This window comes from Cherax quadricarinatus, chromosome 18 (assembly GCF_038502225.1).
Source record: "Cherax quadricarinatus isolate ZL_2023a chromosome 18, ASM3850222v1, whole genome shotgun sequence".
NCBI lineage: Eukaryota > Metazoa > Arthropoda > Malacostraca > Decapoda > Parastacidae > Cherax > Cherax quadricarinatus.
The window spans coordinates 9622048-9694136 of record NC_091309.1 but is presented as its reverse complement, the minus strand read 5'-3'; the positions used below and the strand labels follow the sequence as shown (position 1 = coordinate 9694136).

The following is a 72089-nucleotide window of genomic DNA, read 5'->3' as shown; positions in this document are numbered from 1 at the left end:
TGGTAGGGTGTGCAAAAGAAGAAAATTAAAGGTGAATACAGGAAAGAGTAAGGTTATGAGGATAACAAAAAGATTAGGTGATGAAAGATTGAATATCAGATTGGAGGGAGAGAGTATGGAGGAGGTGAACGTATTCAGATATTTGGGAGTGGACGTGTCAGCGGATGGGTCTATGAAAGATGAGGTGAATCATAGAATTGATGAGGGAAAAAGAGTGAGTGGTGCACTTAGGAGTCTGTGGAGACAAAGAACTTTGTCCTTGGAGGCAAAGAGGGGAATGTATGAGAGTATAGTTTTACCAACGCTCTTATATGGGTGTGAAGCGTGGGTGATGAATGTTGCAGCGAGGAGAAGGCTGGAGGCAGTGGAGATGTCATGTCTGAGGGCAATGTGTGGTGTGAATATAATGCAGAGAATTCGTAGTTTGGAAGTTAGGAGGAGGTGCGGGATTACCAAAACTGTTGTCCAGAGGGCTGAGGAAGGGTTGTTGAGGTGGTTCGGACATGTAGAGAGAATGGAGCGAAACAGAATGACTTCAAGAGTGTATCAGTCTGTAGTGGAAGGAAGGCGGGGGTAGGGGTCGGCCTAGGAAGGGTTGGAGGGAGGGGGTAAAGGAGGTTTTGTGTGCGAGGGGCTTGGACTTCCAGCAGGCATGCGTGAGCGTGTTTGATAGGAGTGAATGGAGACAAATGGTTTTTAATACTTGACGTGCTGTTGGAGTGTGAGCAAAGTAACATTTATGAAGGGATTCAGGGAAACCGGCAGGCCGGACTTGAGTCCTGGAGATGGGAAGTACAGTGCCTGCACTCTGAAGGAGGGGTGTTAATGTTGCAGTTTAAAAACTGTAGTGTAAAGCACCCTTCTGGCAAGACAGTGATGGAGTGAATGATGGTGAAAGTTTTTCTTTTTCGGGCCACCCTGCCTTGGTGGGAATCGGCCGGTGTGATAATAAAAAAAATAATAAAAAAAAAAAAATATATATATATATATATATATATATATATGTATATATATATATATATATATATATATATATATATATATATATATATATATATATATATATATATATATATAATATATATATATATATATATATATATATATATATATATATATATATATGTATATATATATGCCAAACAACCACGGAGGATCTGAATGATTGCTCTAGGCCTTTCGTGTTGCAATCAGCACGTCATCAGGAGCCAGCAATGTTGCAGAAAAGAGGAAGTTCAGGCAAATACGATGACAGGAAGCTCCATTGCAAACGCGCACACACACATACATTATATATATATATATATAATATATATATATATATATATATATATATATATATATATATATATATATATATATATATATATATATATATATATATATACATATATATACATAATACATATATATACATAATACATACATATATAAATATATAATATATATATAATATATATACATAATATATAATTATATAATTATATATATATATATATATATATATATATATATATGCATAATACATATATACATATATAAATATATAATATATATATACATACATATAATATATATATATATATAATATATATATATATAATTATATATATATATATATATATATATATATATATTATATATATATATATATATATATATATATATATATATATATATATATATATATATATATATATATATATATATATATATATATAATTATAACCTTTAATACCCTTTTGGAATCTTTTAAGACTTTTGTGTTATATTGTTCTTTTCTGGTATTTGTATTTTTTGTGTACTTTTATAACCTTCCGTCAATTCTACGGAGCAAAGCAAGATAATTTTTCACTGCGATTTATATGTTTTAAAATATTTTTTTGGTGTGGGGTAGACACACTTTGGGAAGGGCTTTCGATCCCAGGAATATGGAGCTACCCTTCATTTCCTTGGATCAAGCCTGGTTACCACCCATTCCCCAAGGGGTGTGGGGCCCATAATAATAATAATAATAATAATAATAAAATACCATATAATTCCTACTCTAATGTTGAGTTTAATTCTAATGTTAATTCTGATTAACATGGTCTAATTCGAATTTTTTTCAATGACTTCCGCAGAGACTGATGTCTGTGACGTCACCGGCTTAATACGTTGTCAACAATGAAACTAGTGACGTTATCAACACCAGTGGCATCACATCAAAGCTAATGACGCCATCAACGCCAAAGCCAATGGCATCAAGAGAAGCTAGTGATGTCATCAACGCCAAAGCCAATGGCATCAAGGGAAGCCAGTGACGTCATCAACACCAACGCCACTTGTATCAAGGGAAGCTAGTGATGTCATCAACACCAAAGCCAGTGGTAGCAAGGGAAGCTAGTAATGTCATCAACGCCAAAGCCAATTATATCAAGGAAAGCTAGTGACGCCATCATCATTAATGAACCTAGCCAGGTCACCAACACCCAAGAAAATTATATCAAAGGGACACAATGACGTCATCGACATCAAAGCAGCATCATGTAGGGGAGGTGAGCTGTCTTTAAAGTCAAATAACCCGTATTTGACATCAAATAACCCGTCCCTGATGTCAAACAACCGGTCTTAGACGTCAAACAACTCATCTTTGACATCAAACAACCCGTCTTTGACATCAAACAACCCGTCTTTGACGTCAGACAACCCGTCTTTGACGTCAGACACCAGCCCTTACGTAAACCAATATATCAACTCTCTTGTGCCTGAAAGAGATTCAATTACCTGTGATTCAGAGCCTAATAAGCAATTAATTACTGTCATTACCTTAAGTTACTCCAGTTAAATGGCTTCATGACGACACAACTACAGTGGTTCTGCAATACAGTGGTATATTGATGCTGAGGCGCAGTGGCTAACGGTGGTACAGTGGGGCAAGAGATACAGTGGTTGAGGTACAGTGCTTTTGTAATCCACTGGTACTGCACAGTTGCTGTATGATAATGTGTTACAGAAGTATATTGGTTTTGCAATGTTACATACACAATGATAAAGTTACAATTGAATAGCTACGTAGTTGTACAAATACAATGGTAGAGAGATGCAGTGGTAGATAATATGGCAAATTCAATGGTACAGGTTCAGTGGTACAGAGGTGCCGTGGTACACATAGTGGTACAAGGTTGATACAACCGTAGATATCCAGTAGTGCAATAATAGACATGTTATCTCAGGTCAGAAAACTGGAGCGGATGTCCCCAACACGCCCCGCAGGCAGAGTACTAATTGGAATGTTGGGAGCATGGGTTTTAGTCTTCTGCAGGCATCAACTGGGGTACTGGGAACATGGGTTTCAATCCTCTGCTGGCATCAAGTCGAGTGTTGGAGCATGGGACTGAGTCCTCTGCTGGTATCAAATGTTCATGTCATCTTGTATACGCTCTTGGGGATGGTTAATGGGGGATTTAAGACTATAGGCCAGGATGAATTACAACAATTGGATATGCTGAATGTTGAAGACATTCAGCATATCCAAACAACTGAAGTTAAATCATATTGCTCACAGTGTCCAGAATATCTTGCTGCCAATTCTGTCAAGGCTGGGAACCAAAACAATCATAGTACTAGGGAGAAAGAGCACAACTTTGTGGTACCCAGTCAGTGGCCAGCCGTCAAACACCTTTTATTGTACAGCAATAAAAGAATGGAACAGACTGCCTGCACATGTCAAAGCCAGCCATAGCATGAACCAGTTCCAGAAGAGAGCCAAAAGGTAACTAATGAATGTAGTGATAGAAAGGGAGGAGAATGATTTTTTAATTTTTTTAGCTAACAGATGTTAATGTAAATAACTCTTTTTTACCTTATTCCTAGTATATATCCTTTATAGTATAATAATAAGATATTGTGAGGACACTAGAGCACTCCAGGATGATTTGAATAGACTGATGCAATGGTCGGAGAAGTGGCAGATGCAGTTTAATATTGACAAATGCAAAGTTCTAAACGTTGGACAGTTAAATAACCACGCCACATATAAACTAAATAATGTAGATCTTAATACTACTGATTGCGAAAAGGATTTAGGAGTTCTGGTTAGCAGTAATCTAAAACCAAGACAACAGTGCATTAGTGTTCGCAATAAAGCTAACAGAATTCTTGGCTTCATATCTAGAAGTATAATTAATAGAAGTCCTCAGGTTGTTCTTCAACTCTATATATCCTTGGTTAGGCCTCATTTAGACTATGCTGCTCAGTTCTGGTCACCGTATTACAGAATGGATATAAATGCTCTGGAAAACGTACAGAGGAGGATGACAAAGATGATCCCATGTCTCAGAAATCTTCCCTATGAGGATAGACTGAGGGCCCTGAATCTGCACTCTCTCGAAAGGCGTAGAATTAGGGATGATATGATCGAGGTGTATAAATGGAAAACAGGAATAAATAAAGGGGATGTAAATAGCGTGCTGAAAATTTCCAGCCAAGACTCGCAGCAATGGTTTCAAGTTGGAAAAATTCAGATTCAGGAAGGATATAGGAAAGCACTGGTTTGACAATAGAGTTGTGGATGAGTGGAACAAACTCCCGAGTACAGTTATTGAGGCTAAAACATTGTGTAGTTTTAAAAATAGGTTAGATAAATACATGAGTGGGTGGGTGTGAGTTGGACCTAACTAGCTTGTGCTGCTGGGTCTGGTGCAGTGCTCCTTCCTTGAGTTTAGGTGACCAGACTGGGTGGGTCATTGGGCTAATCCGGGAGGGGGGTCATTGGTCTTAACCGGGGGGGACATGGACCTGCTCCGCATGGGTCAGTAGGCCTGTTGCAGTGTTCCTTCTTTCTTATGTTCTTATAGTATAATAATAAGGTATTAAAAGGACCCTAATGGACATAAGTCACTTTGTCTGACTTGTTTGGGTTATCCTGGGTTCTCTACACATGCTGCTATGTATAATCTATGTAATATATGTAACTGTGTGTACATGAATAAACTTTACTGTTCACCACCAGTCAATCTCCTCGCCCTTCACCTTTCTCCTTCATTTTCCTCATTTTCATATCCTCTCCTCCCTCACATTGCTAACTCATCTATTCCCTCCTCCTCCATCACTAGCCGTCCGCCTTTTCCTTCTTTCCTTCCGTTCTTTCCATCTTCCAATGCACATTAAGGTGGCAGGTGAACAATTAATTTTTAATGAACGACTTAATTAATGTGCGGTAACATCACGATTTTTGAGGTATATTATTATAATTACTTCATTATTATTATTATTATTATTATTATTATTATTATTATTATTATTATTATTGTGTTTTTCTTCCCCAGGAGGAAGGAACTGAGATATATAACATCCGGAGGACGAACATTCACACATCATTAAAGATATATTTTTACTAAGAGTTTTATTTTCCTTTGTAAAAGAAAAAAAAATATAATGCTGGGTTTCCACTGGCCATTGAAGTGGGTGTACACCTTGTCATGACGTGAAATACAGCTGCAACAAGGCAAGGAGCACACGGTGTCACAACACGCATGTTTATCCCGAGCAGAGTCTGGGATGCCACAGGCAGAACCTGGAGCGTATGAATAAATGATTTAGAAAAACCGACAAGTTGATAAAAATAAAAGACATTTGTGCAACACATGGGTAACTTGGTTCTGGAAACGTTTCGGCAGCCAGTGGTTTCTTCAGTCCAATGAAGATCAATTTATTCTACATGAAAAGCGTTTAAACCCGTGTAGGCCCTTCAGTAGTGGAAGTTCGATCCTCTGTTTGCTAAACATGAGGCAGACACGCTACTTTCTCACACGCAGCTTTAATTCCCCCCCATCCCCAGTCCAATGCAGAGAAACGGTGAAAGATGAGCGTGAGGTAATCAGTCCCTCAGCCTGGAATCGATGTATTCAGTCCGTCAGTCTTCCGTATATAATCTCTATATTGAAGTGAAAAAGCCTCTAGTCAACGAAAAATCCTCGAAAGTAATAAGACGCAGGTATTGCACATGTGTTTAATTCATCAACAACATTTAGTATTAAGAGTATCTAAAAAAAGAGAAGTCCAACGAATAAAATTTTATATAATTATCATAACTGCCAAATTCCTGGTAGATAGTTATCTGTGACTACACAAGAAAAACCGAGTGTTCTGAGGATACCTCGCTATCAGTAATCCAGAATAAGCTGGCAAGTGTCCAGCTCTAATTCTGCCAGAACGTCTAACTTCAATATTCTATTACACTCAACATAAAATAACGTAAGAGAGACTATGAGATTATTGTGTTGGTTACATGCATGTTACTGTCATGACCCTATACAAAAGAATGTATAATCAAGACTTTATAATCAGGTTAAGCACTAAACTCGAAAAGGTCATACAGCTTTTTCTTGGATAAGGTGTTAGGCTTGTGAAATATGCCTTGATACTAGGTGTCACACATTTATGTGTGACCTGGGTAACGTGTTAGCCACCATGTTGTTTTCCAATGATGAGATACATATAACATTATACTGAACAGCTTACCATTCAAAGCCAAGCACATACGTCGTGCATTTTTCTGTGTTTCATACTGTGAATAGAAACGAGTGGGTCGTAATCTGTATCAAGCAATATTAATGGGTGAGGCGATGCACCAGTCTGCCTTAAAATGTTCCAGCGTTACATCGCCTCCTTCTCTATGGTGCTGTAATTCTTTTGTATCTTCAGTTAGAGTGAATGAAAAGCACACAGGATGTAAAATATCTACCTCTGACTTTTTAAGAAAATAACCAAGTCTTAGCTCACCGGCATCCATTTGCACAATGAAAGGCGCATTAACACCGGGGCTCCGCAGAATTGGAGCCGGACAGAGATCGTTCTTGAGCAGGAAATGCACCTCGACCTCGGCCTGTAATAACTAGGTTAGCATGCTATTGTTGCTGTCCCCTCAAGGAAGGTTCCTTGATGTTGGTGAGGGGCTCTTGATTTAGGGAATTGGATCTGTGCTCCAGTTCCCCGAATTAAGCCTGAATGCCTTCCACATCCCCCCTAGGCGCTGTATAATCCTTCGGGTTTAGCGCTTCCCCCTTGATTATAATAATAATAATAATAATAATAATAATAATAATAATAATAATAATAATATAATAATATCGTTGCTGATTAATAACAGTATTATGTATATCCATATCGTGAAAATCTAGCGTATATAATCCAAGCACACTAAAAACGACTTATTAAATATAGTGTAATAATGTTGGTAGAATTACCGACAATATGTTAGGTAAAAGGACTCAAGTGCAATTAATGCGACACTATTGTGGCTACGTTTCGCTCTCCAGGAGCTCTGTCAAGCCGTTACAAACAATACATGGACACAACAGAGTATATATATTGGTACCGAGTGAGGTGCTAAGCATATAATCGTTGTAAGTAGTAGCAGCACTTGTGGTAGTAGTAGTAGTTGTAGTACTTGTTGTGGTAGCAGCTACGTGATGGCTGGGTCTATTGCTGAGAATTCTTGTCAATACTTCAGAGATACCTGGAGGTTATTCCGGGGATCAACGCCCCCGCGGCCCGGTCCATGACCAGGCCTCCCGATGGATCAGGGCCTGATCAACTAGGCTGTTACTGCTGGCCGCACGCAGTCCAACGTACGAGCCACAGCCCGGCTGATCCGGCACTGACTTTAGGTATCTGTCCAGCTCTCTCTTGAAGGCAGCCAGGGATGATGAAGCTGCCTACGTCATCTCTAAGTATTGGCAAGAATTCTCCTCAGAGCAATAGACCGAGCCATCACATAGCTGCTGCCACCACTATTACTACTACCACCATAACAAGTACTGCAACAACTACTACTACCACAAGTACTACTACTACTTACTAAGATTATATTATGCTTTGCACCTCTCCTCTGTACCTATATATACCCTCTGTCCCTGTATTGTTTATAACGGTTTGGCAAAGCTCCTAGAGAGGGAAACGTTGCCACAATAAAATGTCGCATTGGTTACATTTGTGTCCTTTTACCTAACTTATTAAATATAACACCTGACTGACTAATTTTCCTGAGACCAGACAAAACCTAGTCTGGAATGAGCAAAATGTGTTACTGGAGGAACACTGCCTTGTATGGGCCAGTAGGCCTTGTGCAGTATTCCTCCATTCTTATGTTGAAACGTCAACACCATTGTAGTGGGGGGTTCGTAGGAGATATGATGGTTGGAGTTAAACACACTTGTTGGATGGCAACACATATTGTAGTGTGGAAGAGGGAGGCCCAGCCTGCCTGTAGCTGCTTGGTAGGTCTAACGGGAACTGAGGAGGATGCCAGGCGCGAAGGGCTCACAACAGCGTCATGCTAGTCACTAGGCCTACTGACCAGGTAGCCTAAATATATATATATATGGAAGATACGATCTACAATATACTACACAAGTATACGTATAAGGGAATTCAGTAGCTATACTGACACCATGAGGCGTATCAATTGTATCTTCACACTGACTCTGCTGGTTAATATGGAATTACAACGTCGATTTTCAGGTGAAATTCCTTGAAGAGAAAATTGAAGCCTCAGTCATTCCAAAGTCCAACACAGAAATGTCTCATTGCGAGATCAAAGTTTATCGTAATCTTAACTAGAAAGAAACTAAACTCACATTGAAAACTTCAAAAAATTCCAATAGAAGGGAAACCTACTCCACTCACCAATAAACATTAGAGGGGGAACAATTATACGCACCAATAAACATTAGACACTATTCCATGCACCAATAAACATTAGAGGGGAAACAATTCTACGCACCAATAAACATCAGACACTATTCCACGCACCAATAAACATCAGACACTATTCCACGCACCAATAAACATTAGAGGGGGAAACAATTCTACGCACCAATAAACATTAGAAACCATTCCGCGTATCAATAAACATTAGAGTAAAACTATCCCATACACCAAAAAATATTAGAGAAAGCATCCCACGCGTAAATAAACACGTAACAAAAATATTTCACGCACCATTAAATTATTAGATAAAGTATTACAAGCACTAACAAACTAAATTAGATAAACTATTCCACCCACCAACAAACATTAGAGGGGGAAATTATTCCACCCACGAAATGTTCAAACAATCTCGCCCCTCAAGGAAGGTTCCTTGATGTTGGTGAGGGGCTCTTGATTTAAGGAACTGGATCTGTGCTCCAGTTCCCCGAATTAAGCCTGAATGCCTTCCACATCCCCCCCTAGGCGCTGTATAATCCTCCGGGTTTAGCGCTTCCCCCTTGATTATAATAATAATAATAATCAAACAATCTCGGGATACATATGCTAAGGTCTCAAGGCCATACAGTGTATACTTCCTCGAAATTATTACACCTTAACACACTTTAATCACAAAACTTAATGACAGGACTATAAAATAACGCCGGCAGTTACCTGTTATTACTTCACTTTTATTTAGTTCATTATTGAAAATAGTTATTTATGCGATAACTATAAAAGCCTCTTCTGAACGGCTACAAATTAACGAATGAAGAAATCAACTAGACTAATTCTTTTGCATCCAGGGAAGTGAAGGGTAACTCCCGTTCCTCTAACTAAGAGCCCTTTAACAGCATGAATGAGGGCACTAACCCCCCCCCCCTCCTTAGTTAATCTCTGTTCGTTTTGTGAAAAAAAAACACTTATGTACAGTCCAGGACATTTATTAAATGGAACTTTTCGCCACTAGTGGCTTCTTCAGGACTGATAAATTAGACACATACACAACTCTTGGGAATCTTCATTGAGGAAACGTTTCGCCACACAGTGGCTTCATCAGTCCATACGAAGGAGAAACTTGAAGAACAGGAGGAGAATGAGGTAATCAGTCCCTCAACCTTGAGTCGATGTGTTCAGTCCATCAATCTTGATGGACTGAACACATCGACTCAAGGTTGAGGGACTGATTACCTCATTCTCCTCCTGTTCTTCAAGTTTCTCCTTCGTATGGACTGATGAAGCCACTGTGTGGCGAAACGTTTCCTCAATGAAGATTCCCAAGAGTTGTGTATGTGTCTAATTTATCAACATGTCGGTTCTCTGAACCATTCATCTACAAATTCTTCAGGACTGAAGAAGCCACTTCTGGCAAAACGTTCCTTTTAATAAATGTCTTAACTGTATATATGTCTTTTTTCCCATCTTGTCGGTATCACCATATCATTTCTCCGTTCGTTTTATTCAGTTTCATTTCATCATTCGTTTAGTTTCACTTCAGTCTTCATATTAATTCATTTAAGCATCTTCATTCAGCTTATTTTCTCGTATTTACCTAATTTCTTTTTTTTTTCATTTGCGTGATTGCTCCAACTGAATCAATACATTATATCTGTTTGATGTCTGAGAACACACAGCCTCTACTTTAATTAATATAGTATAACGTGACCTCGAGTCTAAAGTCTAAACTGTTCACTCTCTAACACGTACACGTGTCATCACTTTCTCTCTCTCTAAAGTGCAAAAAACTCTTATACCACAAAACTCCTTTAGTCACAAAATCACTTTATAATTTTAAATAATACGTGCTAATTCTTACTTATATATATATATATATATATATATATATATATATATATATATATATATATATATATATATATATATATATATATATATATATATATATATATATATATATATATATGTCGTGCCGAATAGGCAGAACTTGCCATCTTGGCTTAAATAGCAACGCTCATCTTGCCATATAGGACAAGTGAAAATTTGTGTATGCAATAATTTCGCCAAAATCATTCTGAACCTAACGAAAAAAATATATTTCACTGTGTTTGTTTAGTATTAAATTACTGTAAACAAATCTAAAATATATTTAGTTGGGTTAAGCTAAAATAAATTACGCTTGTTATAATAAGGTTAGGTAAGTTTTCTAAGTTCCTTTTGGTGCAAAATAAAATTTTTTACATGAACATTAATGAAAAAAATATATCTTTAAACGTATATGAGAAAATCTTAGAAATGACTTTAATTTTAAATGAGTTCTTGCAGATTGACCAGTTTTACATATTCGGCACGACATTATATATATATATATATATATATATATATATATATATATATATATATATATATATATATATATATATATATATATATATATATATATATATATATATATATATATATATATATATATATATATATATATATATAATATATATATATATATATATATATAATATATATATACATACATTTATATACTGATAAGACAGGGTATATGCGCTGAGTTGTGTATCTCAATGTAGTATATACATCAAAAGGTGTCTTTTTTTCAAGCGTACGCATTATCACCAAGAGCTGTGTATCTCTGAGGTATAGAGCTTAGTCAAACTGGAAGAGTGAAAAGGGTTTAGTTTTGATTAGCAGAAATTTATAGCCAAGACAACAGATGATAAGTGTTCGTAATAAAGCTAATAGGGTTCTTGTCTTTATATCAAGAAATATTAATAATAGAAGTCACAAGGTTATCCTTCACCTTTATATATCTTTTATTAGGCATCATTTAGATTATAGCTGCAAAGGTCTGGTCTCCAATTTCAAGGATGGACATAAATACACTCGAAAATATGTAAAGAATGACGAAGTTTAAACAACCCATACATCAGGAACCTTTCCACGAATTTGGGTTGAAGACACTGAGCTTGCACTCTCAGTAAAGACGTAGAATTAAGGGAAGAGGGTTGTAACTGATGTGAACGAATGGACAACGGAATAAATAACGAGGATTTAAATAACGTACTGAAAGTATCTAACGAAGACTGATGGCAGCAATGGATTCAAATTGGAGAAATTTAGATTTAGAAAGGGCGTAGGGAAGTACTGGTTTGGCAATGAAATTGTAAATGAGTGGAACAGACTCCCAGGTAGCGGACTGAAGCAAGAACTTTGGGTAGCTCTTAATATACTGAGCTATCTCTAAGGGTACATATATACCGAGGTATCTCTCAGTGTATATATAGAATTACTCACCTAATTGTATGTGCAAGGGTCGATGCATAGTTCCTGGCCCCGCCTCTACACTCATCGACCGGTCTCGCCGACTCCTGGCCTCTAGGTTCTGATCATATCCACTCTTGAAACTGTGCAATATTTGCCTCCAAATATTTGTCTTCAACCAAGTCATTTCACTCACCATCTCCAGATTGAAAGAAAAACACTACTTCTTAACGTCATTGTAGCTAGCTGTATCGTTCAGTGTATATGTATACTTACATTATGTATATGTATACTTACATTATGTATATGTATACTTACATTATTGGCTCTCATCCTCCACTAACCCCCCCCCCCTTCCTTCCTCGTCATAACAAGAGGCTACTTTATTGCATTATTGAGCTAGTTACTGTAAACTGCCTTGCCTAGTAGAATTTCTATTGGTTGGAAACAACGGCATGTTTGTCTCAGTCTGTTTATTATTATTTGTTATTAGTTATTTTATTATTGTAAGCGCTACGCCCGTATTTGTCATACAGCGCCCTGGAACGTGAGATAATCAAGTTTGAAAATGAGATATCTCTGATTCCTTGCATCAAGAGCCCTTCATCATTAAGGTCCGGTGGCCTGGTGGCTAAAGCTCCCGCTTCACACACGGAGGGCCCGGGTTCGATTCCCGGCGGGTGGAAACATTTCGACACGTTTCCTTACACCTGTTGTCCTGTTCACCTAGCAGCAAATAGGTACCTGGGTGTTAGTCGACTGGTGTGGGTCGCATCCTGGGGGACAAGATTAAGGACCCCAATGGAAATAAGTTAGACAGTCCTCGATGACGCACTGACTTTCTTGGGTTATCCTGGGTGGCTAACCCTCCGGGGTTAAAAATCCGAACGAAATCTTATCTTATTTTATCTTATCCAGTTTCACGAAGGTGACAAGTGACATGATGACCATTATGACCATGATAATGACCAAGATGAAGATGACCAAGATGACGATGATGACCAAGATGACGATGATGACCAAGATGATGATGATGACCAAGATGACGATGATGACCAAGATGATGATGATGACCAAGATGATGATGATGACCAAGATGACGATGATGACCAAGATGACGATGATGACCAAGATGACGATGATGACCAAGATGACGATGATGACCAAGATGACGATGATGACCAAGATGACGATGATGACCAAGATGACGATGATGACCAAGATGACGATGATGACCAAGATGAAGATGATGACCAAGATGACGATGATGACCAAGATGACGATGATGACCAAGATGACGATGATGACCAAGATGACGATGATGACCAAGATGACGATGATGACCAAGATGACGATGATGACCAAGATGACGATGATGACCAAGATGACGATGATGACCAAGATGACGATGATGACCAAGATGACGATGATGACCAAGATGAAGATGATGACCAAGATGACGATGATGACCAAGATGACGATGAATGACGATGATGAGTACTATGATGGTGTGCCAGCGAGGGGAAGAACTGCATAAAATAAATTTCAAGATCTAGTTAACCAAGCAATTACTTACCAGTCCAGTAAATCTGAAAGTGTAATTTACCCGAAGGTTCATTTCACCTTCCACTGGTCTTGTTAGCCAAGGTTCACTTCTTCCACTGGTCTTGTTAGCCAAGGTTCACTTCTTCCACTGGTCTTGTTAGCCAAGGTTCACTTCTTCCACTGGTCTTGTTAGCCAAGGTTCACTTCTTCCACTGGTCTTGTTAGCCAAGGTTCACTTCTTCCACTGGTCTTGTTAGCCAAGGTTCACTTCTTCCACTGGTCTTGTTAGCCAAGGTTCACTTCTTCCACTGGTCTTGTTAGCCAAGGTTCAATTCTTCCACTGGTCTTGTTAGCCAAGGTTCTTCTTGTTAGCCACTGGTCTTGTTAGCCAAGGTTCACTTCTTCCACTGGTCTTGTTAGCCAAGGTTCACTTCTTCCACTGGTCTTCACTTCTTCCACTGTCTTGTTAGCCAAGGTTCACTTCTTCCACTGGTCACTGGTCTTGTTAGCCAAGGTTCAGTGCTTCCATTGGTCTTGTTAGCCAAGGTTCACTTCTTCCACTGGTCTTGTTAGCCAAGGTTCACCTCACCTTCGACTATTCTTGTTAGCCAAGGTTCACCTCACCTTCGACTATTCTTGTTAGCCAAGGTTCACTTCTTCCACTGGTCTTGTTAGCCAAGGTTCACTTCTTCCACTGGTCTTGTTAGCCAAGGTTCACTTCTTCCACTGGTCTTGTTAGCCAAGGTTCACTTCTTCCACTGGTCTTGTTAGCCAAGGTTCACTTCTTCCACTGGTCTTGTTAGCCAAGGTTCACTTCTTCCACTGGTCTTGTTAGCCAAGGTTCACTTCTTCCACTGGTCTAGTTAGCCAAGGTTCACTTTTTCTTTCATTGGTCTTGTTAGCCAAGGTTCACCTCACCATCCACTAGTCTTGTTAGCCAAGGTTCACCTTTTCTTTGATTGGTCTTGTTAGCCAAGGTTCACCTCACCTTCCACTGGTCTTGTTAGCCAAGGTTCACTTCACCATCCACTAGTCTTGTTAGCCAAGGTTCACCTTCTTCCACTGGTCTTGTTAGCCAAAGGTTCACCTCACTCTTCCACTGGTCTTGTTAGCCAAGGTTCACTTCTTCCACTGGTCTCACCAAGGTTCACTTCTTCCACTGGTCTTGTTAGCCAAGGTTCACCTCACCTTCCACTGGTCTTGTTAGCCAAGGTTCACCTCACCTTCCACTGGTCTTGTTAGCCAAGGTTCACCTCACCTTCCACTGGTCTTGTTAGCCAAGGTTCACTTCACCATCCACTAGTCTTGTTAGCCAAGGTTCACCTCACCTTCCACTGGTCTTGTTAGCCAAGGTTCACCTCACCTTCCACTGGTCTTGTTAACCAAGGTTCACCTCACCTTCCACTGGTCTTGTTAGCCAAGGTTCACCTCACCTTCCACTGGTCTTGTTAGCCAAGGTTCACCTCACCTTCCACTGGTCTTGTTAGCCAAGGTTCACCTCACCTTCCACTGGTCTTGTTAACCAAGGTTCACCTCACCTTCCACTGGTCTTGTTAGCCAAGGTTCACCTCACCTTCCACTGGTCTTGTTAACCAAGGTTCACCTCACCTTCCACTGGTCTTGTTAGCCAAGGTTCACCTCACCTTCCACTGGTCTTGTTAACCAAGGTTCACCTCACCTTCCACTGGTCTTGTTAATCAAGGTTCACCTCACCTTCCACTGGTCTTGTTAACCAAGGTTCACCTCACCTTCCACTGGTCTTGTTAATCAAGGTTCACCTCACCTTCCACTAGTCTTGTTAACAAAGGTTCACCTCACCTTCCACTGGTCTTGTTAGCCAAGGTTCACCTCACCTTCCACTGGTCTTGTTAATCAAGGTTCACCTCACCTTCCACTGGTCTTGTTAGCCAAGGTTCACCTCTCCTTCCACTGGTCTTGTTAGCCAAGGTTCACCTCACCTTCCACTGGTCTTGTTAGCCAAGGTTCAAACTTGTTAGTCTTGTTAGCCAAGGTTCACCTCACCTTCCACTGGTCTTGTTAGCCAAGGTTCACCTCACCTTCCACTGGTCTTGTTAGCCAAGGTTCACCTCACCTTCCACTGGTCTTGTTAACCAAGGTTCACCTCACCTTCCACTGGTCTTGTTAGCCAAGGTTCACCTCACCTTCCACTGGTCTTGGTAGCCAAGGCCAAGGTTCACCTCACCTTCCACTGGTCTTGTTAATCAAGGTTCACCTCACCTTCCACTGGTCTTGTTAGCCAAGGTTCACCTCACCTTCCACTGGTCTTGTTAACCAAGGTTCACCTCACCTTCCACTGGTCTTGTTAGCCAAGGTTCACCTCACCTTCCACTGGTCTTGTTAACCAAGGTTCACCTCACCTTCCACTGGTCTTGTTAATCAAGGTTCACCTCACCTTCCACTGGTCTTGTTAATCAAGGTTCACCTCACCTTCCACTGGTCTTGTTAACCAAGGTTCACCTCACCTTCCACTGGTCTTGTTAGCCAAGGTTCACCTCACCTTCCACTGGTCTTGTTAGCCAAGGTTCACCTCACCTTCCACTGGTCTTGTTAGCCAAGGTTCACCTCACCTTCCACTGGTCTTGTTAACCAAGGTTCACCTCACCTTCCACTGGTCTTGTTAGCCAAGGTTCACCTCACCTTCCACTGGTCTTGTTAACCAAGGTTCACCTCACCTTTCATTAGTCTTGTTAGCCAAGGTTCACCTCACCTTCCACTGATCTTGTTAGCCAAGGTTCACCTCACCTTCCACTGGTCTTGTTAGCCAAGGTTCACCTCACCTTCCACTGGTCCTGTTAGCCAAGGTTCACTTCACCATCCACTAGTCTTGTTAGCCAAGGTTCACCTCATCTTCCACTAGTCTTGTTAGCCAAGGTTCACCTCACCTTCCACTGGTCTTGCTAACCAAGGTTCACCACACCTTCCACTAGTCTTGTTAGCCAAGGTTCACCTCACCTTCCACTGGTATAGGTAGCCAAGGTTCACTCACCTTCCACTTCACCATCCACTAGTCTTGTTAGCCAAGGTTCACCTCACCTTCCACTGGTCTTGTTAGCCAATGTTCACCTCACCTTCCACTGGTCTTGTTAGCCAAGGTTCACCTCACCTTTCACTGGTCTTGTTAACCAAGGTTCACCTCACCTTTCATTAGTCTTGTTAGCCAAGGCTCACCTCACCTTCCACTGGTCTTGTTAGCCAAGGTTCACCTTTTCTTTCATTGGCCTTGTTAGCCAAGGTTCACCTCACCTTCCACTGGTCTTGTTAGCCAAGGTTCACCTCACCTTCCACTGGTCTTGTTAGCCAAGGTTCACCTCACCTTCCACTGGTCTTGTTAACCAAGGTTCACCTCACCTTCCACTGGTCTTGTTAACCAAGGTTCACCTCACCTTCCACTGGTCTTGTTAGCCAAGGTTCACCTCACCTTCCACTGGTCTTGTTAACCAAGGTTCACCTCACCTTCCACTGGTCTTGTTAACCAAGGTTCACCTCACCTTCCACTGGTCTTGTTAACCAAGGTTCACCTCACCTTCCACTGGTCTTGTTAACCAAGGTTCACCTCACCTTCCACTGGTCTTGTTAGCCAAGGTTCACCTCACCTTCCACTGGTCTTGTTAAAGGTTCCAAGGTTCACCTCACCTTCCACTGGTCTTGTTAGCCAAGGTTCACCTCTTGTTAACCAAGGTTCACCTCACCTTGTTAACCAAGGTTCCACTGGTCTCGTTAGCCAAGGTTCACCTCAACTTCCACTGGTCTTGTTAGCCAAGGTTCACCTCACCTTCCACTGGTCTTGTTAACCAAGGTTCACCTCACCTTCCACTGGTCTTGTTAGCCAAGGTTCACCTCACCTTCCACTGGTCTTGTTAACCAAGGTTCACCTCACCTTCCACTGGTCTTGTTAACCAAGGTTCACCTCACCTTCCACTGGTCTTGTTAACCAAGGTTCACCTCACCTTCCACTGGTCTTGTTAACCAAGGTTCACCTCACCTTCCACTGGTCCTGAAGCTTGACTCTCATAGGACTCTAGTCAACGATTACTTTCCCAGATTCCTGTTCATTACTTCTTATTGTTAACTCAAGAGTCCGCTAACTCTATGTATAGCTTCCCCTGATAACATTTTTTATTCATTCATATCAACAGAAAAAAAAATTATATTCTAAAATATTAACTTACAGCTTAATGTATTGGGTTGTAGCTCAGTTAAAGATGTATTTTTTTTTTTTTTTGCCGTTCTCTCGCTGTTGATCCACGATTAAAGTCTGTTTTACTGTGCACTACAGCTGGATCATTGCATCTCTTCAAGATAATATGAATAGCGTAACACGTCCGATGCCGCGTATTTTCTAAGATTTCTGGGGTTGTCGAACGATTTACCTCTTGTGCAAGAATGGTATATAATACCGACAAGATGAAATTAAGACACATGTGCAACATCTGGGCATCTTTATTGTAGACGTTTCACCATCCAGTGGCTTTATCAATACAAATTCTAGGACATAGCTTGAAGACAGTAGGACTATATACGGAAGATGATGTAATCAGTCCCTCAACCTAGGAGTAGGTGCGAAGAGCACCATAGTCGTGGAGATTCTGAAGCAGAATCAATCAATCAAGGACTCACAGGTAAGGACCCACGAGGGGCGAGGGGCAAGTGGGGACAGTGCGATGAATAGACGGTGAGAGGAATGTCTTGAGTCGAAGAGAGAAGAGTCAGGACTAGACCCAACTGCTAAGCCTGGATAAACAATAACGAAAACGACGTAGAAGACAGCAGGAACTCTGCGGGTGCTGACTGCAACTTGCTGGACGGAAGATTGCTGCATCTTGATGTTGATTGGCGGCTGGCAGAAGCTGGAGGTGTGGTCAAGGGAGGCTAGCTTCTTGATTGGTCAGGTGTCGTTAAATTGTGAGTCAGGAGTTACTTCATTTCTTCAGTGTGGGAGGCATTCCTTATGTTGTGCAGTTGTTGGAAGGAAACGATGAGTAGTCTTGTAATCTTGGGTCGAAATGCTGGGTCGGCTTGTAACTGATCAAGGGTCATCTTGAGTGTAGTGAAGGAGCAGTGGGATCCTTTACGATTTGTAAACTTGACTGTTCTGTCGTGTATTTTCTCGTACAAAGTGTCGACATTCATTGTGGGTTCTTGGTCAGGAGTAGTATAAAAAGTTATATCCTTCCAGTGCAGGTATTGATCTCGATGTTGTCTTCTGTATTAATACGTCGAGTGATGGCTGGAGAGGTTTTTGTTGGTGGGTGCAGCATTGAAGGTTCTTTCAATGTTGGTGTCTCTGCTAGAGAGTGTGTAGAAGACTGTGGTAGAATCGTGGCTTCTGATTGGTCCATATGAGTAGTGGTGAGTGGAGGTGAAGGAGGTACGCCGCCACGACGAGCCAATCGACGAGTAGGAGACGATCGACGAATAGGAGGCGTAGTGCTGACTTGGATGTTAGCAGGTGAACGTTGATTGGAGGATTCAAAAATGGATGCGTCGTCATTGTCAATTATTGATTCCTTCAAGTCATCTGGCGCTTCAAAACTGACGATCTTCGGGATTATTTTCAAAATTTCAGCTGATGGTGGACTTGCAGGGAAGTTAAATGATGGCATGTTGTTGAGTGCAAGAAGTTCATTGATAGTCGTGTTGAAAGAGCCAGGTTTTGCAGCATTTTGCATGTGGGCAAACATCATGCAGTAATAGAATTTGGTGGAAATATCATCAGGTGGAGGTTGGGTAGGGAGAGGTGGTGGAGACGACTGTTGAGTAGCTTGTAGAATCTTGGATGTTGTAGATTGAATCTTGGCAATTGCAGCGTATGTAGGAGAGGTTCCAAATGACTTCTTTGTTTCTTCCTTGAGTTTCTTAGAAAGGATATCCTTTCGCACGGGACACTTGGCTGCAAGAGTATGGTGATCACTCTTACAGTTGATGCAAGTGGGAGCAGCAGTGGAAGTGCAAGAACGAAAATCGTGTCCTGCAGACCCACAGGTGGAACATATCTTATTCTTCACGTGGCAGTCGGCAGTAGAGTGACTGTACGAGTAACATGTCCAGCAAGGTGTTATGTACGTGAAGCGTTCAGGTTCAATCTGTCGAGGGTTGATGTAGTAATAAGAGATGGCCAGGCCATCCGACAGTGCTCTGGTCGCCATGGTAACGTCCAGGAATGTGACCTTGAGCATTGAGGAAGCGTTTGGAATCTTCACTACAGTGTCAATCTTGGCCCAGGTGTTGAGGTCTTCAAGTGATGTAGTAATTTCCTGGATGGTCATGTTCGTGATCAGCTTGTCAAGACGTTTCATAAACACTGAACGTTTTGCAAGCATGTATGGTGACGTAGAGATGGTAAAGCCTCGGTCTTCTAAGGTCTTCATGGCAGTAGGTGTAAGCACCTTGTCAGCTTCAGTATCATCGAGAAAAGTGACGATGAAAGCTTCCTTCAGGGACGTGATCTTGGAGAACTTTGCGTGCAGACAAGTGTTGAGAGAAGCTGCAAGCTCAAGCTTCGTGGCGTCATCGACGACAGCAGACTTGGGCTTAATGCCAGGGCGAGTCTCACACGATGAGACTTCGTGGAGATGGGTTAGTTGAAGTAGTAGTTGTCGTAGTCGTGAAGGTTATGTACATGTCCTCAGAAACAAGATTCAATGATGTTGCAGTGTCTGACAAGTTGTGCAAGAATGGTATATAATACCGACAAGTTGAAATTAAGACACATGTGCAACATCTGGGCATCTTTATTGTAGACGTTTCGCCATCCAGTGGCTTTATCAATACAAATTCTAGGACATAGCTTGAAGACAGTAGGACTATATACAGAAGATGAGGTAATCAGTCCCTAAACCTAGGAGTAGGTGCGAAGAGCACCATAGTCGTGGAGATTCTGAAGCAGAAGCAAGGAGCCTGGCGATTATATAGTAACGTCAGGTGTAGCAGACGAGGGCATAGTCACTGGTAGGCGGGATTCCCCAGTGGAAGTAGGTCCTTCCCAAAGAGATGGGTTAGTTGTAGTAGTAGTTGTCGTAGTCGTGAAGGTTATGTACATGTCCTCAGAATCAAGATTCCATGATATTGCAGAGTCTGACAAGTTGTGCAAGAATGGTATATAATACCGACAAGATGAAATTAAGACACATGTGCAACATCTGGGCATCTTTATTGTAGACGTTTCGCCATCCAGTGGCTTTATCAATACAAATTCTAGAACATAGCTTGAAGACAGTAGGACTATACATAACCTTCACGACTACGACAACTACTACTACAACTAACCCATCTCTTTGGGAAGGACCTACTTCCACTGGGGAATCCCGCCTACCAGCGACTATGCCCTCGTCTGCTACACCTGACGTTACTATATAATCGCCAGGCTCCTTGCTTCTGCTTCAGAATCTCCACGACAATGGTGCTCTTCGCACCTACTCCTAGGTTGAGGGACTGATTACATCATCTTCCGTATATAGTCCTACTGTCTTCAAGCTATGTCCTAGAATTTGTATTGATAAAGCCACTGGATGGTGAAACGTCTACAATAAAGATGCCCAGACGTTGCACATGTGTCTTGATTTACCTCTTACTTCCATCATGGCCGCTGCTTCCTTGACGTCGTGTATCAGCACAGCGGTACATCCACCACCTGATTTTCCGATGTAATTACTTTTAACAGTAAAAGTCACGTAACAAACGTTTTATGTGGATATTTATTAACGATACAATACAATACAATGAGTTTATGAGGCACTGTGCAGCAATTTCTGGCTTCTGATTGGTTGGAATAAGGGTGTGTACCCGTTTTTAGATTGGTTAAAGTGAGGGTGTGTCCTTTCCTTGTTTTGTGATTGGTCGCTTAATTTCCATGGAGGATTGAATTTTCACCTCCACACTTTTATGTTTACATTTCATCTATAATCCATTATTTAGGTTCAATCATTTTTACTTTCATATATTTAGGCTAAATTACTGTCCCACCTACCTGGTTAATCTTAATTCTATTACACAAATATATTCTGTAAGAAAAATAAAAAAAAATCACCATGATGATGATGATCATCATAATGATAATAATAATGATGATAATCACAATAACTACGTTTTCCAAACTAATCACTCAAAACTCTCCGGAGTTTTTAAACCGCTACCCTTCCTTCTGAGTGAAGGTGGGGAGGGGGGGGAGAGGAACTGCAGAAACGTGACAAGAATCCTTATTAAAGGATTTGGAATTCTTATTGTTGGAATTGAAACACCCGTTTCTTCCCCACCCCATGAGAGATAACTCAGCCAGTGGCAGTATTAAAACTCTCTCCCTCTCTCTCTACTGCTTATGTTTGAGATAAGCGCTAAACGTTGCAGCGAGGAGGAGGCAGCGGAGATATCTTGTTTGAGAACAATGTGAAGTGTGAATATTCAAAAGAACATATAGCTTAGAAATTAGAAGATGGTACAGGGTTACGAAAGGTATAATTCATAGAACAGAGCGCGCGCGCGCGCGCGTGTGTGTGTGTGTGTGTGTGTGTGTGTGTGTGCGTGTGTGTGTATGTGTGTGTGTGTATGTATGTGTGTATGTATGTGTGTGTGTGTATGTGTGTGTGTATGTGTGTATTTGTGTATTTGTGTGTACTTACCTAGTTGTGGGTGCAGGGGTCGATTAACAGCTCCAGGCCCCGCCTCTTCACTGGCCGCTACTGGGTCAATGTACCTGCTCCATGAGCTTTATCATACCTCTTCTTAAAGCTATGCATGTATCCTGCCTGTGTGTCTGTGTGAGTGTTCAGTATGTATGTACAGTGTGTATGTGTACACTGCGTGTGTACAGTATCTACCTGGAGGGCATTCCGGGGATCAACGCCCCCGCGGCCGGATCCATGACCAGGCCTCGTGGTGGATCAGGGCCTGATCAACGAGGCTGTTACTGCTGGCAGCACGTAGTACAACGTACGAACCACAGCCCGGCTGATATGGCACTAACTTTAGGTATCTATCCAGCTCCCTCTTGAAGACAACCAGGGGTCTGTTGGTAATTCCCCTTATGGCTGGTGGGTGGGAGGCTGTTGAACAGTCTTGTGCCCCGGACACTTATTTTGTTTTCTCTTAGTTTACCAGTGGCGCCCCTACTTTTCACTGGGAGTATGTGTAGAGTGCGTTCACAGTACTTACCTAGTTGTACTCGCCTAGTTGTGGTTGCAGGGGTCGATTCACAGCTTCTGGCCCCGCCTATTCGCTGGCCGCTACTGGGTTACTCTTCCCGCTCCATGAGCTATATCATGCCTCTTCTTAAAGCTGTGTATGGATCCTGCCTCCACTACATCGATTCCCAAACTATTCCACTTCCTGACAACTCTGTGACTGAAGAAATACTTCCTAACATCCCTGTGATTCATCTGAGTCTTCAACTTCCAACTGTGGCCCCCTTGTTGTTGTGTCCTATCTCTGGAACATTATGTCTCTGTTCATCTTGTCAATTCCTCTCATTATTTTATGTCGTTATCATGTCCCCCCTATCTCTCCTGTCCTCCAGTGCTGTCAGCATGTTGTCAGTATGTGTGTGTGTGTGCGCACAGTGTGTGTGTGTGTGTGTGTGTGTGTGTGTGTGTGTGTGTGTGTGTGTGTGTGTGTACTTACCTAGTTGAGGTTGCAGGGGTCGAGTCCAAGCTCCTGGCCCCGCCTCTTCACTGGTCGCTATTAGGTCACTCTCCCTGAACCTTGAGCTTTATCATACCTCTGCTTAAAGCTATGTATGGATCCTGCCTCCACTGCATCGCTTCCCAAACTATTCCACATCCTGACTACTCTGTGACTGAAGAAATACTTCCTAACATCCATGTGATTCATCTGTGTCTTCAACTTCCAACTGTGTCCCATTGTTGCTGTGTCCCATCTCTGGAACATCCTGTCTTTGTTCACCTTGTTAATTCTTCTCAGTATTTTGTATGTCGTTATCATGTCCCCCCTATCTCTCCTGTCCTCCAGTGTCGTCAGGTTGATTTCCCTTAACCTCTCCTCGTAGGACATACCTCTTAACTCTGGGACTAGTCTTGTTGCAAACCTTAGCACTTTCTCTAGTTTCTTTACGTGCTTGGCTAGGTGTGGGTTCTAGACTGGTGCCGCATACTCCAATATGGGCCTAACGTACACGGTGTACAGGGTCCTGAACGATTCCTTATTGAGATGTCGGAATGCTGTTCTGAGGTTTGCTAGGCGCCCATATGCTGCAGCAGTTATTTGGTTGATGTGCGCTTCAGATGTGCCTGGTGTTACACTCACCCCAAGATCTTTTTCCTTGCGTGAGGTTTGTAGTCTCTGGCCCCCTAGACTGTACTCCGTCTGCGGTCTTCTTTGCCCTTCCCCAATCTTCATGACTTTGCACTTGGTGGGGTTGAACTCCAGGAGCCAATTGCTGGACCAGGTCTGCAGCCTGTCCAGATCCCTTTGTAGTTCTGCCTGGTCTTCGATCGAATGAATTCTTCTCATCAACTTCACGTCATCTGCAAACAGGGACACTTCGGAGTCTATTCCTTCCGTCATGTCGTTCACAAATACCAGAAACAGCACTGGTCCTAGGACTGACCCCTGTGGGACCCCGTTGGTCACAGGTGCCCACTCTGACACCTCGCCACGTACCATGACTCGATGCTGTCTTCCTGACAAGTATTCCCTGATCCATTGTAGTGCCTTCCCTGTTATCCCTGCTTGGTCCTCCAGTTTTTGCACTAATCCCTTGTGTGGAACTGTGTCAAACGCCTTCTTACAGTCCAAGAAAATGCAATCCACTCATCCCTCTCTCTCTTGTCTTACTGCTGTCACCATGTCATAGAACTCCAGTAGGTCTGTGACACAGGATTTCCCGTCCCTGAAACCATGTTGTCTGCTGTTGATGAGATCATTCCTTTCTAGGTGTTCCACCACTCTTCTCCTGATAATCTTCTCCATGACTTTGCATACTATACATGTCAGTGACACTGGTCTGTAGTTTAGTGCTTCATGTCTGTCTCCTTTTTTAAAGATTGGGACTACATTTGCTGTCTTCCATGCCTCAGGCAATCTCCCTGTTTCGATAGATGTATTGAATATTGTTGTTAGGGGTACACATAGCGCCTCTGCTCCCTCTCTCAGGACCCATGGAGAGATGTTATCTGGCCCCATTGCCTTTGAGGTATCTAGGTCACTCAGAAGCCTCTTCACTTCTTCCTCGGTTGTGTGTACTGTGTCCAGCACTTGGTGGTGTACCCCACCTCTCCGTCTTTCTCGAGCCCCTTCTGTCTCCTCTGTGAACACTTCTTTGAATCTCTTGTTGAGTTCCTCACATACTTCACGGTCATTTCTTGTTGTCTCTCCTCCTTCCTTCCTTAGCCTGATTACCTTGTCCTTGACTGTTGTTTTCCTCCTGATGTGACTGTATAACAGTTTCGGGTCAGATTTTTCTTTCGCTGCTACGTCGTTTTAATATTGTGTGTGTGTGTGTGTGTGTGTGTGTGTGTGTGTGTGTGTGTGTGTGTGTGTGTGTGTGTGTGTGTGTGTGTGTGTGTGTGTGTGTGTGTGTGTGTGTGTGTGTGTGTGTGTGTGTGTGTATGTGTGTGTGTGTGTGTGTGTGTGTGTGTGTGTGTGTGTGTGTGTGTGTGTGTGTGTGTGTGTGTGTGTGTGTGTGTGTGTGTGTGTGTGTGTGTGTGTGTGTGTGTGTGTGTGTGTGTGTGTGTGTGTGTGTGTGTGTGTGTGCGTGTATGTTAAATATTCCTCTCTTTTTGCACACCTACAAGCTACAATCTCTGAAACGGAAGATTAGTCTTTGAGACGAGAGGGAGGGGAGAAGCAGGGGATCAGAGGGACGCTTTGGAAGGGGAGAGTGAGGGGAGGGAGCCGGGGTTTGTGATGGGTCTGAAAGATGGGGGGGGGGGGGGGATGAATGGAGGGCTACGGAGAGAGAGGGGTCAAGGGCGTATCTCGACACACGGAAATTATTTCTGAAATTGAGTAGGACCTTAAAGCCCATGACGCAGCCCTGCATGAATACCATGCAGTGTGTGTGTGTGTGTATGTACTCACCTAGTTGAGGTTGCAGGGGTCGAGTCCTAGCTCCTGGCCCCGCCTCTTCACTGGTCGCTACTACTTACCTGGAGTCTACCTGGAGGGCATTCCGGGGATCAACGTCCCCGCGGCCCGGTCCACGACCAGGCCTCCCGGTGGATCAGAGCCTGATCAACGAGGCTGTTACTGCTGGCCGCACGTAATCCAACGTACGAACCACAGCCCGGCTGATCCGGCACCGTCTTTAGGTATCTGTCCAGCTCCCTCTTGAAGACAACCAGGGGTCTTCCCGTAATGCCCTTTATTGCTGGTGGGAGGATGTTGAACAGTCTTGGGCCCCGGACACTTATTGTGTTTCTCTTAGTGTACCAGTGACGCCCCTACTTTTCACTGGGGGTATGTTGCATCGCCTGCCAAGTCTTTTGCTTTCGTATGGAGTGATTGCTGTGTGCATATTAGGGACCAGTCCCTCCAGAATCTTCCAGGTGTAGATTATGATATATATCTCTCGCCTGCGCTCTAGTGAGTACAAGTCAAGTGCTTCCAGGCGCTCCCAGTAGTTAAGGTGTTTGATGGAACTTATACGTGCAGTAAAGGTTCTCTGTACATTCTCTAGCTCTGCAATTTCACCTGCCTTGAATGGGGATGTTAATGTACAGCAGTATTCCAGCCTAGAAAGAATAAGTGATTTAAAAAGGATCATCATTGGCTTAGCATCTCTTGTCTTGAATGTTCTCATTATCCATCCTATCAGTTTCCTAGCAGATGTGATAGTGGCATTGTTGTGATCCTTGAAGGTGAGATCCTCTGACATTACCACTCCTAGGCCTTTCACATTACTTTTCCTCTCTATTGTGTGATTGGAGTTTGTAGTATACTCAGTTCTAGTTAATATTTCCTCCAGTTTTCCATAACGGAGTAGTTGGAATTTGTCTTCATTGAACATCATATTGTTCTCTGTTGCCCATTGGAAAACTTGGTTTATATCTTCTTGGAGGTTAACAGTGTCCTCAATGGATGACACTCATGCAGATCCTAGTATCGTCTGCAAAAGATGATACAGCGCTGTGGTTTACATCTCTTTCTATGCCTGATATGAGAATAAGGAACAGAATAGGTGCGAGTACTGTGCCTTGTGGGACAGAGCTCTTCACTATGGCAGCATCTAATTTAACTCTGTTTACCACTACTCTTTGTGTGCGATTGGTTAGAAAGTTGAAGATCCATCTGCCTACTTTGCCGATTATCCCTTTAGCACGCATTTTATGTGCTATTACACCATGGTCGCACCTGTCAAAGGCTTTTGCAAAGTCTGTGTATACTACATCCGCATTTTGTTTGTTTTCCAGTGCATCTAGGACCATATCATAGTGGTCAAGCAGTTGCGAAAGGCAGGAACGACCTGCTCTGAAACCATGTTGCCCTGGATTGTGCAATTTTTGGGAGTCCAGGTGGTTTGCTATCCTCCTTCTTAGAACTCTTTCAAAGATTTTTATGACGTGGGACGTTAAAGCTATTGGTCTATAGTTCTTAGCTACTGCTTTGCTGCCACCTTTATGGAGTGGGGCTAAATCTGTTGTTTTTAGTGACTGGAATCTCGCCTGTGTCTAAGCTCCTTCTCCATAGCATACTTAAGGCCCGTGAGAGGGGTTTCTTGCAGTTCTTAATAAACACCGAGTTCCACGAGTCTGGGCCTGGGGCTGAGTGCATGGGCATGTCGTCGATGGCTTTCTCAAAGTCTATTGGAGTTAGAGTTATGTCATAAATCTGGCCTACATTGGCAGGGTTTTGAGGCTCATTCATGAAAAAATTGTTTGGATCATCTATCTTTAAACTGGTTAGTGGCTCGCTGAACACTGAGTCATACTGCAATTTCAGTATCTCGCTCATTTCTTTGTTGTCGTCAGTGTAGGATCCATCTTGTCTGAGCAGGGGCCCTATACTAGAAGTGGTTTTTGACTTGTTTTTGGCGTATGAAAAGAAATATTTCGAATTTCTTTCAATTTCATTAATCGCTTTTAGCTCCTCTTGTCTCTCCTGGATCCTGTATGAGTCCTTTAACTTCAGCTCAATATTTTCCACTTCCCTGGTTAGCACTACCTTCCGTGTATCAGATAATCTGGCATTCTTGAGGAGTTCAATGATTCTTCGTCTTCTCCTGTAGAGGGAGCGTCTCTCTCTCTCCAGTTTACTTCTTCTTTTCTTTTGTCTTATAGGAATATACCTTGAACATACTTCAGCTACCAGGAGGGTGATCTTTTCGAGGCATTGGTTAGGGTCCATGTAATTTAAGATATCCTCCCAGCATGTTTCATTTAGGGCATAGTTTACCTGATCCCAGATGATGTTCTTGTTGTTGAAGTTGAATTTGGTAAAGGTGACCTCATAACTGAATGCATTGTGCCGATCAGGACTCCTGTGCATGCAAGTCTGAACTTCGATTAGATTGTGATCAGAATTTGTTGTTTTTGATATTGTTATATTCCTTACCAGGTCCTCATTATTTGTGAAAATAAGGTCCAGTGTGTTCTCCAGTCTTGTTGGCTCCACTATTTGCTGACTTAGAGTGTGTTCGTTGCAGAAATTCAGCAGCTCCTGCGTGTGTGACCTTCCATCTGAGCTACCTCCAGGGATTATTTCTGCTACGACATTATTTGCTATATTCTTCCATTTTGTGTGTCTTAGATTGAAGTCACCAAGCAGCCAGATGTTTGGGGATGGGGCTGGAAAGTTGTCCAGACAGGAGTCGATTTGTGTGTGTGTACTCACCTAATTGTGGTTGCAGGGGTCGAGACTCAGCTCCTGGCCCCGCCTCTTCACTGATCGCTACTAGGTCCTCTCTCTCTCTGCTTCCTGAGCTGTATCATACCTCTTCTTAAAACTATGTATGGTTCCTGCCTCCACTACTTCACTTGCTAGGCTATTCCACTTCCTGACAACTCTATGACTGAAGAAATACTTCCTAACGTCCCTGTGACTCGTCTGAGTCTTCAGCTTCCAGTTGTGACCCCTTGTCCCTGTGTCCCCTCTTTGGAACATTCTATCTCTGTCCACCTTGTCTATTCCCCGCAGTATCTTGTATGTCGTTATCATGTCTCCCCTGACCCTTCTGTCCTCCAGTGTCGTCAGTCCGATTTTCCTTAACCTTTCCTCGTACGACATTCCCTTGAGCTCTGGGACTAGCCTTGTTGCAAACCTTTGTACTTTCTCTAACTTCTTGACGTGTGTGTGTACTCACCTAGTTGTACTCACCTAGTTGAGGTTGCGGGGGTCGAGTCCGAGCTCCTGGCCCCGCCTCTTCACTGATCGCTACTAGGTCACTCTCCCTGAGCCGTGAGCTTTATCGTACCTCTGCTTAAAGCTATGTATGGATCCTGCCTCCACTACATCGCTTCCCAAACTATTCCACTTACTGACTACTCTGTGGCTGAAGAAATACTTCCTAACATCCCTGTGATTCATCTGTGTCTTTAGCTTCCAACTGTGTCCCCTTGTTACTGTGTCCAATCTCTGGAACATCCTGTTTTTGTCCACCTTGTCAATTCCTCTCAGTATTTTGTATGTCGTTATCATGTCCCCCCTATCTCTCCTGTCCTCCAGTGTCGTCAGGTTGATTTCCCTTAACCTCTCCTCGTAGGACATACCTCTTAGCTCTGGGACTAGTCTTGTTGCAAACCTTTGCACTTTCTCTAGTTTCTTTACGTGCTTGGCTAGGTGTGGGTTCCAAACTGGTGCCGCATACTCCAATATGGGCCTAACGTATACGGTGTACAGGGTCCTGAACGATTCCTTATTAAGATGTCGGAATGCTGTTCTGAGGTTTGCTAGGCGCCCATATGCTGCAGCAGTTATTTGGTTGATGTGCGCTTCAGGAGATGTGCCTGGTGTTATACTCACCCCAAGATCTTTTTCCTTGAGTGAGGTTTGTAGTCTCTGACCCCCTAGACTGTACTCCGTCTGCGGCCTTCTTTGCCCTTCCCCAATCTTCATGACTTTGCACTTGGTGGGATTGAACTCCAGGAGCCAATTGCTGGACCAGTTCTGCAGCCTGTCCAGATCCCTTTGTAGTTCTGCCTGGTCTTCGATCGAGTGTATTCTTCTCATCAACTTCACGTCATCTGCAAACAGGGACACCTCAGAGTCTATTCCTTCCGTCATGTCGTTCACAAATACCAGAAACAGCACTGGTCCTAGGACTGACCCCTGCGGGACCCCGCTGGTCACAGGTGCCCACTCTGACACCTCGCCACGTACCATGACTCGCTGCTGTCTTCCTGACAAGTATTCCCTGATCCATTGTAGTGCCTTCCCTGTTATCCCTGCTTGGTCCTCCAGTTTTTGCACCAATCTCTTGTGTGGAACTGTGTCAAACGCCTTCTTGCAGTCCAAGAAAATGCAATCCACCCACCCCTCTCTCTCTTGTCTTACTGCTGTCACCATGTCATAGAACTCCAGTAGGTTTGTGACACAGGATTTCCCGTCCCTGAAACCATGCTGGCTGCTGTTGATGAGATCATTCCTTTCTAGGTGTTCCACCACTCTTCTCCTGATAATCTTCTCCATGATTTTGCATACTATACATGTCAGTGACACTGGTCTGTAGTTTAATGCTTCATGTCTGTCTCCTTTTTTAAAGATTGGGACTACATTTGCTGTCTTCCATGCCTCAGGCAATCTCCCTGTTTCGATAGATGTATTGAATATTGTTGTTAGGGGTACACATAGCGCCTCTGCTCCCTCTCTCAATACCCATGGGGAGATGTTATCTGGCCCCATTGCCTTTGAGGTATCTAGCTCACTCAGAAGCCTCTTCACTTCTTCCTCGGTTGTGTGTGTGTGTGTGTGTGTGTGTGTGTGTGTGTGTGTGTGTGTGTGTGTGTGTGTGTGTGTGTGTGTGTGTGTGTGTGTGTGTATGTGTGTGTGTATGAGTACTGTGTAGGCAGCTGTGTGTGTGTGTACGTTTTTGTATAATTATGTGAGAAATTACCTATTTCTGATTACACATTTGCGGCTACCTATTTTATATTACCCATTAACAACTATCTATACGAGATTCCCTATTTCTGCTTACCTAATTGTTATTACACGAGTAAAGCTACATCCGTATTGTGCCCAAATAGGTAGCTAACTGCCTTCCCTTATGAAACAGGATTTATCCTTCACCATTCCTTACGCTCAACGACCCACACGGGTTTGGCGCTTCTTGTGACAAATCTTAGAAACAGTTCATGTATTTGCAAACATGCTTTGAAGATATCTTCACCTCATCTCTCTAACCTTATTTCTGACTCTCATCATTCCAACAATCATTCCCTTTTCTCTTGCCGCACCCACTCTCCTGTACCTGGAGTTTACCTTGAGAGAGTTCCGGGGGTCAACGCCCCCGCGGCCCGGTCTGTGACCAGGCCTCCTGGTGGATCAGAGCCTGATCAACCAGGCTGTTCCTGCTGGCTGCACGCAAACCAACGTACGAGCCACAGCCCGGCTGATCAGGAACCGACTTTAGGTGCTTGTCCAGTGCCAGCTTGAAGACTGCCAGGGGTCTGTTGGTAATCCCCCTTATGTATGCTGGGAGGCAGTTGAACAGTCTCGGGCCCCTGACACTTATTGTATGGTCTCTTAACGTGCTAGTGACACCCCTGCTTTTCATTGGGGGGATGTTGCATCGTCTGCCAAGTCTTTTGCTTTCGTAGTGAGTGATTTTCGTGTGCAAGTTCGGTACTAGTCCCTCTAGGATTTTCCAGGTGTATATAATCATGTATCTCTCCCGCCTGCGTTCCAGGGAATACAGGTTCAGGAACCTCAAGCGCTCCCAGTAATTGAGGTGTTTTATCTCCGTTATGCGCGCCGTGAAGGTTCTCTGTACATTTTCTAGGTCAGCAATTTCACCTGCCTTGAAAGGTGCTGTTAGTGTGCAGCAATATTCCAGCCTAGATAGAACAAGTGACCTGAAGAGTGTCATCATGGGCTTGGCCTCCCTAGTTTTGAAGGTTCTCATTATCCATCCTGTCATTTTTCTAGCAGATGCGATTGATACAATGTTATGGTCCTTGAAGGTGAGATCCTCCGCCATGATCACTCCCAGGTCTTTGACGTTGGTGTTTCGCTCTATTTTGTGGCCAGAATTTGTTTTGTACTCTGATGAAGATTTAATTTCCTCGTGTTTACCATATCTGAGTAATTGAAATTTCTCATCGTTGAACTTCATATTGTTTTCTGCAGCCCACTGAAAGATTCGGTTGATGTCCGCCTGGAGTCTTGCAGTGTCTGCAATGGAAGACACTGTCATGCAGATTCGGGTGTCATCTGCAAAGGAAGACACGGTGCTGTGGCTGACATCCTTGTCTATGTCGGATATGAGGATGAGGAACAAGATGGGAGTTAGTACTGTGCCTTGTGGAACAGAGCTTTTCACCGTAGCTGCCTCGGACTTTACTCTGTTGACGACTACTCTCTGTGTTCTGTTAGTGAGGAAATTATAGATCCATCGACCGACTTTTCCTGTTATTCCTTTAGCACGCATTTTGTGCGCTATTACGCCATGGTCACACTTGTCGAAGGCTTTTGCAAAGTCTGTATATATTACATCTGTATATATTACACCAATACATAAAGGTGGTGACCCTACAGACTTAAACAACTATAGGCCAATATCTAACCTACCATTGCTATCCAAAATCTTTGAGAAACTTGTGCACAGGAGACTGTATTCATTTATAACGGCTCAAAACATACTCAACCCCTGCCAGTTTGGATTCAGGAAAAATAAAAGCACTAATGATGCAATCATAAAAATGCTAGATCTGCTTTACACAGCACTGGAAAATAAGGAATACCCACTAGGAATTTTTATTGACCTAAGAAAAGCTTTTGACACAGTAAACCACGAAATCCTACTCCACAAACTTGACCACTACGGTATAAGAGGCCATGCGCTTGCTTATTTCAAATCTTACATTACTAATAGGTATCAGTACGTCACCATTAAAGACACAGCATCAGCAACACGGCCACTCGATACTGGAGTTCCGCAGGGAAGTGTCCTTGGTCCCCTGCTCTTCCTCATATACATCAATGACCTACCAAACGTATCCCAACACCTAAAACCCATTCTCTTTGCTGATGACACGACTTATGTCATCTCTCACCCTAATCTTGCCACCCTTAACACCATTGTGAATGAGGAGCTGATTAAAATATCGACTTGGATGACAGCCAACAAACTTACGCTTAACACTGACAAAACTTACTATATTATGTTTGGTAGCAGAGCAGGAGATGCACAAATTAACATTAAGATTGACAACACTCTAATTACCAGAAATAATGGGGGAAAATTCTTAGGCTTATACCTTGACAATAACCTGAATTTCAGCACCCATATCCAGCATGTAGCCAAAAAAGTATCCAAAACGGTTGGGATCCTCTCTAAGATACGATACTACGTGCCGCAAAATGCCCTTCTCACACTATACCACTCACTTATTTATCCATACCTCACCTTTGCTATTTGTGCTTGGGGATCAACAGCAGCAACACACCTAAAGCCAATAATAACCCAACAAAAAGCTGCAGTAAGAATAATCACTAAATCCCATCCCTGGCAGCACACCCCCCCCACTCTTCAAAGATCTAAACTTACTCCCAGTTCAGTACATCCACACTTACTACTGTGCAATCTATATCTACAGGGCCTTAAACTCTAATATCAACCTTGACCTTAAACGCTTTCTTGATAGTTGTGACAGAACCCACAGGCATAACACCAGAAACAAACATCTCTACGACATTCCCCGTGTCCGACTAAACCTTTACAAAAATTCAATGTATGTCAAAGGCCCTAAAATCTGGAATACCCTACCTGATAACTCTAGAAATGCAGACACATTCATCACCTTCAAAACTACCATTAGAAAACATCTTATCTCCCTGATACACCCCGTCAACTAACTTCACGAAAACCACCTGGTGGTTCACACTTACACTCGCACACTCATTTGACCATAAACAGAAATATTAATCTCAGTCTTAATATAATGAATCCTGTGATACTCCAATACTGAAACTATATACTGTGCCAAAACAAAAGCATTCACACTGCTAAACTCACAAAATAGTATTTAGTCACTTAGCCATAATACCAACTTACCTCATAATTTGTAATATTTTACATTTAAGAATAAAACTATGCCCGAAATGCCTAGCCATGCTAAGCGTTCTAGTGGTACACTCTGTAATCTCAATTTTACTACATGTTAAACCAAACAATAACCAAATTTCTGTAAACTCAGCATTGTAATCCTTATAGAGAATAAACTTTGAATTTGAATTTGAATTTGAATTTTTGTCTTCTAGTGCATTTAGGACCTTGTCGTAGTGATCCAATAGTTGAGACAGACAGGAGCGACCTGTTCTAAACCCATGTTGCCCTGGGTTGTGTAACTGATGGGTTTCTAGATGGGTACCCGCAAAACTCTTCAGCACTTTCTCACATTCATGAACCATCCTCAAGTGCATCCTCAACATCTTTCTCATCATTGTCTCTCACACTGATCAATCTTTCTTCCTGCAGTTGCTCGTCTCTCTCACTTATCATGTTCAAGTCACTGACATTACGTCAGTCTCAATAGGTACTAAACATTAGGTCAGCCACAACATTACGTCAGTCTCAATAGGTACTAAACATTAGGTCAGCCACAACATTACGTCAGTCTCAATAGGTACTAAACATTAGGTCAGCCACAACATATAGCATCACGTCATTCATGTAAGTCATTCACATTAAATAATCCACATCTATTTCCCTTCTTTATCAACGGCTGACATTTCCCAACCGTTATTCTACATCCTCTCATCTTGACTACAACTAAATGATGATCAGGCGCATAAGAAACTCCTTAAAAAAAAAAAGGAATTGACATCGTATGCATCACAAATTCTAGCCCTCATTCCTGCATCCATGAACACACTGCACAGCAGAGTGTTCTCATTGTACACTTCATCACACCTCGTATGATGATCTATCATCCTGGTCTTGAAACAAGTATTACCTATTACCTCACCCCTTTGTAATCATATTTTTTTTAAAGTTCCCCCATAGCAATATGGTCTGTTGCTCTATATTTTCCAACATCATCTTTCGTAAAATATTGTTATAATAATAATAATAATAATAATAATAATAATAATAATAATAATAATAATAATAATAATAATAATAATAATAATAATAATAATAATTATAATTTGGAATTTGAATATATATATTACATAGATATTTGATAACAATAAAGAAAATATATATATTTATTCTGGCTATCTATATATTCTACATATCCGTCTCATCGACACCATGCCTAACCCTTCTAGGGTAGGGTAGGTGCCTGAGCCCGAGCCTTTAGCTCATAAGACTGTCATTCCCATTTGCCCCCTTGGGGCGGGGATGGCAGACCAGAGAGGCCTAGCTTGTGGCTAGGCCTGGGGACAGTTGGTCCCAAAGATGAAGTGCTTGTGCCTCCTCCCATGGGAGACTTAGGTCTCAGACACTCCCTAAAGAGGGAGCCAAGGCCGGGCCACCATTTGGACAAGGCCCGGGCCGGGAGAATACCCGCTAATCTTTAACTAACTAACATATCCGTCTCTGCAATATGTGATGCTATATAATTGAGAAAATATAATCTATCTGTGTTTAACAGACACTAGATACTTCACTCTCCTCAAAACCGCTTTATTTATGGACACTGATGTATTTTCAAATATCCTCTATTATTAACCTCCACATGCACCCAGTATCCGTCTGGAGTGCAGACACCTCTCCAGGCGCCTCTAGCAGCTCTGAGGTGGAAAATCTCCTAACAGCCTCACCGGGAGGAAATTGGCTTGCAAATTGGCTGGGTGACGCGTGGTTGTAATTTGCTCCTGGAGTATGGCAACCCGCCTCACTGACCCAGGCATCAACCTGTCTGTACTCACCTATATATGTGTGATTGCAGGGGTCGATTCATAGCTCCTGACCCCGCCTCCTCGATGGTCGCTAGTAGGTCCACTCTCTCCCGGCTCTTAAGAGCCGGGAGAGTATTCTTTGATGCTTGTATATGAATGGTAGACAATACCGACAAGATGAAGAATTAAACATGTGCAACATCTGGGTATTTTTTTCGCCATCCAGTGGCTTTATTAATACAATACAAAGGACATAATGTGAAGAATATAGAATTATATACAAAACATGAGGTAGTCAGTCCCTCAACCTTGAAGTTAGTGAAGAATATCGTAGTCTTGAAGAATGTGAAGCACATGCTTAGGTTACGTTAGACAAGTTTGTCGGGAAACAGAACAAGTGTTCCTGACGCGGGTCTTAGTCATATGATGACCCGCAGCTGGAGCTTTTGGTTATCTAACCGAGGCCTTCCGCTGGCTTGCCGGTCCATCCCTTTAAAAAAATATGATTATAATTACACCCATTCAGTTTATGAAGCACAGGCATGAAGTTTGTTAAAGGTGGCCCTCGGCCTGGTAGGCAAAGCTCTCGTTTCACACGCTGAGGGTCCGCAGTTCGATTCCCGGCAAGAATGGAAACATTGGGCGTGTTTCCTAACACCTGTTACCCCTATTCACCCGTCAGTAAAATAGGTACCTGGATGTTAGCCGACTGGTGTGGGTCGCATCCTGGGATAAAATTGACCTAATTTGTCTGAAATACTCTGCATAACAAACGGCTTTCTGTCAGCTAAGCTCTGTATACCCTGTACATGTACTTGTAGAAATAAAGATAATTATAGGTAATATACTGGCGTCAGGGTAATCAGGGACTAATTACCTCATCTTTTGTAGTATATAATTCTATATTCTTCACATTATGTCCTAGTGTATGCTTACGTGTCTTTCTAAAACAGCTTATGGGTATCTATTACCAAGATTTATACCGTCCTTGTATTGCACTGATAATGTGGAAAATACTGTATATATTTTCCGGAAATACGGTAATTTATAGGTAAATAGATGCCCTATATTGTATTTTTAAAAGAAGTATGTTATCGAAAAAAAGTAGAGACTCGCCATCTTGGTTTTGAACTGGATACAACGTTAGTGTAATGGGAAGGAATTTTCGTGCTCTAGAGGTTAAAATTGGGCTGACACCTCTCAAATAGGAGGCGAAATTGTTGGACATGCATTCCTGCATAACTTGAGATATCAGATGACTGGACAAGACAGCACCAGGAACCTCAGATAAGCTCTCTAGATTTGTGTATAATTCTGGCCAGTGTTTTCATAAACTTAGAGTTTTTTCTGAGTATGATACAACTTAATATCCAGTCAAATTGGTGAGTGATATTAAGATATATTTTCCTTCTGTTATGTAATTGTGTATATATATAACCATTTATTATTTTTAATATACAGTCCACAAAATTTATATATTTACCAGTATTCCTGGTTATACATATTTAATTGGTAATTAATAGGTCCAGAGCAACTTGTGGATATGACAGTGGTAGGTATCGAAGGGGGACATTTTTTGCGACCTAGGTGTCCCAAATTCCTACTTGTCTAACTGATAAATAATAATTATCTTTGTTCATTTACTGTTATGTATATAATGATACATTCAGCTAAATGCAATTTTCCACAGATAAAGCCACTACTTGGTGAAACGTCTAAAAATAAAGCTACCCAGATGTTGCACATGTGTCTAATTCTTCAGTGATACTCGGGTCTCTGATGTCTATGTGTGTTTTAATCGTTGTTTCTGCTCCCTAATTTGCATGTATGTTAATTGATGTTTTTCTCTATTAACTGATGATAATGGTTATCTGGGTGTGTGTGTAAATGGTGTGTTGATGCCGACAAACTTTGGGAAAGAACATCTACGTATATCTCAGGACATTTATTAAAGGAAGCGTTTCGCCACAAGAGGCTTATTCAGTCCTAATGAAGGACTGATGAAGCCACTTCGCGAAACGTTTCCTGTACTGTTGACGGGTGTCCTTCTCTCTTTGTAATGCTCTTTGTAGCACTCTTTATAACGCTCTTTGTAACGCTCTAAATTTCATTGTTGTAAACAGTACTAAACTGTGATATATCATATTGTAAATTGTTTTAAATTGTCCATTGTAATACTGTAATCTTTATGAACTAATTCAATAGTGTAATAATTCTCTACTAGACTTATCAAAGCCATGTATTATTACTATTATTATTATAATCAAGGGGTAAGCGCTAAACTCGGAGGATTATACAGCGCCTGGGGGAGGGGGATGTGGAAGGCATTCAGTCTTAATTCGGGGAACTGGAGCACAGATCCAATTCCCTAAACCAAGAGCCCCCTCACCAACATCAAGGAACCTTCCTTGAGGGGTCAAAGCCATGTAGCATAACCTGATAGAATATTCAATTCTCCTGTACTCACTTTAACTTATCTAATGACAATATGAACTATTATTACCTTCCTAATCTTAAGTTAATCTCTAGGTTTTCCTGAAATGCTCTGCATACAAAGGGGTTTTTGGCATGTACACCCAACTATTATATTCCTTTGTACAACCATGTATTATGTCAAAATAAACATCTTAATCTTAACTTGACAAAGTCCAGTGCGAGGGCGTAACGCCGCCATTAAAATTTCCATATAAATTTCTGTCTCCAGTCCATCGTTTACATATCTCGTACTGTTTCAGATTCACATAGGATTATACAGCGCCTGTGTGGGGGATGGAAGGTATTCAGGGTTAATTCAGGGAACTGAAGGACAGATTCAATTCCCTAGATCAAGCGCCCCTCACCAGCGTCAAGGAACCTCCCTTGAGGCAAATAAAATGGCGTTGAGACAGTCCCTTTCCCTGTGTTCATGTCCTCTTGTGATTCTGCCAGACTAAAGAGGTAGGTCATCCGTGGAACAAGACGAAATGTGTATTCAGAATTTAATGCTTTGTTATGCGTATCTAAATTGCTGGTACCTGTGGACCGATTCACCACTACCACCATCACTGCTACCATTACCACCATCACTGCTACCATTACCACCATCACTACCACCACCACTTCGTTCACCATCCCCATGCTCTTCGTAATTAGGTTCAGCCTGAAGTCTATTTACATAAGAAACATTCTCAGTAAGGCAATTCTAGGAACTAAGCTCTACGGAGGGAGATCCATTGAGGGAGAAGTATCGAGTGATTGAGTGGGGAAGATCTATCGAGTGGGGAGATCTACTGAGTGAGGGAGATTATTGAGTGAGCATCTATCGAGTGGGGAAGATCTATTGAGTGAGGGAGATTGTCGAGTGAGGGAGATCTGTCGAGTGAGGGTAATAATTACGATTTTTCTCTACCTGTGATTGGCACTTCGCCACACCTGTGTTGCACCTGTGTCCCACCTGTGGAAATTATTATTATTATTATTATTATTATTATATGTGAGCAAATCACCTGCAGGAGGCTTACAGAGTAATACCTGACTTATTATCTGCAAGTAATTTGGGTGAGGTAAGTGGGACTTCGTCACAGTAGGTCACTGTAACTCCCTCGACTGCCCACTTCACCACTTTCACAAAAAGCTAGACCTGGCATTAAATAATTATAATATTAAAACCAGCTACTCTGGTAAACTTGTGTGGATTGTATAGTATTAGGCTTGCTGGGTACGCAATATATAATTGGTATTCACACTCACCATTTAATTACTGGAAGACAGTTAATGCTGATGGAACACACCCTAACTATACCCTAACAGCTAGGATTTACGATGGCCAATGCAAAAACTACTTTAATTATGGGTAAGAATCACTTAGCTAAGGTGTGTTGTTGGGAAGGCTTCATTGAAGTCCTCTATTTTTCCGTCCTCCACTCAATTCTTGCAGTCCCGCAAATTTCCTGTCCCAGTCCTTCAGCAGGAACGTATCAGCAATTTCTAAATAACAAATTGAGGCCGATTTACATCAATCTGGCCTCAGAATACGTCGAATTATTAACAGAAGTTCCCACTACAACCAATGTTCCCAAACTGCAAATGGCGTCCCCCCCCCCCGGCATCAGCACCTCCCCTCTCTTCCACACTCCCCCTCCACTTAAAATTTCTCGAAAGAGTCAAATCAACATCATATTTTATTACACAGTTATTGTATTATTCAAATTTACACATGCTGAATATAGGAAAATCTAAAACTTTCCACAACACCTGTGTCACACTTGTCACACCTGTGTTACACTTGTCACACACATGTTACACTTGTGTCACACCTGTTACATATGTGTTGGACCTGTGTCACACCTGTGTTACATCTGTGTTGCACCTGTGTCACACCTGTGTTACATCGGTGTTTAACCTGTGTTATATCTGTGTTGCACCTGTTTTACACCTGTCACACCTATGTTGCACCTGTTCCACACTTGTGTTGCACCCATCACACTTGTGTTACACCTGTGTTACACCTGTGTCACCTGTCACCTGTGTCACACCTGTCACACTTCTCATACCTGTGTCACACCTGTCACACTTCTCATACGTGTGTCACACCTGTCACATCTGGGTCACACCTGTGCTGCACCTGCTACACTTGTGTCACTTCCTCAACTGGCACACAACCCCACCAGCTGCTTTTCACCTGAGCTAAGCACCAGCAACCAATCAGAAGAACATCAGGTAATGAGATGGACATCAGGCAGTGAGATGAACTTAGGGCAATCAGATCTAAATTAGATGAACACACACTGAAGGGATTTGTATTTCTCGCAGTAATTTCAAGTTCTATCTGCTTTCCTGCCTGCACGTAACACTCCAGTTGCTTGTTCTCCAGTTTCCTACACATTTCAAGAGAGACAGATGCCTTGATGTCTGCTGACATCAAGGCGTCCAAGAAATTGAATTACTCCTGTCCCTCTTTCTTGGATCAATCCTGATTACTTGTCACTCTTCAGACACTGTATTTACTTACGAGTTTAGCAGTTAGTTGTGAATAATAATAATAATAATAATAATAAAATTAATAGTATAATAGTAATTCGAGCAATCCAAGAAAGGTAGTATCCCCTTAATTCTCAAATTTGCTCCTACATAGGCTTAACTTCTGGGGTATCATCCATCTTAGAGAATTCATCACCAGTAATATTTTGAAGATCAGAAGAAGCATTCTTTAGTTATTGAATGTAAATGTTACTATTTATTCAATGAAATTGGCAAATTGGGACTTATTATTATTATGGGAGAGTGCTAAACTCATAGGGATTACACAGGGCATCTGGGGAGAAAGAATGGAAGGTATTCAGGCACAATTCAGGGAACTGGAGCACAGATCCAATTCCCTAGATCAAGGGCCCCCCTCACCAGCATCAAGGGACCTCCCTCGAGGAGCAAATTGGGACTTACACCACTAACATTCTTACGTGTTTTAGTGTGTTCACCAAGTTTACAGTGGAGGTCAAGTCTTATTCTCGTTTTATAAATAATAATTAGTATTGTTGTCATCATCAGTTTAAGCACTAAACTTATTATTATAATCATGTGGGAGTGCTAAACCCATGGGATTATACATTATTATTATAATCAAAAAGAAGCGCTAAGCCACAAGGGCTATACAGCGCTGCATGGGATTATACAGCACATCAGGGAGGGGGGTGGGAGGTAGTCAGGCTCAATTAGCACTAAACTTAAAAATCATGTAGTGCTAGTTTTACAATAAGTTTCCCTTATGTTGTTAAAAAACACACCGACATACTCGTCAAAGATAGCACTAGAATGGTAAATGAAGAAGTGGGTGTTCAGAGTATGAGGCAAACTGAGGTAGAGATAGATACCATTATTTCTAGGGAAGTGGAAGCAAGAAGTATATGATTTCCATGCATGGCAAATGCTCAAGATCAGCACTTGGGAAATTTTCTTAGCTATGAGCATGACCACTCTGGCATGGAACACCCCTGCCAATGTGACACAAGGCAATGATATAAACCTTAATTCCCTACCTCATTAGGAGTTTACTCTCAGGAAGTCATTTTTTTTTCAACAAACTGGCCATATCCCACCAAGGCAGGGTGACCTAAAAAGAAAATTAGTAATGTATACCAGAGAAGAGGTTTCAGGAAGTCATCTTGCCAATTAATGCTTCATAAGTGTAAAGCACTAAACCTGTGTAGGTCATTCAGTGCAAGGAATGGTAGAGGCTTCATCCTCCAGCCACCCAGGTTAAGGGGGATATAAATGACAATTAGCAATAGACTCCTCTGTGCCCCATGCCAGTGTCATAGCTAGAGACTCTGGGAACCTAACCATATATTTTGTATGCAGTATTAAAGACAGGGAGTGAAAGTTAGTTAGTTAGTTTAATATGTTTATTATGCACCCCATACCCATCCTGTGGGCGGTAGTCAAAAGATTACAGAGGTACATAATTGGTCCAGGGACTGGACTCCAAAGTTTTGATAGCTGAGCAAGTTACAAAGGTAATGAACTAGATCTGGTCATAATCATGACCAAGTTACAAAGGTAATGAGCTCCAGGTTGAGCTGGTCACACTCATGAATAATTGCAAAGGTAATGAATCATAAACACATTAATCATGAGAATTTACAAAGGTAATGAGCTCCAGGTAGAGCTGGTCAAAATCATGATAAGTTTCAAAGGTAATGAATGATAAACACGTTATCACATGATTACAATCATAGACAAATTACAGAGTAATGAGCAGTTAACAAACATAGCAGGGAATTCATCCATTGCCCCAACAACAGATGTTGCTAGGTGCCTGTCTCTCCTCGGCTACAGCCATTGCAAACAGCAGCAAGTTGCCCCGGGATCTGCTGCTTGCACGAGCACCATCGACCCTTCCCAAGAGGTCCAAGAAGCCAGTGACTCCGTTAACAGCCCGATGGAGAGCTCCCCTAGGGACATGGCAACGTCCTGGTGGACGCCAAGTTGACTGAAGATGGTTAAAAATACTACATGCTTAATATACTATTTATATATTTATTTAGTACATGGACAATTTAAAAGCTGATGCCAGAGATACAAAGGCTATACTGTCTTATTCTTGATAAATTCACTAAAGGTCATTATCTTTCTTCTAGATTTGAATTTTTCCTTGGGTTTATGATTTGCTGGGCATGTGACCTGGGTATATGTGCCTTCATATTTGGGTGTTCCAGGAATGATCGTTGTTAGATCCATGCATCTGGACTGGTTGGTCGGGTCAGCATCGTTGGGGTCCTCTTCAAGGTTTTTATTTAGCTGTGATACTTGCAATTCATAATCTCTTATTATGCTAGAAAATGATCCATTCATCTTCGGTACTTTTGGAAGCTTGTGTCTAGGCTTCAGAGCCATAGCACCTGTGAAAAGAAAACTATGGTAAATCTTAATACTTTGAATATTAGCAGTATAGCAGTGGAGATATTTTTCATAGTTACAAAACTGAAAACATACTGAAGTTAATTAAAATAAAAGCACAATTCCTAAAGTACAATGAGCTAAGTCAAATTCATAAAAGAGTATGCAATTTCAGTAAAGCTTTATAAAATTTAAACAATATGTTAGACTTTTTTTTAACACATCTTCCATCTTCAGCTGAAGTAAGATGACCTGAAAAAAAAGAAACATCTTTGCCACTAATCACTCTGATCACTGTCTTCCCAAAGAAGTGTTAATAGTACAGTTCAGACATCTCTCCAAAACTGAAATACCTCATGGAACTGTCTAAACCATCCTGTTCACTTTCTTGTTTAAGCTTGTTAATGGAAGTTTTTGTTCTTTAAGCATTAACTTGTTTTCCAGTGTAGCAGTCAGCTGCTTCATTTTTGCAATAGCATACCAGAATGCAGAAGTCTGACAAATGTTTCAGTTGCTCTTTCAGCAGTCTTAATTAGTACGTACTCCATCACATGTGAAGGCATCTGGATGTTGTGCTTCTTACTGTATTTATCAGGGGAGTGCAAAAGTATGGAAGAGCCCTCTATATAGGAATAAAAAATTGAAGGGTACAGAGATATACATCAAACCACTTCTGGATCAACCAGGCTGTGATTGATGTGGGCCAACAGGCTGCCAACAACAACAGCCTGGTTGACCAGGCAAGCACCAGACAAGCCTGGCCCAGAGCAGGGCTTGTGCGAGTAGGAAAACTCTCAAAATCCATCAAAGGCCAAATGTACCAGGGCCAGATGAGTGGACTGGGGGGAAAACCTTAAAATTTTGAAGTTTAGACCTACATTGTCCCAACAATTATTCTAAGAACTGTGAAACCAAAGTAAACTGAAGCTTGCTACTACAAAGTGCTTTTGTAAGAAAAAACTCGGAATATAATCCTGGCTCTACACATTATATTATGGTAGAATCTATTGGGGCCCCATAGTTAGTATTTTATAAATAGTGGCATCACTACATATCAGTGCTTTCTAAATGAGAGAGAATGCAAAATGTGTGTGACGAGGTGTGGATGGTTACTGCTGAACTGTTCTGTAAATAGATCAACAAGAAAAAAAGCTGGCCTAACCTGTAAAAGGAAAGAGAGAGCTTCGTAGATTACCCAATCAGAACTCTTAAATACTAGACAACTGAATTTGTCCTGGGTAGTAGGTTGGTAGACAGCAACCGCCCAGGGAGGTACTACTGTCCTGCCAAGTGAGTGTAAAACGGAAGCCTGTAATTGTTTTACACGATGGTAGGATTGCTGGTCTTTTTTTTCTGTCTCACACACATGCAATATTTCAGGTACATATTGCTACTTCTACTTACACTTAGATCACACTACACATACATGTACAAGCATATACATACACACCTCTCTGGGTTTTCTTCTATTTTCTTTCTAGTTCTTGTTTATTTCATCTTACCTCCATGGGGAAGTGGAACAGAATTCTTCCTCCATAAGCCATGCATGTTGTAAGAAGCGGCTAAAATGCCAGGAGCAAGGGGTTAGTAACCCCTTCTCCTGTATATATTATTAAATGTAAAAGGAGAAACTTTCGTTTTTCCTTTTGGGCCACCCCGCCTCGGTGGGATACAGCCAGTGTGTTGAAAGAAGAAAGAACTGAATTTAAAATCTGCCTGCTGACTTGACTACCATATCTGATTCATCATTGCTTTAGTGATAGAAGATGATTCTTATGCAAATAAATTTATAGAAAAACCAAGAGTTTCCTTGATGTATTGTAATTACCTTTAACACGACTTGAGAATTAATGACTACATGTTGAGAAGCAAATTTGGCTTCCCCTTTATCTAGATTAAGGAAACACTGTCTCTGAGCCACCATAAAAGGCCTGTCCTGTAAACTAGTTTCAAGATTCTTAATGCTAAAATTCTTAAAGCTCATCAGTGAGAGAAACCTTAAGTGAAAATAACCCCAAGTCATGCAAAATAGTTTTTACTCTACTATTACTCATTATTCATCTCATCTCACAAAGATTCTTACTGCATTGTTGAGGAGTATTTGCCGAGAGAATTACTGCTGCAGTACCTTCAAAGGAATGATCTATCCTACACTAAAGTAAGAACTAGTACCTTAACTAATCTAATAAGTATTAAAGGGCTCTCTACACAAGAGGGGGTGTATAAAGAGAAGCAGATATTAGGAATATTGCCAGAATGAAGGCAGGTTTTAAGAAGCTGGAGTATTTCCTGCTACAAGTGCTGGATAAGCCTAGTAGACATGGCTAAGTGGGTCTGCAGGCCTATATCATAAACAGCCTGGTTGGCCAGGCAGTAATTAGGGAAGCCTGGTTTTAAGCTGGGTTACGAGGATAAAGAGCAATCAAAACCAGTCAGAGGTATATTAGCACAGGTAATGTGCTATGGGCAGTGCAAATACTTTGGGTACTCGCCTGAAAAATCACAAATAGAAACAATGAGTAAGTGAAGACAAATACTGAAGAGCTCCCACTTCCACTGAAAACAAAGGAATACTTAAAAATATAAACTTTGGTTGAAAGTGTGTGTCAGAGAACAATTTTGAGCATAAAATATATTTACATGCAGTATACATTATTTTTATTTATTGACTGTATAGTGGGGAAGAAGTGTTTATACTTATCATCAGTGTTAAAAGACATCCTGGTTAAACATTCTTCTGAGGGCTCTCCCTTCACCCATGATAATTCATCCAATCTTATAATCTTCATTTTAATAAAAAAAACTTGACTTTCCCAATTGTTAAGCAAAGAACTAATTTTAAACTAAGTATAGCTCCTACATTGCAGAAGTGTATATTAACACATTCTACAGATTAACAGATTACCTGGTATATATCTAGCTAGCATGGGTTGTGATACTAGGAGAGGTTTTCTATTGACAATACCATTAAGCAAATAACAATAAAAAGTTCTTAATAGAATTTTATTGTCCATAGATAGTTGGACTGTCTAAAGCAACCTAACTACTTTAGCACCAATGGCTGTTTACATAGCTGTCTAAAGCTATTCGTATTTTCAACTACTGTAATAAATCTTACCAGTGCTTTGTAATGAATCATTTAATTCTCTCTCTTTACTAGACATGTTAGGGAGACAGTTGTTCATTGTGAGTTCTGTTAAGTGAATCATTGTGTTGGTCCATGTAAACAACTCATTCTGTCTGTCTTGCCATCTTTTTCTTCCTTTAATCTTAACATTAGAGGACAATCAACACAGAGTTATGCACTAACTATTGTGCATACTGAACATGTTGCTTGACTGCACCAGTGTGCAGCCAGTCAGAAACTGGTTCCTACCAGACAAATGTCAAGGTAGAGTACTTATCTAAGTGGTGTCTGGTAAGGGAATGAAGTTCTGACCTTTGGTTACAGCCCAGGCTAGCACAGCCAACAAGATTACAGTAGATAATGGAAAGCTACAAGGAAGTGCAGCTGAGCAAAATGTCACAAGGAGGTCCAAAACTAGTTTTAGTTGTTCATCACAACATGTGCAGAAATGAAAAAGACGTGGAAATGGACACCCAGAGTACAAGGTGGACAAAACAGGCATCAATAAGGAGAATGCAACTAGCATCCTGTTACAAAGTGTAAGATAGGTCTCCATGAGGGCTCGACAAGAAGAAACTGCCCAGAAAAGCAAGTTTAAATAAGGAAGTTTGAAAGTATTTTATCAAGATAATCTGAGTTCTTTGGGAAAAATGAAGCATCAGAAATATAAAAATATAAAATATACATTAATTGAGACTTACTGTAAGGTTTTTCTTCATCATGAAACCTAAGTGACTGTAATGTAGAGAGTATTTGGTCGGAACCAAGAGTAGGTGCAAGCTGAGTTTCCATGTACCTTCTGAAATGTTGAACAAGTCATTAAAAATCAGTCAAATCACATATAGTACTTGTAAATTAAACTTTTCAACAAGAACATTTAACATTAGGGACAAGAATATTTAACATTAAGAATTATATTTGCATCACCCCACAGAAGTGGAATTGGTATATGACTAACAAGAAGAGTGACTATATATGCTTTTCTCTTAGGTTCCTCCAGGTGGCATTATATATGCTCCATTTCCATAGAACTGGAAAAAACTGAAATTGATGTACAGTCCAACTCTAAAATTCACAGGGAAGAGAGGAGGGAAGGGTTAAGTTTCCTGAAGCTGTTAGGAGTCCTGAAAACACTGATAATAGAAAAATTCTCATAGCTGAACTGTTTCAACATTTTTATCCACCTCTTCTTTAAATATTGCTATAATCTTCTTAATTTTAACACTGATAAAACAGAATGAGTACATTCTGAATGAAATCCTATGGTTATTTTTCAGTTTAGTAGTTGTATGCCAAGCATAAAAAAAAAGGGCACAAAAAAAAACTGAATAATCAAAGGTACTACTGAATGGCTTTCAAGAAAACTGTTGCATAACTGAATCACCCAGATTACAAAGCACATGATTCCAGAGTTCAACTGTATGCATTGTTAACAAAAACAACTATAGTAGGTACTATAACTTTCTTATAGGGTCGAAAAAGCCCAGTTAAAATTTATGTATGGTACAATGCCATATTTCAATTTGTTCAAAACTTAGTAATTCAGAACATCATTTGTGAGGGAGTAGCCACACACTACAGTGTTACAAAGAGGTAATGATAAGACACTGAAATGTTAAAACTAGACTTGGAATTTCTAGAACTTACTTTGAGCTCCTATCATCCTACCTTGGCATGTTCAAGCTGCCCCAGTTTTTACTATTCTTGCTTCTCATACTTCATGTAACATTCTTTTCTCTCATATACACACATACATAATCATTTTAGCATTTAAGAGAGCAAATAGAAACAAGTTGTTACATAATTTTTGCTAATATTTGACCGCTTCACCAGCAGCAAACAGGAGGTGGAACTGAGAGAAAATGACTTATTCATTCCATATTTAATACAATTTCACGCTGTTAACACTGGAATTCAACCAAAGAGCACACCATGTAGATTTAACCCAGGATGACCTAATAAAGTCAAGCAATGTCACTTCTTTCAATGCTGCCATGAGTACTGCACCTTGAAATAATTGCAATATCATACAATTTCCTTGTAAATAAATCTTCTTCAGTAATCTTGAAGGTACACAGGTATTATGGACACACAAATTACATTATGTTTATATAACCAGGATATTTCAGTGAACCTAAATATACAACACAATATAACACATAGGATACACCTCAATATAATTATGATATCATAAGCATTCCTTGTACACAGTTTAAGAAATCCAAAGCAGAAGAAAATAGAATAAAAATAATTATTTGTGCCAATTTATACTGTATGTATATTCCAAATGGAGCAACATCAGGCTATGCATTTTCCCATTTTTGAAGTGCTCATAAAACACCTTGAAACAATTAATATCATAATACATTAGTGCACAGAACATTAAACATTAAAAACAATAAAAACTGGAAAGCAATCATAATTTAGCATCAATAAATTGTAGGTAGTACGTTGGTAGACAGCAACCATTTGGGGAGGTACTACCATCCTACCAAGTGATTGTAAAAAGGAAGCCTGAATTTGTTTTACATGATGGTAGGATTGCTGGTGTCTTTTTTCTGTCTAATAAACATATTTATAGATGGGGTTGTAAGAGAAGTAAATGCGAGGGTCTTGGCAAGAGGCGTGGAGTTAAAAGATAAAGAATCACACATAAAGTGGGAGTTGTCACAGTTGCTCTTTGCTGATGACACTGTGCTCTTGGGAGATTCTGAAGAGAAGTTGCAGAGATTGGTGGATGAATTTGGTAGGGTGTGCAAAAGAAGAAAATTAAAAGTGAATACAGGAAAGAGTAAGGTAATGAGGATAACAAAAAGATTAGGTGATGAAAGATTGGATATCAGATTGGAGGGAGAGAGTATGGAGGAGGTGAATGTATTCAGATATTTGGGAGTGGACGTGTCAGCAGATGGGTCTATGAAAGATGAGGTGAATCATAGAATTGATGAGGGGAAAAGGGTGAGCGGTGCACTTAGGAGTTTGTGGAGACAAAGAACTTTGTCCTTGGAGGCAAAGAGGGGAATGTATGAGAGTATAGTTTTACCAACGCTCTTATATGGGTGTGAAGCATGGGTGATGAATGTTGCAGCGAGGAGAAGGCTGGAGGCAGTGGAGATGTCATGTCTGAGGGCAATGTGTGGTGTGAATATAATGCAGAGAATTCGTAGTTTGGAAGTTAGGAGGAGGTGCGGGATTACCAAAACTGTTGTCCAGAGGGCTGAGGAAGGGTTGTTGAGGTGGTTCGGACATGTAGAGAGAATGGAGCGAAACAGAGTGACTTCAAGAGTGTATCAGTCTGTAGTGGAAGGAAGGTGTGGTAGGGGTCGGCCTAGGAAAGGTTGGAGAGAGGGGGTAAAGGAGGTTTTGTGTGCAAGGGGCTTGGACTTCCAGCAGGCATGCGTGAGCGTGTTTGATAGGAGTGAATGGAGACAAATGGTTTTTAATACTTGACGTGCTGTTAGAGTGTGAGCAAAGTAACATTTATGAAGGGGTTCAGGGAAACCGGCAGGCCGGACTTGAGTCCTGGAGATGGGAAGTACAGTGCCTGCACTCTGAAGGAGGGGTGTTAATGTTGCAGTTTAAAAACTGTAGTGTAAAGCACCCTTCTGGCAAGACAGTGATGGAGTGAATGATGGTGAAAATTTTTCTTTTTCGGGCCACCCTGCCTTGGTGGGAATCGGCCAGTGTGATAAAAAAAAATAAATAAAATAAAACATGCAAGATTTCAGGTAAGTCTTGCTACTTCTACCTACACTCAGGTCACACTACACATACATGTACACGTTTACATATACACACTCATTTGAGTTTTCTTTGCTTTTATCTTAATAATTCTTGTTCTTAGTGCTTTTCATTTCATATCCATGGGGTAGTGGAATAAGACTCTTTCCTCCATAAGCCATGCGTGTTGTAAACGTTAACCAAAATGCTGGGAACAATGGGCTAGTAACCCCTTTTCCCGTATAGCTTACTAAAAAGAAAAAGAAAAAAAACATCAAAATGGGATGTTTGAATGTGTGTGGATGTTGTGTGAATGATAAGAAAGAGATGATTGTGGATGTTATGAATGAGAAGAAGCTGAATGTCCTGGCTTTAAGTGAAACAAAGCTGAAGGGGGTGGGAGAGTTTCAGTGGGGAGAAATAAATGGGATTAGATCAGGGGTTTCAAATAGAGTTAGAGCTAAAGAAGGAGTAGCAGTAATGCTGAAAGGATAAGTTATGGCAGGAAAAGAGGGAATATAAATGTATAAATTCAAGGAGTATGTGGTGTAAAATAAGGGTTGGATGTGAAAAGTGGGTTATAGTCAGTGTTTATGCACCTGGAGAAGAGAGAAGTAAAGAGGAGAGAGAGAGATTTTGGGAAATGTTGAGTGAGTGCATGGGGAGTTTTGAACCAAGTGAGAGAGCACTTGTTGTTGGGAATCTCAATGCTAAAGTGGGTAAAAATGTTGTGGAGGGAGTAGTAGGTAAATCTGGGGTGCCAGGGATAAATGAAAATGGGGAGCCTTTAATTGACCTATGTGAAGAAAGAGGTTTAGTAATAAGTAATACAAACTTTATGAAAAAAGTGGATAAGTATACAAGGTATGATATAGCACGTAATGAAAGTAGTTTGTCAGATTATGTATTGGTGGATAAAAAGTTGATGGGAAGGCTTCAGGATGTACGTGTTTATAGAGGGAGCAACGGATATATCAGATCATTATTTAGTTGTAGATACAGTTAGAGTTAGAGGTAGATGGGACAAGAGAAAAATGGCAACAGCAAGTAAGAGAGAGGTGAAAGTGTATAAACTAAGGGAGGAGGAAGTTAAGGTGAGATATAAGCAACTATTGGCAGAAAGGTGGGCTAATGCAAGTATAAATAGTGGGGGTGGGTTGTAGGGGCAGAAGTTTGTGGCTATAGGAGGGTGGGTGCAGGAGGAAAGAGGAATGACTGGTAGAATGATGAAGTAAAGGGTATGATAAAATAGAAAAAGGTAGCTTATGAGAGGTTTTTACAAAGCAGAAGTGTTGTAAGAAGAGCAGAGTATATGGAGAGTAAAAGAAAGGTGAAGAGAGTGGCGAGTGCAAAAGGAGAGCAGATGAAAGAGTGGGAGAGGCACTGGCAAGAAATTTTAATGAAAATAAGAAAAAATTTTGGAGTGAGATAAACAAGTTAAGAAAGCTTAGGGAACAAATGAATTTGCCAGTTAAAAACAGAGTAGGGGAGTTAGCAGATGGGGGAGCTGGAGCTATTGGGTAGATGGCAGGAATATTTTGAGGCACTTTTAAATGTCAATGATGAAAGGGAGGCGGAAATTTCATGCACTGGTCAGAGAGGTATAACATCTTTTAGGAGTGAAGAAGAGCAGGATGTGAGTGTGGGGGAGGTGCATGAGGCATTACATAGAATGAAAGGTAGTAAAGCAGCAGGAACTGACAGAATCATGACAGAAATGTTAAAAGCAGGGGGATACATAGTGTTGGAGTGGTTGGTATTTTTGTTTAATAAATGTATGAAATATAGGTAGTAGGTTGGTAGACAGCAACCGCCCAGGGAGGTACTACCGTCCTGCCAAGTGAGTGTAAAACGAAAGCCTGTAATTGTTTTACATGATGGTAGGATTGCTGGTGTCCTTTTTTCTGTCTCTTGAACATGCAAGATTTCAGGTACGTCTTGCTACTTTTACTTACACTTAGGTCACACTACACATACATGTACAAGCACATATATACACACCCCTCTGGGTTTTCTTCTATTTTCTTTCTAGTTCTTATTCTTGTTTATTTCCTCTTATCTCCATGGGGAAGTGGAACAGAATTCTTCCTCCGTAAGCCATGCGTGTTGTAAGAGGCGACTAAAATGCCGGGAGCAAGGGGCTAGTAACCTCTTCTCCTGTATATATTACTAAATGTAAAAGGAGAAACTTTCCTTTTTCCTTTTGGGCCACCCTGCCTCGGTGGGATACGGCCGGTGTGTTGAAAGAAAGAAAGAAATGTATGAAAGAGGAGAAGGTACCTAGGGATTGGCAGAGAGCATGTATAGTTCCTTTATATAAAGGGAAGGGGGACAAAAGAGACTAAAAATTATAGGGGAATAAGTTTACTGAGTATACCAGGTAAAGTGTATGGTAGGGTTATTATTAAAAGAATTAGAGGTAAGACAGAGAGTAGGATTGCAGATGACCAAGGAGGCTTTAGAGTGGGTAAGGGATGTGTAGATCAAGTGTTTACATTAAAGGCAGGGAAGTTTTCATTGCATTTATGGATTTAGAAAAGGCATATGATAGATTCTAAAGAAAAATTGCAAAGGTTAGTGGATGAGTTTGGGAATGTGTGTAAAGGTAGAAAGTTGAAAGTGAACATAGAAAAGAGTAAGGTGATGAGGGTGTCAAATGATTTAGATAAAGAAAAATTGGATATCAAATTGGGGAGGAGGAGTATGGAAGAAGTGAATGTTTTCAGATACTTGGGAGTTGACGTGTCGGCGGATGGATTTATGAAGGATGAGGTTAATCATAGAATTGATGAGGGAAAAAAGGTGAGTGGTGCGTTGAGGTATATGTGGAGTCAAAAAACATTATCTATGGAGGCAAAGAAGGGAATGTATGAAAGTATAGTAGTACCAACACTCTTATATGGGTGTGAAGCTTGGGTGGTAAATGCAGCAGCGAGGAGACGGTTGGAGGCAGTGGAGATGTCCTGTTTAAGGGCAATGTGTGGTGTAAATATTATGCAGAAAATTCGGAGTGTGGAAATTAGGAGAAGGTGTGGAGTTAAAAGTATTAGTCAGAGGGCAGAAGAGGGGTTGTTGAGGTGGTTTGGTCATTTAGAGAGAATGGATCAAAGTAGAATGACATGGAAAGCATATAAATCTATAGGGGAAGGAAGGCGGGGTAGGGGTCGTCCTCGAAAGGGTTGGAGAGAGGGGGTAAAGGAGGTTTTGTGGGTAAGGGGCTTGGACTTCCAGCAAGCGTGCGTGAGCGTGTTAGATAGGAGTGAATGGAGACGAATGGTACTTGGGACCTGACGATCTGTTGGAGTGTGAGCAGGGTAATATTTAGTGAAGGGATTCAGGGAAACCGGTTATTTTCATATAGTCGGACTTGAGTCCTGGAAATGGGAAGTACAATGCCTGCACTTTAAAGGAGGGGTTTGGGATATTGGCAGTTTGGAGGGATATGTTGTGTATCTTTATATGTGTATGCTTCTAGACTGTTGTATTCTGAGCACCTCTGCAAAAACAGTGATAATGTGCGAGTGTGGTGAAAGTGTTGAATGATGATGAAAGTATTTTCTTTTTGGGGATTTTCTTTCTTTTTTGGGTCACCCTGCCTTGGTGGGAGACGGCCGACTTGTTGAAGAAGAAGAAGAAGAAATGATAGAGTGGATAGGGGAGCAATGTGGCAGATGTTACAAGTGTATGGAATAGGTAGTAAGTTACTAAATGCTCTAAAGAGTTTTTATGAGGATAGTGAGGCTCAGGTTAAGGTGTGTAGGAGAGAGGGAGATTACTTCCCAGTAAAAGTAGGTCTTAGACAGAGATGTGTAATGTCAGCATGGTTAATATATTTATAGATGGGGTTGTGAAAGAAGTAAATGCCAGTGTGTTGGGGAGAAGGGTGGGATTAAATTATGGGGAATTAAATACAAAATGGGAGTTGACACATTTACTTTTTGCTGATGATACTGTGCTTATGGGAGATTCTAAAGAAAAGTTGCAAAGGTAAGTGGACAAGTTTGGGAGGGTGTGTAAAGATAGAAAGTTGAAAGTGAACATAGATAAGAGTAAGGTGATGAGGGTATCAAACGATTAAGATAAAGAAAAATTGGATATCACATTGGAGAGAGGGAGTATGGAAGTAAATGTTTTCAGATATTTGGGAGTTGAAGTGTCAGCAGATGGGTTTATGAAGAATGAGGTTAACCATAGAATTGATGAAGGAAAAAAGGTGAGTGGTGCGTTGAGGTATTTGTGGAGACAAAAAAACATTATCCATGGAGGCAAAGAAGGGAATGTATGAAAGTATAGTGGTACCAACACTCTTATATGGGTGTGAAGCATGGGATGTAAATGCTGCAGTGAGGAGGCGGCTGGAAACAGTGGAGATGTCCTGTCTAAGGGCAATGTGTGGTGTAAATATTATGTAGAGAATTCAGAGTGTGGAAATTAGGAGGTGTGGAGTTAATAAAAGTATTAGTCAGAGGGCTGAAGAGGGATGGTTGAGGTGGTTTGGTCATTTAGAGTGAATGGATCAAAGTAGAATGACTTGGAGAGCATATAAATCTGTAGGGGAAGGAAGGCGGGGTAGGGTTCGTCCTCAAAAAGGTTGGAGGGAGGGGGTAAAGGAGGTTTTGTGGGCGAAGGGCTTGGACTTCCAGCAAGCATGTGTGAGCATGTTAGATAGGAGTGAATGGAGACGAATGGTACCTGGGACCTGATGAGCTGTTGGAGTGTGAGCAGGATAATATTTAGTGAAGGGATTCAGGGAAACCGGTTATTTTTGTATAGCCGGACTTGAGTACTGGAAATGGGAAGTACTATGCCTGCACTTTAAAGGAGGGGTTTGGGATATTGGCAGCTTGGAGGGACACGTTGTGCATCTTTATACGTATATGCTTCTAAACTGTTGTGTTCTGGGCACCTCTGCAAAAACAGTAATAATGCATGAGTGAGGTGAAATTGTTGAATGATGATGAACGTATTTTCTTTTTGGGAATTTTCTTTCTTTCTGGGTCACCCTGCCTCGGTGAGAGACGGCCAACTTGCAATAAAAACTTCCCTACCTTTATCTAAATACTGTTCACATATATGCTTCAATGTAAACACTTGATCTACACATCCCCTACCCACTCTGAAGCCTCCCTGCTCATCCGCAATCCTACATTCTGTCTTACCTCTAATTCTTTCAATTATAACCCTACCGTATACTTTTCCTGGTATACTCAGTAAACTTATTCCTCTATAATTTTTACAATCTCTTTTGTCCCCTTTCCCTTTATATAAAGGGACTATACATGCTCTCTGCCAATCCCTAGGTACCTTCCCCTCTTTCATACATTTATTAAACAAAAGTACCAACCACTCCAACACTATATCCCCCCCTGCTTTTAACATTTCTGTCATGATCCCATCAGTTCCAGCTGCTTTACCCCCTTTCATTCTACGTAATGCCTCACGTACCTCCACCACACTTACATTCTGCTCTTCTTCACTCCTAAAAGATTGTATACCTCCCTGGCCAGTGCATGAAATTACCGCCTCCCTTTCTTCCTCAACATTTAAAAGTTCCTCAAAATATTCTCGCCATCTACCTAATACCTCCCTTTCCCCATCTACTAATTCCCCTACTCTGTTTTTAACTGACAAATCCATACTTTCCCTAGGCTTTCTTAACTTGTTTAACTCACTCCAAAATGAATATGTGGTAAATAAATAACTACTGTCACTGAATAAGTAAATAAAGAAATAATTACTGCAATTAACCCTTTGACTGTTTCAGGCCCCTCTCTGAAACTGTCATTCTATGTCGCTCAATTTTTGAAAAAAAAAAAAATTATTTTTTCTTATGAAATGATAGAGAATCTTTTCCCGATGGTAATGACACCAAAAGTTCGAAATTTGGTCGAAAACTCGTGGAATTATGCTCCCGCGAAGTTAGCGGTCTCGGCAACATATGCGTATCGGCGATTTCGCCGACTTTGAGCCCAATTTTCAGCCAATTCCATTGTTCCAGTTGACCAAACTCATAGCTATTTCTTTAGAACTCCATTTTGTCTATCAGCTGAGTACAAGAAACCTCCCATTTACTAATTTGGACTACCCAATATGGTGGTCAGAAATTGGCAATTTGGCCAATTTCACGCAAAATAAAAAAGATGCCAATTTCAAAATAGGGTCCAGAATAAACAAGGTAGACATTCGTGGCACTAAAATAACATATGCTCTGTTCATTAGTCACATCTCTAGGCCCCTCTTATATTATTATTGCTTTCTATTTTGATTTTTTATTCATACAAAAAAATACAAAATTTACTGTTATGCAGACGACTGCATTATTGTAAAAATGGTATAAATAATATCAGTGCACTAGTGAAAGAATATTAGACTCCCCAGTTGACGTGTATTGGACGTGTGGTGTGATTTATGTACTCTTGAACATTGGTAAAAATCGAACATTTCCGCTACTTTGAGCTCAGTTTCAAGGTCGTTTTCATCGTAAAAGTAATGAAAATCATCTCTATTTCTGTAATATGTTTTCCATTTTATCACCTAAGACCATGAAAACGCGAATACAACGATAAATACTATACGAAAATACACCTCAAAGTCGGCGTTTTATTCCAAAAAAACGATCAGAGTTTTTTTTTTCTCATTACGCAATGTGTGCTGCAGGATTTTTTTTATGTGGTGCACACTGACCACACAGACCCATTCTCTCACATGTGGGCCTACCAGCTTTCTCCCACTTGATTTGAAGCCGCTAGAATTATTGAGTATATATACGTCAGAAACATTGGCTCGTAAGACGTATTTATACGTCGAAAACAGTGAAAGGGTTAAATAAATACCAGCATTGAAAATTAAATAAATGAACACAAGTTATGGACTTGCTGGCTCATACTGGGTAATTATTTTTAAGTCTCATCTCCAAAGTATGTAGTTACTTTTGCTCCATTGTAAAGTCAAAATATTGTAAATCGAATCACCGTAAGTCGAGGAGCACCTATATACTAACTTGTTGTCAGATATCTGTTTCAGGAGTTGGGCACTGCCAAGCTGGTCTTTTGCAAGATGTTTCCAGCGAACCGCAACTGCTTTGTCATGTTTCTGGATCTCAGCGTCACTCCTCGGGCTCCAGTGTACTTTTAATAATTTCTGTAAGAATGTAGACAGAGGTCAGAGCTGGAAACATTATTATATACTGTATTTCCCTATTTTCTTCCCAACCATGTGAGCTTTACTGAAGAGCAATGATAGGTAACAGTCCTTTACAACTAAAGAATGGAAGAGTCAATACATAGGGTGTCAACACAAAGTTAAAGTTTTTCGTTTGGAATATTTGTGCCAAGTTCATGTATACTTCACATTTAAAAAATAAAACTATTAATATAAAAAAATATACAGTGGAACCTCAAATATTGAACTGCTCCCAACTCAACCAATTATGTAAGTGTATTTTTGTAAGTCATAGGTAGTAGGTTGATAGACAGCAACCACCCAGGGGGATACTAACATCCTGCCAAGTGAGTGTAAAATGAAAGTCTGTAACTGTTGTACATGATGGTAGGATTGCTGGTGTCCTTTTTTCTGTTTCATAAACATGCAAGATTTCAGGTATGTCTTGCTACTTCTACTTGCACTTAGGTCACACTACACATACATGTACGTACAAGTATATACGCATATACACACACACCCTTCTGGGTTTTCTTCTATTTTCTTTCTAGTTCTTGTTCTTGTTTATTTCCTCTTACCTCCATGGGGAAGTGGAACAGAATTCTTCCTCCGTAAGCCATGCGTGTTGTAAGAGCCGACTAAAATGCCGGGAGCAAGGGGCTAGTAACTCCTTCTCCTGTATATATTACTAAATGTAAAAGGAGAAACTTTCGTTTTTTCCTTTTGGGCCACCCCACCTCGGTGGGATACGGCCGGTGTGTTGAAAGAAAGAAGAAAGATTTTTGTAAGTGCTTTTATAAGTGTATTTTTGAGGGTCTGAAATGAACTAATCTAATTTACGTCATTCCTGATGGGAATAAATTCATTCGGCAACGGCACTCGAACAACTGTCTGAATGAAGAAAGTTCAATATTTGAGGTTCCACTATACTGAAATGTTATTTTGATGAAAACCAATTTTTCTATCAAAGATCATACATAACCTGAGTAGAATATAACTGAGCTTGTTAAAATATAATTAGTCAGACACTAATCACTCAGCAAATCAAGACATGAGACTTCCATCTAAAGTTTAATCATTTTCACTGTAATATGACAAACTGTTTGCATCCCAATTTACTCAAGATGTAATTGTATCACAAATAAATACAAATCCTTCAAGGGGGTGCATAAATGCTAGTGAAAAATTTTTGATATAAGGAATTAGATCAAAGCTGATTACATCTCATCCCTAAATGTTGTATAACTCCTATGGATTTAGCAATTCCCATTAATACTATGATAATAATAATAAAATTAGGTAGTAGGTTGGTAGACAGCAACTACCCAGGGAGGCACTACTGTCCTGCCAAATGAGTACGAAATGAAAACACGTACATGTAATTGTTTTGAATGATGGCAGGATTGCTGGTCTTAGGTAGTAGGTTGGTAGACAGCAACTGCCCAGGGAGATACATGTACTACCATCCTGCCAAGTGAGCGTGAAACAGAAGCCTGTAATTGTTTTACAAGATGGTAGGATTGCTGATGTCTTTCTTCTGTCTCATAAACATGCAAGGTTTCAGGGACTTCTTGCTACTTCTACTTACACTTAGGTCACACTACACATGCATGTACAAGCATATATATACACACACCCTTCTGGGTTTTCTTCTATTTTCTTCCTAGTTCTTGTTTTTGTTTATTTCTGCTTATCTCCATGGGGCAGTAGAACAGAATTCTTCCTATGTAAGCCATGGGTGTCATAAGAGGTGACCAAACTGCTTGGAGCAAGGGGCTAGTAACTCCTTCTCCTGTATATAATACAGTGGACCCCCGGTTATCGGCCAGTTATGTTATCGACCAACTCGGTGATCGGCCGGTTTTTCAACGCCTGGTTATCGGCTGTTAATTCAGTGATCGGCTGTTCTGCTGGGGCCACTTGCGCATCAGTTTGGCTGTGTCTCTTGTGGTGACTGAGGAAGCTTCTGCTCATACATCCAAACATTTTGCTTATTTCCTATTGTAGTTTGTGTTATTTTTGCAGTGCAACTGTGAAATAAGTAACCATGGCTCCAAAGAAAGTTCCTGTGGTAAAAAAAAATGAGAAACACCATGGAATTTAAGTGTGAAGTGATAGAAAAGTTTGAGAGTGGTGTGAGGGCGGTGGAACTTACCAAGATGTACAGCAAGAATAAATCAACAATTACATCCATCCTGGCTAAGAAAGAACAAATCAAGGATGCTAATGTTGCAAAAGAAGTACTTTTCTAACTAAACAAAGGCCACCAATAATGGAAGAGATGGAAAAGTTATTATTATTGTGGATTAAGGAAAAAAAATTAGTGGGAGAATGTTGTGGAGTCGATTATTTGTGAGAAGGCAAGGCAGTTGCATGAGGATCTTGCAAAGAAAATGCCTGGAACAAGTGCTGCAGTTTGTGAATTTAGGGCCAGGATGATTTGATAGATTTAAGAAGCATAGTGACATACACAGTGTTGTAAGGCATGGTGAGGCTGCAAGTTCTGACTAATGTGCAGCTGAAAAATTTGTGCAGGAATTCCAGGGGTACATAGAGGCTGAAGAATTCAAACCCCAACAAGTGTTCAACTGTGACGAAACAGGCCTGTTTTGGAAGAAAATGCCAAACAAGACCTACATTACCCAGGAGGAAAAGGCACTGCCAGGACACAAGCCTATGAAAGACAGGCTTACTCTTTTGTTGTGTAGTAATTCTAATGGGGATTTCTAAGTGAAGCCTTTACTCGTGTATCACTCAGAAAATCCCAGTGTTCAAGAAAAAAAATGTCATGAAGAATAGTGTGTGTGTGATGTGGAACGTTAATCATAAGGCATGGGTCACAAGGCAAATTTTCAAATAGTGGGTTAATGATACGTTTAGCCCAAGTGTGAAAAAATACCTCCTGGAAAAGAAATTGTCATTCAAGTGCCTCCTGGTACTGGACAATGCTCCTGCACATCCTCCAGACTTGGAAAACCAAGTGTTTCGGGACTTCAATTTTATAAAAGTGAAGTTCTTGCCTCCTAACACCACTCCTCTCTTCCAGCCCATGGACCAGCAGGTCATTTCTAACTTCAAAAAACTCTACACAAAAGTAGTGTTTCAAAAGTGCTTAGAAGTGACCTCGGACACTCGACTGGCCCTAAAAGAGTTCTGGAGGAATCACTTCACTATCTTCCATTGCATAAGCCTTATAGGTAAGGCTTGGGAGGGAGTGACTTCCAGTACTTTGAACTCTGCTTGGAGAAAACTGTGGCCAGATTGTGTCCAAGAGAGGGATTTTGAAGAGTTTGAGGCTGACCCTGACCCTGCCGACCATGTGGACTCTATTGTGGCACTGGTGGGGTTGGAGGTGAGTGGTGAGGATGTGGAAGAGTTGGTGGAGGACCACAGGGAAGAACTAACCACTGAAGAGCTGCAAGAGCTTCAACTTAAACAGCAACAGACTGCAGCTGAGGAACTTGCTTCAGAGGAGGAGGAAGATAGAGTGAAGGAGCTGCTTTCTTCACTGATTAAGAACATTTGTCCAGAAGCCAGCATTAGCCTTCAATAAAGGTATGTAATATTTACATATTGTTAAAAAAATTATTTTTTTGTGAATATTTTTATCTGGAATGGATTAATTGTATTTACGTTAACCCTTTGACTGATCGGTCATATAAATACGTCTTATGAGCCACCGTGTTTGACTTACATATACTCAAAAATTCTAGCAGCTTCAAATCAAGCAGGAGAAAGCTGTTAGGCCCACATGTGAGAGAATGGGTCTGTGTGTTCAGTGTGCACCATATAAAAAAAAATTCTGCAGCACACAGCGCATAATGAGAAAAAAAAAAACTCCGACCGTGTTTTTGGATTAAAACACCGACTTTGTGGTGTATTATTGGATAGTATTTATGGTTGTATTCTCGTTTTCTTGGTCTCATTTGATGGAATGGAAAACATGTTATAGAAATAGAGGTGATTTTGATTAGTTTTACTATGACAAGAACCTTGAAATGGAGCTCAAAGTACGGGAAAAGTTTGATTTTTGCCGATGTTCAAAAGTAAACCAATGGTGTCATTGCCCAATAAATGTCCAACTAGCCATTCTAATATGCAGTCATGAATGGGTTCACATTATTTATACAATTATTACAATATTGCAGTAGTCTGCATAACAGTAGATCTTCTATTTTTTGTTTGAATAAAAATTCAAAATAGAAAGCAAGAGTAATATCAGAGGGGCCTGAAGATATGACCGATGAACAAAGAAAATGTTATTTTAGAGCCAGGAATGTCTGCATTGTTCATTCTGGACCGTATTTTGAAATTGGCTTATTTTTTAATTTGTGTGAATTAGCCAAATTGCAAATTTCTGACCACGTTATTGGGTAGCTGAAATCAGTAAATGGGCAGTTTCTTGTACTCAATCTATAGAACAAATGGAGTTCTAAAGAAATAGCTATGAGTTTTGTCGACTGGAACAATGGAATTAGCCAAAAATAAGGCTCAAAGTAGGCAAAATCGCCGATTTGTAAATATTGTTGAGGTCGCTAACTTCGCAAGACCGTAATTCCGTAAGTTTTCAATCAAATTTTGTTCTTTTGGTGTCATTACCATCAGGAATAGATTCTCTATCATTTCATAAGAAAAAATAATTTTTTTTTTTCAAAAACTTTTCGACACCAGGAGACACCTCAAGATTTGGGGCTGCAACAGTCAAAGGGTTAATTATTATGGGAAATATTACTTCAGTTTTTGGCTGACCTTCTGGAACGGATTACGGCCAATAACCAAGGGTCCACTGTACTAAATTTAAAAAGAGAAACTCTCATTTTTCTTTTGGGGCCACCCTGCCTTGGTGGGATACAGCCAGTTTGTTGAAAGAATAATAGTAGTAATAATAATAATAATAATAATAATAATAATAATAATAATAATAAAATATTCTTCTTCTTTCTACAAATTGGCCATATCTCACCAAAGCAGGGTGGCCCAAAAAGAAAAACATGAGTTTCTCTTCTTAACCTTAGCGATGTATACAGGAGGCCTGGTCATGGACTGGGCCGCAGGGGCATTGCTCCCCAGAATTCTCTCCAGGTAGGGGTAACTAGTCCCTTGCTCCCGGCATTTTAGTCGCCTCTTACGACATGCACGACTTGAGGAGGAAGAATTCTGTTCTACTTCCGCATGGAGAATAATTCTTTTTCTTTCAAGAAACCAGCTGTATCCCACCGAGGCAGGGTGGCCCAAAAAGAAAAACAAAAGTTTCTCTTTTTAACTTTAGTAATGTATACAGGAGAAGGGGTTACTAGTCCCTTGCTCTCAGCATTTTAGTAGCCTCCTACAACATGCATGGCTTATGGAGGAAGAATTCTGTTCCACTTCCCTAGGAGATAAGAGGAAATAAATAAGAACAAGAACTAATAAGAAAATAGAAGTAAACCCAGAGGGATGTGTATATATATGCTTGTACATGCAAGTGTAGTGTGACCTAAGTGCAAGTAGAAGTAGCAAGACGTACCTGAAATCTTGCTTGTTTATGAGACAGGAAAAAGACACCAGCAATCCTACCATGATGTAAAACAATTACAGGCTTCCGTTTTACTTACTTGGCAGGACAGTAGTACCTCCCTGGGCGGTGCTGTCTACCAACCTACTACCTAAAATGGAGAATAATTAAACACATATTTTTTAAAAAATAGTACATCAGCCACTTCCCACCAGGTAAGGTGATCAAAAGTAAAATGCATTCACCATCACTTATTACTTATCTGCTGCAGTTCAGTAGATATTTTTTTAATTGTGGCAACCACACAGTTCTGGAGAGGCAGCTATGGAATGAGTGAGGGTCAGCATATTTTTCTTTCTGGGTCACCTTATCTTGATATAAAATGGTCGGCATGTTCAAAAATATAAACCATTAATAATTAACTTATGCAGTACTATTCTAAAAATATCCAAACATTCTTATACACAAAACTTTTCTTTAGACACACAGCTGAGGCAGCAGTACAAAACAGGTTTACCTTGGCACCAGCAGGAGAAATGGGAAAGGCTTTTGAAAGAGCCTCAGGCGTCCACATGCTCGGGTCAGAAGAATGCAAATAACGCAACTGCTCTTTCATTGCCCATGTTAGTAGGTTTTTTTCTTTTGGTTCATAATCACTGAAGTATTTCCTCTTAATTGTTTCTCTGCGCAAATGAACCTGATATTTCTTGGCATCACTGTAAGAGTACTTATATTCGGTACAAATGTAGTTTTGTGATATACAGTAGATGTCAATCAATCAATGACACGGTAAATCCCATAGGGAGGGAAAATAAAACACTAGACTGAAAAGGATCTGTATATTTGGCATCAGAGGCCCTATCAACAATGGGTCTGAGACTCACCCTGTGTTTATTTTCCTTCCATGTGGGATTTACTTTTTCACTTAATATAGTACATAAGCTTTCTAGTATTATTAGATGGCTGACAGAAACCTATATATGTACTACTGTAATTCGTTACCTTTGCTTTAGCCAGAATAAAGTTAAAGGAAAACATGAATATGATATTGCCACAAAAATGACACCATTGTTTAACCCTTAAACTGTCCAAATGTAGATCTACGTTTGCTCGCGTAGCGCTCCGAATGTAGATCTACTTTTTTTTACATGGTTTCTTATAGAGAAAATTAAGGTCGGAGCGCTATGAGCGCAAACGTAGATCTACGTTTGGACAGTTTAAGGGTTAACCCTTAAACTGGAATGGTATTATACAAAATTAGGCACATTTGTTGGAGATTATCAGAAGCCTTTGCTTCTGATAATCTCCAAATTGCAAAAAAATGGCAAAAAAAATCTTGTTTTCCTAACTATTTACCAAAATCTTTTTGTACTTAACAGTATGTATGGTTTGATTACATGCATGGGGAAGCACTTAACCCATAAGTCATACAGGTGCCCTGGGAAATAGGAGGTATTCAGGTTCACTCCAAGGAAGGGAAGGGAAGAGCAGGTCCAATTCCTTGGGAAAGAGCCATCACTGGCATCAATCAATCAATCAATCAAGTTTATTCTCTATAAGGATTACAATGCGGGGTTTACAGATTTTGAATATTGTGTGGTTTACATGTTTTAAAATACTAATTACAGAGGCGGCCACTAGGACACATAGCATGGCTAGGCATTTTGGGCAGACTTAAATTCTAAACTTTAAATTATTACAGATTATGGTATTAAGGCTAAGTGACTACATTATAGTTTGTGAGTTTAGCAATGTGAATGCTTTTGTTTCGGCACAATACATAGTGTCTATATTGGAGTATCATAGGCAAACTTATGACTAGTTAGGATTCATTATTTTAAGATTAAGATTTGTATTTCTGTGTTTATAGTCAATGGGTGAATGAGTGTAAGTGTGAACCACCAGGTGGTTTACATGTAGTTAGTCCAGGCAACCTTCCCCTCAGAGGTTGTATGGTTTAATCTGCAGCTCTTGGGTCTCTTCTCTTAATCATTAATCTACTAGTCTGGGACCAAACCACAGGGGCACTGTCCCCTGGAATTGACTAGAAGTTCCTACAGGTTTAATCCCTGACCCCTCGGTTTCATATCTGTGACCATGTATGTGTGACCAATTTCCAGATTTCTTCTACTCGGCAGTCAAGTCACAGACCAAGCTTTCCTAGTGACCACCAAACAGGCTACTGCTGCCCACATCCTGCAGGCATACATAGTCATCACAACCTAACATACAATTTATCCTACAAGAGCTTGTCAGGTTTCCTAGTGAAAACTTTTATATTAGTTTCTCTGTAATTTTTGTATCTGCTTGCACAAAGTTGAAGAGTTATGGATATTGGCATTCATAAATGCTATGGTTTAGTGAATAAGCCTACGTATTTTCACAATGAGTGATTACAAATAAAATATGAATAATACAGGATGATGACAAAATGGACAAAGATCTTACTAATCGCTTAATTAAGCTATCACTTCCCTCTTCTTATTGAAAGGTTATTTAAGGGATTATTTATCTCAATAAGAGAGAATAATTTGTAATCAACTTAGTAACTTGTATATATTTTACTGTACATTAACTTAAAACATTATCCTTATAACAGAGACAGTACCTACAAGTGTTATTCAATATGTGGTATTCAAGGTGACCTCAAGAATGTACTGCCAAGGAATATAAAAAATTTACTGTATCAGCTGTGGCGATAAGTGTAGTAAACAAGAATATACGACAACAGAATTTTCACATTCCCACAGCACCTGGTCCTTGTAACATACATACAGTATGTGGATGTACCATTTCTCTCTCGATTTTTTTTTCTTTTATTTTTTGCCTGTTATCTATTTTGAGGATTTTTCTAACCTCAATTCCTGGTCTGGGGGCCAGGCAGCTTTGTTGACTGCCTGTTTAACTTGACTGTTGCTGCTGGCAGCCCCCTAGACTACATGGCTATCACAGCCTGAGTGATCTGGCATCTTGGAAAGATAGTGGTCCAGTCTCCTCTTGAAGACTTCTACACTAATTCCAGCAATACAAAGATCTTTGCTAGTAGGAAGTTAAAGAGTTTTGGGCCTCAGGTGTTGACAGTGTTCTTATTGTCCCTATGGAACCTCTGCTTTTCACTGGCCCTGTCTATATATAATACTGTATATGCATCATATGCTAGTCTAAGCTGAGAGCCCTAAGCAAAAATTTTGCATAATTAATTATACATACACTTCAAGCTGTGAGGAATGATGCTGTAGAGCTTCTGCATCTAAATTTGACATTTCTTCTAGGTCATCAATACTTATATCTTCAACATCCTCTTCAGCTGTACCTAAGCCTCGTAAAACTCGTGGTATACCTCGGACTGTAAAAGTATTAGGTCTTCAATAATAACCAATATATATCTAGTTACAAAACATATATCAAATGTAATTAGTAAATCAGCTGATTTACATAGTTTTTAAACTATATCACAGTTTTTATCACAGGACATAACTATAATATTTTAAGTCAATTTACAGTTATTACTAATATATTATTGTACTCTGTTCACAAAAATACATTATATCTCTAAGGATCATACAACACTAGTCTTACATGCTTCTTTCTTTCACCATGCACCAACACACTCATTATACATTTTCAGTCTTTGCACTACACAACCAAAACAGGTACAAAATGGAGGTATAATACTGGCAAGTGGTGAGGCTGTTCTTATTAGGTACAATGTTTCACCCATGAGGGGGTACATCATTATCATTGTTACTCATACTCTAGTTATCTTTCCACAAGTCCATGGGCATCCTTAGGTCACCTTCTTCACTAACCTGAAAGAGGTGCAGTTGTGCTAACAAATCTGTGCAGTTTGAGAGATGTCCACACTCTTCCTGCTCTTGCTACAGTACCTGCCATGTTGTGTATAATCTGAAAATTACGTATATTTCTTAATTAGACTCTCAGTGACATTCAATTAAATATTTACCATGAGATTATTATCTTCGACTTCATAAAAGAGTAAAAACTGGGTGACCTGTAACTCTATGGCAGAAAACTCCACTCAAAATAAACCTAATTCAAGTCCAATGCCCAAGCAGGATGAGGGATGTGGGTAAGTGTCCACACATCTGCTGCCAACGGTCACCTAGCATTAAACATTTATAGTATCCGAGTGTTATTCAACTATTGTCGGTCACATCATAGAGGGTAGTAGTACAGTATGTCTTAGATAGGGCTGAGCTCTAAAATTAGTTGTAGTAGGATACCAGCTCTTGGTATGTAAATACTGGAGATGGAAGAGGCAGTGGAGGTAAAAGTGAGGTGATCAGTTTCTCAGGCCAGAAGTAGCAGGTTTGAGGTTTAAGATAAGATAACATAAGATTTTGTTTGGATTTTTAACCCCACAGGGTTAGCCACCCAGGATAACCCAGGAAAGGCAGTGTATCATCAAGGACTACCTGTCTTATTTCCATTGGGGTCCTCAATCTTGTCCCCCAGGATATGACCCATGCCAGTCGACTAACACTCAGGTACCTACTTGCTGCTAGGTGAACAGGACAATAGGTGTAAGGAAACACGCTGAAATGTTTCTACCCCGCCAGAAATCGAACCCGGGCCCTCCGTGTGTGAAGTGAGAGCTTCACCAGCCAGGCCACGGGGTCACCACGTGCAGTCCTTTTTTTACCTTTATCACTTCAGCTGTCTCCAATATTTAGTCTGTTTTCAACTGAGGAAGTCTGCAAAGCAAACAAACACGTTTTGACAATAAAGATACCCATCTGTTACACGTGAAAAATTATTATTATAATGAAAATTAAGCGCTAAACCCCAATGTGAAAAAAAAAAGAATTTCCAAGCACTTTCATGATTATTCCCATTTTCAGGGAACTGACTAGATAAAAAAAAAAACATACTAGAAGACTTTACTCAGATTAACTCAGAGGGGGTAATAAACCACTTTGATCCTCTCCCCCAGGATGAGACCCACAGCAGGTACCTAGCACCCAGGTAAGATAGGTGCTAGGTGAACACAGGCAACAGCTGTAAATTAACACGCCCAACGTTTCACTTGTCCTGAGATTGAACTCAGATCCTTCAGACCTGAGTTCGACCTCAGGACAAGTGGAAAATCTGAGTACTATTGTAATGGCTCAAGTGGAAGGCGCTACCACTTGAGTCATTAGAATGATGGTGTATTATTATAATCAATGGAAGCACTAAACCTGTAAGGATTATACATCTAGAAAGGGGTGGGGGGACAATCAGGGTTTGACTCAGGAAAGGGAGGCTCTAATTCCTTGGAACAAGAACCATTCACCAGTTTTATGGAAAGAAGCTGCAAATCCTGACTCGAAACTGATCAACCAAATTGCGAAATCAAGTGTCGTATTTATATTAACTAATGACATGTACATACACAAAAAAAAAAAACATTAAAATTTTTGTAATAATGTTGGAAGAATTACCGACAATATGTAAAATAAAAGGACACAATAAAAATGTCACATTAGTTGCACTTGTGTCCTTTTACTTTCAATTAAAATTTTTACCAAAGGATATTCTTCGCCGTCTTGTTGTTGGGTTTGTAAGAGCCACTGACAGCTTACCTTGTATCCACCCTTCCTACTGTAATAATAATAATAATAATAATAATAATAATAATAATAATAATAATAATAATAATAATAATAATAATAATAATAATAATAATAATAATAATAATAATAATAACAATAATAATAATAATAATAATAATAATAATAATAATAATAATAATAATAATAATAATAAAAGTACATGTACAAGGTATACAGACCATAGCTGACATCAATGACATACTACTATATAGAAAGCCGCTTGTTATGCAGATTATTATTATTATTATAATCAAGGGGAAGCACTAAACCCGTAGGATTATACAGCGCCTATGGGGGGATGGAAGGCATTCAGGCTTAATTCAGGGAACTGGAGCACAGATCCAATTCCCTAGATCAAGAGCCCCTCACCAGCGTCAAGGAGCCTTCCTTGAGGGGTTGTTATGCAGAGCATTTCGAATGTTTCAACCCTTTCGCCGATAGTCGAACCCGGACACTCACCGTGTGAAGCGAGAGCTTTTGCCACCAGGCCACGGGGCAATATCTCTCCTGCCTGGTGGCTAAAGCTCTCGCTTCACACGGCGATGTCCGGGTTCGATCCCCGGCGAGGGTAGAAACACTGGACGTGTTTCCTTACACCGGTTGTCTGTGTTCACCCATCAGTAAAATGGGTACCTGGGTGTTAGTCGACTGATGTGGGTCGCATCCTGGGACAAAACTGACCTAATTTGCCCGAAGTGCTCTGCATAACAAGGGGATCGAGACAGCATACTCCGCCACTATTCAAGATTCTTAATTTACTCAATATACAAAACACCCACACTTTTTATTGTGCCTACTACATACATAGGACACTGCACTTTAATGTAAACCCTCCTCTTAAACTTCGCCTTAACAGCTGCAACAGAACACACAACCATAATACAAGACACAGAACATTCCTTGATTCCCCTCGTGTCCATCTCTCCCTATGCCAAAACGCTATGCACATAAAAGGCCCTAAGATTTGGAATTCACTGTCAGAGAACACTAAAGGACCCTTGTCTGCAATTCAGTTCAAGACTCTTCTTAGAAATCATCTACTCACCCAAAACTAAACAGCTTCCAAGCTGCTTTCAAATTCATCTCCATTACCACATACTGAGCTAAGGATCACAGTGTCACTCACCTAAATCCCAAGACTTCAAAACTAGATGCTCAGAGTTCATTACATTACTTAATACTACATTGTAAAAAATCAGTACCTGCACAAAATTGTTCTGACTTATACTCAATTGTACCAATCTCATATTGTAAAGTTCTTTCAACATGTCCCATTGTAATATTCCCATATTGTAATTTAGCCATTTTACTGTTGATATATACAACCTGTATACTACTTTCAACTTGTCCCATTGTATTATTCCCATATTGTAATTTAAGTCAATTTATTGTTTGCTATATATAAAAACAGATGTACAACTTTAACAAACTATGATCTACTTGTCTAGTATTAAGTTAGTCTGTAACCCATTATATTTAGTCTGCCCGTAATGCCTAGGCATGATAGTGGCTCACTTTGCAATGCAAATCATTATTGTAATTATACACTGTAAACTATCTATGTAAATAAGACTCCCTACAACATGTCAATTCCACTGTCAACTTGCAAAGAAATATGTGGAAAATTTTTTAATTTTCCGAAACTATAGTGCCTAATAGGTGTTTAATGTGTCTATATGGGTCAAAAATGTATTTGAAAATAAGAGTAGAACCAAGAGTTCCCTTTGCGCATGCGCGGATGTGCGGGAGGGGGAGGCGCGTATGGTTTTGAATGGTGGTGAGGAAGCTGAGAAAACATGGAACCACGAAATTGACGTTCACGGTGGCCTAAGGATTAATATAGGCCTCATCTCATAATAAGAAGTGTCGTAATTGTTCCTGGTGGAGAGTGAGGGAACGGGATTTACGGGACCACAGTAATAGAGTGGTAAAAATGTGATAAAGAGCGGGTGACTGACGCGTCACAATGGACTGTGTCCTGGGGAAAATTACCCTTGGATTAATCAGCACTCATCGGTCTCAGATCTTAATGGAGTGACCTCTAGTTTGTATAATAGTTATGAGACGTTAAATCGGCTTGTGAATTGTAATGTAATTAATGATAATAACGCTAAGTTAAGAGAATATGTGAAGTGAAATAAGTCGTTTGCTCCGAGTGAACACGTTAGACCTCGTTGTTAACGAGACGAGGAAAGGGAAACTCCTTGAGTCACGACGTCTAAAGCAGGACAAACCAGCGGATACCTCGTCCTGCTGGAATGAGAATCGTGTCGGTGTAGCAGGACATCGAAAATGAGATGGTGAATCAAGAAATGAGGAATATCAATCACCCACAGTTAAGTAACCCTTCTAGTTATAGCAACCTTAGACTGGCCAGTAGTGGTATGTTATAATTAGATAGGTTACGAGTGATCCAGCTACATCAAGTGACCACCAGAGAACATCTGGTAAGTAGTGGGATTATGTACAAATGTTTTCCTTGACGGATGTATCCAGGTGTGTCCTACCCCCCCCCCTTCATTCAGTTAAACTAATATAATCTATACAGTCCACAATTAATTAGTAGCACCGTACTTGTGGGTGCTACCCAATCCATACTGGTCTCGGATAGATATGGATAAGATTGTGAGGTCGAGGGGACCACTTGGTGCGACCAGGGGTGGTTAAGTTTTCTCACATGTCTACACGGGGTGACTACGGTAAACAATATGATTGTCTCCCAATGAGATTACTGGTATGTATATAATGTTGAGGTACATACAGGTAAACACCCTAGAAAATTTTCCATAAAATAAATGTGATTTGATTCGATGATTTGATTTGATATCATTAATCTCAGCTAGGACTGTATATCTTGTACATGTACTTGAAGTAAATAAAGATATTATTATTATTATTATTATTATTATTATTATTATTATTATTATTATTATTATTATTATTATTATTATTATTATTATTATTATTATTATTATTATTATTATTATATTAAAGATGGACGATGAAAGAAAAGGGAATATGAGTCCTTCGTAAATATAAAAAGACGCTAGAAGCTCCCAAATAGACCAGGTGGACGCCCTTTGCCAAGCCCTAGCCGAGCGAGACCCCCGATGGAAATAAGTTACATTGTCTGTCTGACCTTTTTGGGTTATCCTGGGTAATCTACACATATGCTGCTATGTATGATAATTTATGTAACTGTATTTATGTGTACCTGTACCTGAATAAAATTACTTACTTACTTACTTCACCTGAGTTTAGTAACCGGCTTCCCAACAAAACCGTTAAAGAATTATCCGGAGAGGGGAAAAATGGAGCTGGCTAAAATTATTTTAGGTCGATGAAAGGTGCGACCAAAGTATACGAGGACAAGCGTCCCAGAGAGAACGATGGAAATTTGTCAGTGGAGCTAATGCGAGAGCGAGATGTCCACCCTCGACGAAGGCTGCTGCAGAAGTCCAGGGACAATATTACCCGTGGCCTTGTGGCTAAAGCTCTCGCTTCACACATCGAGGGTCTGGGTTCGACTTCCGGCGAGGGTAGAAACATTGGGCGTGTTTCCTTACACCGGTTGTCTATGTTCACCCATCAGTATAAAATGGGTGCCTGGGTGACTGGTGTGGGTGACATCCTGGGACAAAACTGACCTAATTTGCCCGAAATGCTCTGCATAACAAGCTGCTTTCTATACAGTAGTATGTCATTGATGTCAGCTAGGCTTGTATACCTTGTACATGTACTTGTAGAAATAAAGATATATTGTTATTATATTATATATTATACCCACCAGAAACCACAGTTTTCTACGTGTTTATGAGGGGATTTATAGGGCCACTGACAACTTACGCCGTACCGAACCCTGCTGCCAGGTGTCCTGGAAAGAAATTTCCCCCAAATTGGAAATACAATAAATTGACTTGCAGGGTTGTGTATCATATGTCCCCGATACACTCCGAGACTCGCAGAAAGGCGCATGTGTGGGTTAGGATTTCCTGGCGATCAATAGGGTGGGAACCACGATCGTCGAGGACCCTAATGGAAACAAGTCACTTTGTCTAGCTTTTTGGGGTTATCCTGGGTAATCTACACACATGCTGCCATGTATGATAATTTA

General features: G+C 40.6%; 1 protein-coding gene and 1 long non-coding RNA gene across 6 annotated transcripts in view; one reads left to right on the top strand and one right to left on the bottom strand.

The window, feature by feature from the left end:
• LOC138852861 (uncharacterized) overlaps nt 1-5377 on the top strand; it is a 115486-nt gene extending 110109 nt beyond the window's left edge. The window contains exons 3-4 of the long non-coding RNA XR_011392137.1: nt 2124-2537; nt 5310-5377. This is a non-coding gene — a long non-coding RNA (uncharacterized lncRNA). The remainder of the gene's footprint in view (nt 1-2123; nt 2538-5309) is intronic.
• Nucleotides 5378-41850: 36473 nt separating this feature from the next.
• On the bottom strand, nt 41851-67940 carry LOC128689364 (uncharacterized). Of its 5 annotated transcripts, XM_053777556.2 has the most exons (8): nt 67889-67940; nt 67024-67075; nt 66170-66266; nt 65571-65706; nt 62878-63076; nt 56706-56845; nt 46687-46784; nt 41851-42860 (listed from the first exon to the last, which is right to left on the bottom strand). In XM_053777556.2, exons 3-8 carry the CDS (start codon nt 66252-66254, stop codon nt 42547-42549), a joined length of 972 nt encoding a protein of 323 aa, XP_053633531.2. In that variant the 5' UTR covers nt 66255-66266; nt 67024-67075; nt 67889-67940; the 3' UTR covers nt 41851-42546. The 5 variants fall into 5 exon arrangements, with proteins under 5 accessions (XP_053633531.2, XP_053633530.2, XP_053633535.2 ...); XM_053777555.2 differs by lacking the exon at nt 67024-67075 and having other exon boundaries at nt 67889-67939; XM_053777560.2 differs by lacking the exons at nt 67024-67075; nt 67889-67940 and adding an exon at nt 67805-67827.
• Nucleotides 67941-72089: the final 4149 nt, after the last annotated feature.

Coding starts and splice junctions, on each gene's coding strand:
- LOC128689364 (XM_053777556.2), bottom strand. CDS start 66,254: ATGGCAGGTACTGTAGCAAGAGCAGGAAGAGTGTGGACATCTCTCAAA. Junction 65,707..66,169: donor CACAACTGCACCTCTTTCAG/GTTAGTGAAGAA, acceptor ATACTTTTACAG/TCCGAGGTATACCACGAGTT. Junction 63,077..65,570: donor CATTCCTCACAGCTTGAAGT/GTATGTATAATT, acceptor GTACTCTTACAG/TGATGCCAAGAAATATCAGG.